The 60,948-nt window shown below is 43.8% G+C and overlaps 4 protein-coding genes across 8 annotated transcripts; all 4 read right to left on the bottom strand.

The window, feature by feature from the left end:
- Positions 1–819: 819 nt before the first annotated feature.
- On the bottom strand, positions 820–20,877 carry fbxo38 (F-box protein 38). Of its 2 annotated transcripts, none has more exons than XM_040010113.1 (22): positions 20,728–20,877; positions 20,068–20,267; positions 18,691–18,824; positions 17,498–17,661; positions 17,118–17,283; positions 16,667–16,942; positions 15,515–15,608; positions 15,124–15,254; positions 14,790–14,960; positions 14,500–14,642; positions 14,027–14,207; positions 11,699–11,751; positions 11,217–11,337; positions 10,951–11,106; positions 10,120–10,755; positions 8,126–8,226; positions 7,856–7,958; positions 6,739–6,905; positions 5,702–5,847; positions 3,035–3,138; positions 1,519–1,632; positions 820–1,442 (listed from the first exon to the last, which is right to left on the bottom strand). In XM_040010113.1, the coding sequence occupies exons 2-22, from the start codon at positions 20,199–20,201 to the stop codon at positions 1,264–1,266; spliced, it is 3,474 nt and encodes a 1,157-aa protein (XP_039866047.1). In that variant the 5' UTR covers positions 20,202–20,267; positions 20,728–20,877; the 3' UTR covers positions 820–1,263. The 2 variants fall into 2 exon arrangements, with proteins under 2 accessions (XP_039866047.1, XP_039866048.1); XM_040010114.1 differs by having other exon boundaries at positions 11,217–11,334.
- Positions 20,878–25,764: 4,887 nt separating this feature from the next.
- On the bottom strand, positions 25,765–31,483 carry igbp1 (immunoglobulin (CD79A) binding protein 1). The gene is made up of 3 exons (XM_040010133.1): positions 30,842–31,483; positions 28,894–29,226; positions 25,765–26,276 (listed from the first exon to the last, which is right to left on the bottom strand). Exons 1-3 carry the CDS (start codon positions 31,310–31,312, stop codon positions 26,004–26,006), a joined length of 1,077 nt encoding a protein of 358 aa, XP_039866067.1. The 5' UTR covers positions 31,313–31,483; the 3' UTR covers positions 25,765–26,003.
- Positions 31,484–32,086: 603 nt separating this feature from the next.
- LOC120720445 (magnesium transporter protein 1-like) lies at positions 32,087–40,825 on the bottom strand. Of its 2 annotated transcripts, none has more exons than XM_040010135.1 (10): positions 40,512–40,825; positions 39,921–40,090; positions 39,722–39,839; positions 39,119–39,259; positions 38,836–38,976; positions 36,258–36,347; positions 35,664–35,727; positions 33,744–33,818; positions 33,327–33,417; positions 32,087–33,223 (listed from the first exon to the last, which is right to left on the bottom strand). In XM_040010135.1, the coding sequence occupies exons 1-10, from the start codon at positions 40,605–40,607 to the stop codon at positions 33,208–33,210; spliced, it is 1,002 nt and encodes a 333-aa protein (XP_039866069.1). In that variant the 5' UTR covers positions 40,608–40,825; the 3' UTR covers positions 32,087–33,207. The 2 variants fall into 2 exon arrangements, with proteins under 2 accessions (XP_039866069.1, XP_039866070.1); XM_040010136.1 differs by having other exon boundaries at positions 40,527–40,815.
- Positions 40,826–44,347: 3,522 nt separating this feature from the next.
- rnf103 (ring finger protein 103) lies at positions 44,348–57,979 on the bottom strand. 3 transcript variants are annotated; one of them, XM_040010126.1, is made up of 8 exons: positions 57,629–57,979; positions 57,338–57,523; positions 53,513–53,661; positions 51,028–51,143; positions 48,954–49,376; positions 48,730–48,862; positions 47,799–47,885; positions 44,348–46,807 (listed from the first exon to the last, which is right to left on the bottom strand). In XM_040010126.1, exons 2-8 carry the CDS (start codon positions 57,468–57,470, stop codon positions 45,836–45,838), a joined length of 2,013 nt encoding a protein of 670 aa, XP_039866060.1. In that variant the 5' UTR covers positions 57,471–57,523; positions 57,629–57,979; the 3' UTR covers positions 44,348–45,835. The 3 variants fall into 3 exon arrangements, with proteins under 3 accessions (XP_039866060.1, XP_039866061.1, XP_039866059.1); XM_040010127.1 differs by having other exon boundaries at positions 57,635–57,979; XM_040010125.1 differs by having other exon boundaries at positions 57,338–57,979.
- Between the last annotated feature and the right edge of the window lie 2,969 nt (positions 57,980–60,948).

The following is a 60,948-nucleotide window of genomic DNA, read 5'->3' as shown; positions in this document are numbered from 1 at the left end:
ATGAACAATGAAACAAACTTGCTGGGTGGTTAAATTAGTAAGTTAGTTCAAAGTTCACACAAAGACGAGCTGAACAGTCTGTAAAGCAGAGGACGAGTGGAAGACGAGTCACTGAAGCACATCAGCACAGGGAGACGTCGGGGAGGGGCTGCATTTCAGACAAACAGCAACAAAGAGACAGCAGAAAGACCACAAACACCAAGGACGTGTGGAGCAGAGTCGGGCTAGGAAAACAGAAGCGGCCCGACCGTACGAGGCCAGACGACCTTAATCCTTTAACAAAGTCCAAGTCCAGACCGCCTCCGTAGGACGGGCCACGTTCAGCATCCACGAAGCCAAAGGATTACAAATGAACGACTGTAGCTGCTGGGCCTGAGAACATCAGCTGTTGTGTAACTCTCAGCTTATATCAGCACAACTTTAGCGTGATGTGCCACAGAAGGATGCCAGGAGACGGGCCCTCTGATTGGTTCTGACAACACAGAGTTAGCTCCGAGTGTGCAATGTGAATACGTCAGGTCAACATTAAGAGCTATACATCTATATTCTCACTCAATCACACGATGCTACTGTAGCTCCAACAGAGGAGCTTCAAAAGGTGCAGAGGTGACTGACGGTCAACCATGAAGTTGTTTTACATATCCTTCAGCAACAAACAGGTCTCTGCTTATTCTGCTTATTCTGCTTTTGATGAAACAAACTCGACAAACAGCGACACGGGAACGCTTCCCAACTGCAGTGCGACAGAAAACTGCAGTCATGCAGACAATGCTGCCAGGAGGACTCGAGCCTTTATTTGGAACAAAATCAACAACGTCACATGTTTGACCCTTTTTTATTTACTCTTGGAATTAATGAGTTACCATACGTTCAGAGTCGTGTATGATAAAAGAGAAAACCAGCACAGATCTCGATCTTATCAAATCCCCCAAATAAAGATTGAAGGCATGTTCTTGTATTTTTTCAAAGAATTGAAAAAGAGTCGGCCTTCGGTGTGAGCCAAATGAAGCATCATCATCACCCTCTCCCCACAGTGTCCACGTTTCACTGTCCAGCTCATTAGCGCCCCCTTGTGAGCAGCCTCAGACTCTGCTGTTCCTCTGTAATGCTACTGAAGAGTCATTAAATATTATGTGCATGTCAGTGCTGACCTGCAGCTTTCAACAGGTAACCAACTTTCTCATTTTTTAATAAAACCAAGTGTTTTCAGTCAGAAGCTCGAGCGTCGAGGCTGACATCCTTCTGGTTCTCGGTCTTTGGTTTCTAGATGTAGTCGTCATCCACGGGTTCGCCTGGAGTATCACAGTGATGAAGGAAGAGGACCACTACTCTCTGAAACACTCCTCTTTTGCTCTGCCGCCGCTCCGAGATCTCTTCCCCAATGGTCTCCATGCAGATGTCAGCTGACAGCTGTCCTTTGCGCCGTGGGGCGTAGATAGTGGCTAACACAGGAGAGAAAACCGTTTGAGTACAGAGAGCAGCCGCATGGAGAAACTGCTGACAGACTGACGCACTCACTGCTTTCATCGTCTTCAAAGTCGTAGCGGGAATAGCCGTTAGGATCCGCTGCTCTCAGGGTCCTGAGCCAAGGGAAGTCTGTTATCATGCTGTAGGGCGCTCCATCCACCAATCCTGAGCAGTGACATCACAAAGAGTTGATGGTGAGAACATGCACTACCAGTCAAACGTCTGAGAACAGCCCAGTTTTTACAGTTATTTATTGCAGTCATCCAAGTCCAGTGAACAGCTTGAAATGGTACAAAGGTGAGTGTTGAACTGCCAGCGGGTTCAAACAAAGGTAAGGTCACCAAACCTGTAAAATAATGTACATTTCACAATTATACACAAAGGCCTTTTTCAGGGACAACATGGTTAATCATTTTAAATCTGTTCTGCAGTGATGGAGGCCGATCAGCCTTGAAGGCTGCTGCTACTAATCCCTACAGGTGGAGTACTCCAGCCCCCTCTGTCTGCATACAGCAGTGTTGGTGCCAGACCCTCGTGAATCAGAGGCTCCCTGAACCAGAACAGCTACCACAGCATTCATGCAGCACCATGCAGGATCCTCTGGTATGCATCTAGTTGGTCAGGGCTTCATCCTACAGCAGGATAAAGACCCCACACAGTCCAAGCTGTGGCAGAACCACCTCAGGAACAAAGAACAAGATGGTGAGCTTGGAAACATGGAGGTCCAGCACAGTCTCCAGACTTAAACCCATCGAGCTGGTTTGAACTGGACAGAAGAGTGAAAGCAAAGCAGCTACAAGGTCCACATTCATGGGAACGTCTGCTCCAGATGTGGGAGAAGATTTGATTTCTGTTGTAGAAAGAAGCCACGGCTGTGTTCAGCTGTTATATCACAGGGGGCGACTTTGATGAGCCAGAATATATTTGGTCTATAAACTGATTTTGATAGTTTTTTCACTCTAACTTCTTATTTGTCCTATGCTTTCATTTCAAAATGCAATGAGACATTAAACTGTATAATTTTCAATAAAAACTGGAAAAACTGGGGTTTTGTAAAACGTTTGAGCGGTAGTGTGTGTTTGATGAGGAGCTTAAGAACTAGCCTGTCAGTAACTCCTTCAGTGCGCTTGCTTTCAGTTCACCAGTGTAGTAAATAAGTCACTGCTATTCAAACAAGGAAGAAAAGTTTCTACATCCAGGCTGGATTTTATCAGTGTGGCTGCAAAGGTAGAGCAAGCAGTCAGCTGACCCAGGAATGATCAGCTGGGTGAGGCAGTGAAAACCATCTGTAGATGGCCAGTAACAATCGATACACTACAGACTCACCATCACTTTTCTCACATTTACATCCACATAGAAACAAGATCAGAGATGATAAAACAGTGACGTTTAGAGCGGTGCACCTTTCCTCCCATCTGAGCCCGGCTCAGTGTGAAACTACACCAAACAGGTCCTTCCTTCCATAACGTCACTGACCAAAAACAAACCTCGACTCCCAGAGGAGGGAGAATATAAGCAAGCACTTATGAAAAAAATTTCAACAAGCGATGTGACGTAAACACGTTACCCTCCAGTGTGTAGATGTCTCGGCCCCAGGGGTATCTGGGAAACTTTTTCACATCCTCTTCTGTCCTGGTGGCTTCTGGGAAGAACTCGTACTTTATTAGCTCTCTGTTAGAGACAAACACACATATATGAAAAACTGAAATATGGCTTTATAAAGAGCAGTGACTCTATAGTCAGTACAACAGTATAACTCCCTTACTAATGACCACTGTTTCATTTTTGTTTCGTTTTGCTCTTTCTTGTTTGAAACTTGCTCATTAACGACTGTGCTGAGAATAACCAGTCACGCTTGTTTTAATCGCGTGAACACAGTATAGGCCACAGCCATCTGTGGTGGGGATATGTTCTGCAGCTCCACTGCAGAGTGGTGGTGGTGCAGTAGGGTTCGGGGGCAGTGCCAGGAGGCTGGCAGCACAGGTGGGAATGATTTGGTGATAATTTCCTGCTATTTCAGGAGCCAGCTGGACCCGGAGGAGCGAGCTGCAGCAGGAACGAGTCCTGCACAGAGCAAACTTGGAAAAAAGCTTAAAATAAAACAGTGCAACAGTATGCATGTGTTGGGCCTTCATCTTACAGTGGTGTCAGGCCTGCAACCAGTACAGCCAGTAGAGGTAGTGGCCACGATGCTGGTGGATCTAACCACCATGCAGACAGTGGTGGCTCCAGGCCGAGTGCAAACCTGACATAGTGGCCGGGTCACCCTTGGAGCAGCCACAGCTGGTCGGGGCTCTATGTCAACCGTGCTGGCTGTGGAGAAGCTGCAACGACTGCCAGCCTCTAACTCGCTCGCCACCATCGCCCCGCGCGTTCCACCAACTAAAGGCGATGTCCTAAATCGCAGGGAGCCTCGCAAATGCTGAAGCAGAAGTGCTGGAGGTGTGGGCGGCCGGGACACCAGCGCCAGGAGTGCCTGCTGATGGAGGTGGGACAGGTGGGACACCAGCCCTCCAACACCTTCCACCGGTCCAGGAGGGACGTACTGGTAAGGTGCCAAGAGGGTATATGGGGATGGAATAGGGCTGCACGCAGACCCTGGTTCAACCAGGGCCATTGGTGGAGGCAGAGCAGGTGGAGGTTAGGTGCGTGCATGGGGACATACACAAATGTCCCATAGTGCCACTACAAATAAATACAAGGGCAAAACGCAGTAAAGGCTGCAGCATCTCTGAACGGCGTCGACGGATTGGAATTGAGAGATGCGCTTTAAAAACCTTTAGTGGAAGCTTGTGGGCGGGGCTTGTAGTGTCTGAGCTGTACTCAGTGGTGACACGAGGTCGTGCGACGCCGGCTTTGGGGAGGAGGAGATGGCAGGGCCTTCTTGTGAGGCCCCGCCACCTCCAGCGATTGGCCACTGTTCTAAAACCTCTGGAGCAGGCAGGGCTCACAGCCAACCTGAAGAAGTGTGCCGTTGGACAGATGGAGGTACAGTATTTGGGGTACCACTCTGAAGATGTCCTCAGGTGGAGAAAACAACAGCCTGTATCCCAAGACCAAAAGAGAGGTGAGGCGGTTCTTGGGGACAGTTATCACTGCAGATTCAATCAATCAATCAATCAATCAATCAATCAATCAATCAATCATGCCAAACTTGTGCATGGAGCAGTGCCAGGTAGCATCTGTGCAGGTAAAGAAGGGGGGACCCCCTGCTTCACACACCTAACGTTTGACTCCCCTTCATTCATGCAGATGGACGCCTCGAACAGAGGGCTGAGGGCCACTTTGTCCCAGCAGGTAAGAGGGCTCGACCGCCCTGTCGTCTGCATCAGACAGCAACTGTCAGAGAAACAGGCCAGATACAGCACGTTATCCGCCCCCGTTATTACCTCCTGGGATGCCCTCGGTTCAGACCATGTCCCACTGCAGCCCCATGAAGGAGTCCAACATCCAGATCACCCGGATCATCGTCCAGCTGCTGGCTGCTAGTACCTGCTTCATCTACATCTGTACAAGAGCCCTTCAGTTTTCTGAAGTTTGGTAAATAAAAGCAGCAACACAACCCTGTTCATGTGACACGTGTGACTATAACAGATCAGTGGCCCTATGAGCAAATTACTGAAGTCCACAGCAGCTGTTATGCTGACAAAACACTACCATCAAAGGCCCCACACCCACGCACAGACGCATCCACCCACGCACAGACGCGCACGCGCCCACCCACAGACACACCCACACCCACGCACAGATGCATCCACGCACAGACGCATCCACCCACGCACAGACGCGCCCACACGCACAGACGCACCCACCCACGCACAGACGCGCCCACACCCACGCACAGACGCGTCCACGCACAGACGCGTCCACGCACAGACGCGTCCACCCACGCACAGACGCGTCCACGCACAGACGCATCCACCCACGCACAGACGCATCCACGCACGCACAGACGCGTCCACGCACAGACGCGTCCACGGCGTACCGACGCGGTTCACGCACCAGACGCATCACGCACAGACGCCATCCCCGCACGCACTGACGCGGTCCACGCACAGTGACGCGTCCCACCACAGACGCCCCACGCACGCACTGACGCGTCCACGCACAGACGCGTCCACGCACGCACTGACGCGTCCACGCACAGACGCGTCCACGCACAGACGCGTCCACCCACGCACACACACAGCAGCCCACTGCTGTCTTGTGTAATGTTGCATGTGACACTACTCACTGGCTGATGTTAGCTATGGTGTCCATCCAACTGCGAATGCGAACTTTGTTGCGTATATTTGGCGGGTTGCTGAATTCGTGCACTATAGCGATGTGGTAAGGATACGGCCCCTGGAACAGCTGGCGCTCCAATGCTACCGAGTCAATCTGACAACATGAGACAGACAGAATTACACTGAGTGTTTCACATAGAAGTGTCTGGAAAATGAGACGAACATTTGTTCATCTTCATCTTGTTTAACGTTATCGTGATTTTAGCAGAGAGAACATGTCTGAGTCTGAGAGCTTCTCTTTTATGTAGCCAGATGTTCCAGCAGTTTTCAGCAAGCACAGTTATATCTGCTGTCAACAGCTTTACAGGCACAACAACCAAAGGTCTGAAGAGCCGGGGTGTCAAACAGAATAAAGTGATCCCCATTTTTATTTTGATCCTTTTCTCATTGTGGAGGACAAAACGTTTCAAACACCTCACCTGTGTTTTCCCTGGTAATAGTAGCAGTAAGTAGATAACACATGTTGCCCACTGTGTACCTTTCTCTTATTTTTGCATACATTTCTCGCTTTCTTGTAGTCTATAAAATAAACTCCATACAGAGTCTGTGAATGGCAGAGATGTGTGCAGCACAGAGCCATGGCTCAGGCTCTGCATGAAGTTATAGTTCTCAACTTGTTTGATCTGCTCATCACAAACAAGCAGAACATTCGACTGCATCTGTATAAGTTTATAGATTTTCCCACAGGTAAAAACCTCCATCATTGCCATTCATACAACACAAAGTAATTAATTAACAAGTTTGTTTTTCACTTTCCACTGTAGCACATTCCTGCTTTTTTACGACTACAGTAAAAACCTTTATTTTTTACAGTTTCTGTCTTTGCTGAAGCTTTTTGTAAGATCGAAGTGGCTGTATGTGGCTCGCCATGTAAAGTGAGTCTGACACCCCGGCCACAGGAAAAGTGCTTTTTGTTGCAGTATTGCAACATTACAACATTTTATACACCAGCAGTTAAGATTTCTAATGACCAAAGGTCACCAACCTGATGCATAGGACGCATGTAGATTATGCGATTCCTCTCAGGGGGCATTCTCAGGATCTGATCCAGGACCTGCTCCATGTCTAGCTTCTTACACTGAGCGTAGTCAAATCTGTTTACTATGGGGGCACTTTCTACTCTCAGGTGCTTTAACACGCGGCATCTGGTAGCTGTAGAGTGTAAACACACAAAGACGCTGATTACTCGAGACCTTCCAACTCAGCATAACCAAAGATGTCGCGGGCACTTTGGAGCGTTTGAAACACGACAATTTGATTTTTAAAAAGTACAAAAGTTAGTAATGACTTCTTGTATTTGCACAATCTGCCAAAAATTAAAAACATTCATCTCAGATTGAAGCTAAAAAACTAGTTAATGTTGACTTGTTGTTCCTAGAGTATTTAAAAGCAGAGCCTTCAGTTTTCAGGCCCCTCTTCTGTGGAACCAGCTTCCAGCTTGGATTCAGGAGACAGACACTATCTCTACTTTTAAGATTCAAACTTTCCTCTTTGCTAAAGCATAGAGTTAGGGCTGGACCAGGTGACCCTGGATCCTCCACAGGAGGTCTGGGCTCCTGGGTGCTTCACAGAGCGCCTGTACACCTCTCTGCATTTAATCATGAGTTATTATTAACCTCTGTCTCTCTTCCACAGCATGTCTTTATCCTGTCTTCCTTCTCTCACCCCAACCAATCGCAGCAGATGGCCCCGCCCCTCCCTGAGCCTGGTTCTGCTGGAGGTTTCTTCCTGTTAAAAGGGAGTTTTTCCTTCCCACTGTTTGGCCTAAACATGATCTCTTAACAAACAAGAATGAAGACTAATTGTTTTGAATATGCAGTGACCAGCAGCTGACAATTTTGTGACTCATTTACTGACAAATTCGTTTCTCAAACGCAGAATATAAGAACCTCGGGAGATGCAAGAACATTTTAAAGCTCATGTGCAGCACGAACACTCAGAAAAGTAGCAGCAGTCACATCTACTGCAGTTCATCTACTGCAGTTCATTTTAAATGTTAAAAAGTAACTAAAGACTAGAGGCACTCTGATAGCACACACCTTATGTTTTTAGTTTTTGGCAGAACAAAACATTAATGCAAGTTAATTATCAAATATGAGTACCGTGAATGAACATCATTTTGGGGCAGTCTTTAAGGACCAGGTCAGTGATTCCACAGTTGGTCAGAGTGATTCCCACCAGGTTCTTGCTCTTCAGAGACAAAATCTATACAAGCAAAACCATCTCAGTACATCTGTGATAAAAACACACTGCAGAACCATTTGACCAAACTTTAACCAGAAAGGAACCAAGGACAAAAACATCTGTGTGCTTTTCTTTGGATCACAGAGTAAAGTGTCAGTCCCTGTGTTTGTGTCTGAGTGCACACGTACCTGCACATGGTCGTCCTCAGTCACAGGGTCCGAAGTGCTGGTTGATTTGTCAGCCATTCGTTTCCTCCTCACTGCCATTCGAGGCCTGGCTCTGGAAAGATCTACACAAAATAACAGAGTCCAAGGTTAAACGCACCTGCCTAGCAAAGAGGCTGAAAAGACACTCTGCTGTGAGATGGTGAATACTTCAGGTTAGTATCAGGTCAGATGGAAAACCCCACAAACGTGGGAGAGTGGACTTGTACAACATGAAAAGGCTGGATGGTCACACACTCCTGCAATAAAGAGGCTGTATCACAAGGAGGCCGATCAGTTCGTTTCCTCTGCACGGAGCGTGTCTGACGGTGCAGCAGCCGTGGAAACAACGTAATCTGCACATTTTCACTTTTTCCTCCAAGTAGATTTCCACTTTTTTCCTCAAAACAGTGTTCAGACTTTTTTCTTGAAATGCTCAATAATATTTTTATTGCTAATGTGGCTGTAACACTGCTTTGTACCTCAGCCGCCAGCAGACAAACCTGTGGCACCAATTTAAAAGAAGAAAACTTCCTCTGACTGTGAGATCAACGTCACTGAGCTCTGAACTTATACAGAACATTTACTACATTTGGTAAATCTGTTTCCCAGCAGAGCTGCTCTGTAACAAAGAGGAAGCCTCGATGTCCCAGCTGTACACAGGAACCTGAACACAGCTTCCATTTGTGCAGCTAAAGCGGCAAAGTAAAACTTGTTTTAAAACCCCACGTGGACACGCGTGATTCGTGGACACGCGTGATTCGTGGACACGCGTGATTCGTGGACACGCGTGATTCGTGGACACGCGTTTAAGGCTTTGCAAGAGAGCAAGAGGGATGTCACATCTGTGCACACTCACACACACATTTATAAAAGAGAAAAGCAGCCGAGTCGTGAAGCTGAACTTAATCAATTGTGTGTAAATAATCACCATTTATTCAGGTTTGAATGTAGAGGTTTGTCAAAAACTGTCTGCTCAAAGTTCGTGTGCGTGCAGATGTAATTCCTTAAAAGCCAAATGACTGTAGAAACTTGTGGATCGTATCGTACGCACTCGTATCACTTTTGAGGCAAATTTCTCAGCTTAGCTTCTGAATGATCTTGTTAATAATTTCACATCCTCGTTAAGTTGGACTGTGGATACTGCAGCTCCTGTGACAATCAGAACAACCCAGGTTTCTCGTCAGCTCTGTAGCCAGGCTGACAGTCAGAGCTCTGTCGAGCCAACCATCCCTTTAACCTTAACTAGTAACGACTTCATGAATAACATTTGAACCATTAGAGAAAAATGACCAGTAATCATCCCACAGATGTAATATTATCTACAGCTACTCTTAGTACCACTGATGTTAAGTTAGACTCTTTTTCTCTAATCGATCTTTCTGAGTTAACTTCAATAATTACTTCCTCCAAACCATCAACGTGTCTTTTAGACCCCATTCCTACCAAACTGCTCAAAGTCCTGCCATTAATTAATGCTTCAGTCTCTAATAATCAGCTTCGTAGCTCAACATTCATCCAAGCACCAGCTAGCACTCACACACAGACTCTGATGGTCGGAGAGAAACTTGGCTCAGTATCTGGCCCAAGGACACAGACTGGGGGAGCCAGGGATCGAACCACCGACCTTCTGACCAGTGGATGACCTGCTCCACCTCCTGACCTGCTCCACCTCCCGACCTACTGCAACCAAAACTAAAAGATTCTCCTTCTGATCTTCATATTCGTTGCACATCTACCTCTCACATGCTGCCTGATGTCTGGATCAGCGTGGCCATGTTAACATGTGTGACAGGTTTTGTTCTGAGTGAACAAAAGTAAATAGCAACCGAATCACGAACAACCTCACAGAGGTTTTAAACACAGCGATGTTCTGAGCCTGATGTATACTAACACATCTGCACGGAGCCATGAATAGAAGAAAGAAAAGCTTTAAGTTTCACTCCTGAGAAGCTGGATTCCTGTTGTTCCAGTCTTACCTGTCTCTGAGACCAACGGCACAGAGGACGTGCGGGTGCACGATCGGGTTAAAGGTCGCCTTGGAACAAAGTTCTCCTGCTGTGATCCTGAGCTCGCAGCAGAGGAAGGCTGCCTCTTCCCCTGAGCAGTCTGAGGTCCTGGTCTCCTGGGATCATTATTTACAGCACCACCTCTGGGCTCCACTCTGTCCACACTGGCAGGACCAGAACTCGGAGGGACAGAGGGTCGCTCTGCGCCCTCTCTGCCACTCGCAGCTCTGTCAGGGGCTGTTCCATGGGTGGCATCCATCACCACGCTCCTACATCCACCCGCATGGCCCGATGTGGCTCCTGCAGGTCCAACTCTGCCCAGTGAGCCGGTCATTGTCCTTACTCCAGTCCTTGATGCTGGAGTATCCTCTGATGTCCCGCTAGCTCCTGGTCTTGCCGCGGCCTCCACAGCCTCAGTAGTAGTTCCTTTACCGCTGCTCCTCCTGCTGCTCTCAGTAGCAGCCTTCATGTCGGCCTTAATCTGTTCACTGGTCACCTGGCAGCTCTTCTCACAGCTGTTCTCTGCAGCGTGAGTCTTTGGCTGATCAGCGACTGCCATGGATATAGCCACATTGTTGCCCCTCCTCAGCGGAGTCTTTCCTTTACCTGGAGACGAAACACACCATTTACAAACCTCGACACCAGCAGCCAGTTTTTAAGCCGTCATAATTACAATCAAATTAAGAATATCGGACTGATACATGAAGAAAGACGCTTGAATCAATGTCTGTCCACCATCTCACGATCCAATCATCAAGCACTTGCTGGTGCCTTCTGGCTGTGAGCCGTATCGTGCATCACCTTTTGTACATGAGGCCGGCTGCTCCAAACATGAAGGTGGCATTAACCTGGAAACAAGGCCTTCCTCTTCCTCGCTGTCCGAGTCCGAGATGACCTGTGAAGGTTTGGGCACGTTGGCACAAGCTGATCTGCACTGCTGGACTAAACCACTGGGACCTGGAATTAAAATCAAATATTAATGTGTAAAGTGTATACAAGACATGTCATTTATACCTTCATTTTTCCAAACACTGATTGCTTTGTTCAGTGAAAGACCAACGTCGGACCTGCTTGTTCCTCATCAGGTGGCTGTGATGCTGGAGCCTGGTGACTGGGCCCCGGAGCCACGTCGCCTTCTTCAGCCTCTGCTTCCTTCAGCTCGATCTGAGGCTCAACGTCCATGTTCTCCTTCCCAGAAAGTTAACATTCATATCAGAACCCAACCCTGACTCTATCAGCCCTACAATCTATCATATTTGACACGTGCGTTTCTGAGACCTCCGTCTCATCAACATGATCAATACTTGTCATAATTTCCAAACTCTTTTTGTCTAAAATGAACATTGTTGTTAACAACAATTCGCCAAAAACACCCAACGATACAAAAATATAACTATATCATAGAACTATATCATAGAACTATATCATACTCAGCATGATGTAGCAAAAACATTCTGTGGGCTTTGTTATCAGGGTTAATAAACATCTGTTATCTCTGGCTATTTGTGATGGGTTGGGTCTTACAGGGTGAAATACAGAACATTTTTACCTCGTCTTCATCCTCTTCATCTTCTTCCTCCATTCCATTTACTTCTGCTGGTGCTGTAAAAACAAGCGCTAGTTCTGTAACTCAACATTACATCCATCATCTTCTACGTCAGCGTACGAAGTAAAATACTTTATATAACTGAAGAAGTGAAGGTTAAAGGTCGCACTATGCCAGAACCACAGGTTTAAAAACATTTCCACGCTGTGTGTGACGCGCTGCGCCCTCTCAACCTACAGCTGCGTTGGAACAAAAAGAGTGAGGGATGAAAACATGCATGACTGCCCCCTCAAGCTCCAACTAAGCGACTGCAGACTGAGACTTTCACCCACAACGGATCAGCGACGGAAACCAGACAGCATCTGTTTAAACAGCCAGACTGGTTCAGCATTTTTTAGGTCATGGTGAGTATTGGTGTGACTTTACTAATCATGTTTACACATGATGCACATGACTCTGTAAACACAGGAAAGGCATGTATGAATAACTCACAGCACTCCCTCACTGAGAATTTCAACCACTTCTCTAGTCTGAGTTAAATTAATGCAACAAAGAATGATTCAGTCCGAGGCACTATCCCAGCACGGTAGGTTTAATCGTTCTCACATTATATCGATAAGTACAAAGCACACAGTCAAACTGTCACAGGATTCATATCAGGGCTTGCATTTGCTGATATGGTTATTGTACTCGGCCCTGGAAATCTTAGAAATATGGTATCTAAGCAGGTTCTTACTCTGGATGGCATTACCTTGGCCTCCAGTAACGCTGTGAGGAACCTTGGAGTCATTTTTGACCAGGACATGTCCTTCAACGCACATATTTTATTCTATTTTTTTAAAAGTATGGTTTCTTGCAGTTGCGCAATGTCTCCAACATCAGAAATATCCTGTCTCAGAGGACACTGAAAAACTAGTTCATGCTTTTATTAGCTGCTCCACAATGCTGCAGCCAGAGTCCTGACAGGGACTAGAAAGAGAGAGCAGATTTCTCCTGTTTTGGCTTCCTGTTAAATCCAGAATTCAAAATCCTGCTCCTCACATACAAGGTCTTAAATAATCAGGCCCCATCTTATCTCAATGACCTTGTAGTACCATATCACCCTATTAGAGCGCTTCGCTCTCGCTCTGCAGGCCTACTTGTTGTTCCTAGAGTATTTAAAAGTAGAATGGGAGGCCGAGCCTTCAGTTTTCAGGCCCCTCTTCTGTGGAACCAGCTTCCAGTTTGGATTCAGGAGACAGACACTATCTCTACTTTTAAGATTAGGCTTCAAACTTTCCTTTTTGCTAAAGCATATAGTTAGGGCTGGACCAGGTGGCTGCCCTTCCCTGATCCCAGTTCTGCTAAAGGTTTCTTCCTGTTAAAAGGGAGTTTCTCCTTCCCGCTGTTGCCAAGTGCTTGCTCACAGGGGGTTGTTCCTCAGTCAGTCCTGGCTGTAGCTCACGAGGTATCGCTACAGCCATGAAACTATTAATTGTAAAGGTCGATCCCCGTTTGCTCCAGTCTGCATGCTAAACATCCTTGAGCAGGATACCAACCCCAAGTTCCTCTGTGATTCATCCATCAACATGTGAACGTGTATAAATGTTAGCTAGAAAGCACTTAAGCACAGAAAACAAAGCTTGTATGAATGTGTGAAAAAGTCATGTTGTGGCGCATTAAGCGCTCAGGCAGAGAAGAAAAGCTGTGTATCAGTACTCCTGTCTTCTCAACACACACACTTTCCTTAATCACCCAAATCTGCTGCGCATCCTTTTCTCCTTTCTTAGTGTCCACCCTCACACACCACGAACTATACACCCTTTTCCTAGTGCTCATGTCTACTTTGGTCTTCTTAACCATCACACTTTTTCTTTGCAAATCTCTTCTTTTAAATACTTTCTTGTACTCTCTCATTCCATCATCCAGCAGCAAGTCTCCTCGTCCTCTTTCCTCTGCTCAGAGGAAACACCAAACACCTCCCTGGCAGTTTCCTTTACCACTTCATGGCCCATGACACCACTGTGTACTCTCCAGTCTCGTTCAGGTTCCTCCATCTGCATAAGATATAATCTACCTATGCGCGTCTAGTCTTATGTTACCCAGTGTTCCTCCTCTTCTGAAGTATGTGTTCATAGCCATCTCCACCCAGCACATGTGTCCTTTAGCACTGCTCCAACCACGACTCCGTCCACTCTGGGAACACTCCACCGCTTCATCCAACTTACTCCAGAACTCCTCCTCATTTTCTAACCGACATCCCACTTGTGGGCCATCAGCATTATTAAAAACATATGACGTTTATTTTAATACAATTGTTGGTATTTAATTATTAAAGCCAGTGAGACTTGCCATCGTGTTGCTGCTGCTGCCGCCGCCGTTGGTTGTTTATGTTGTTGATGGGTGGGGGAGGCATGTTTGGCTCATTGTGGTGATGGTGGTCTTCATTGTCATTGTTTGAGTTCTGGTTGCTGACCAGTGCTGAGGACACACCGATCCCAGTTCCTGCACTCAGACCCACCCTGGCACAGCCCTAACACACAGGTGCGCACACACAAACACACAAACGATTACAAATTGTTGCTGTGAGGTGATAACGACTAAATCACTGTGTGCACAGGACTAACGCGTACAAATGAGTCCAGCTACTCGGGTTCATTAAGAGCACGGCAGTCACACTGATGCACTGCATGAATGCACCACTGCAGGATCCTCTGTAAAGAGCCTGACACACTTGCCATGCAGTTCTTTTGAAATCTGCTCCCTTTGAAGACGACGCATCTCTGGGATGATTCGTTTCGAGAAAGCGACCATAACAAACGTACCTTGGGTGGTTCTCGAAACATTTGGTCCAGACAGATGAACTCCAGACTGGGCAGCAACTCCACAAACTGGGAAAAAGACTCCAGCTTGATGGCGTGACAGCGAACCAGAGTGAGATCAACCAGACGGCTCCATCTGGACTGATCTGCAGACAGAAACGGGGACAGCATGGTCCAAATGCATGACAACACTATACTTTTCCAATGATGTGAGAGGGAAAAACACTGCAGCATAATAAAGGCTGCATTTGTCTCTGCTGCTTTGTTATTATTCACCAAAACCAAAAATGTACCAGTAATCCAGTGGTGAGGGTTGTGGAGGTGAGGACAGTTGTAGATTAGCAGGTATTTAATATTGGTGAACACCTCATTCACCACCTTGATCCCAATATCAGTGATGATTCCTGGGTTCTCGATAACATCCGCCAGCCCATATTTCACCAGCTCCGAATGGCTCATTTTACCTGAGTTTAAATAAAAGCAGGAAAAGCCTCGTTTCCATCATCAGTGTACTGAACATGGGGCTTTATTACAGAGTTACTATTCATTCTCCTCTTGGTTTAAGGCTTCGTCAGCTGCTTATCGCCTTTTCATCAAAGCAAAAGATATTTGAGAGGAAGCACTAACACTGCAGCAGAAACTCATCCACATAACCCAGATGAAGAGTCTCAAACTGGGGAAACTCCAGCTCAGCCATCTTGAGAGCTGAGAAGACTCCATCTTTCGTCAGTGAAGGCTGGATACGCAGCTCGTGAAGCCTGATACAAAACACAGAAGGAAGTGAGAATTTCAGCAACGCCTGCATCTTCACGCAAACATCAAATAATCCAATCGTGTCAAATGTGTCACAAACCTGTTAATTTCACTGCCCTGGTGCAGATATTATTCTGAGTTATTTCTGGCGTCTTACTCTACTGTTTATGTTTTAACCACATCTGAACCCTGAAGCTATGAAATATGCAGCAGAATGTCCTGATTCTGTAATCCCTCTCACACAGCACTGTTCGTAAGCAGGTACCTGCGAGCAGCAGTTATGATGAGGTAGCCCAAGTCCACCTCCAGGGCATTCTTACAGGCTCCAAACGCAATGGTGTGGAGGTTCCGAAATCCTCCTGGATACGCCGTCAACATCAAAACAAACAGCAAAATATTACTACAGTACAGAAGTGAAGTAGTGTTTGAAGTGCTGAAGACAAACGTAGGGACACGTCATGTAAATCCACAACAACAGACTCTTGAACAGCTCTGACATAAACGAGTGAAAACACCTTAAAGACTCTTTGCTATAAAACACAGATGAAAACAAGCTGCGTCAGGGTCGCGGCCACTTTACTGTTCAAGCAGCACGAAAACAAACAAGAAAACAAAGATTTCTGAAAATGTTTTGTTTGTTTTAAATTTCAAATATTGTATAACAAGACATCTTTTTCCTCCCTGTTAACTGGAGCCTTTCATTGAACGACCCAATGAACACACTGGTGCTCTCTGCCTGTGCAGACACGTGGCAGCAGCTCTGTCACTGTGTGGTGTTTAACTAAATAAAACTGCAGACATAAGTGTGCGCACTAGTGTGTCACTGAGCGAACACAACCTCAGCATGTTGGGACTCTCTGCTCGTATTGTCACCATATTCAATCGAACGACAAAAGTCACCTCAGGGTCCAAACTGCGTTACATTCTTCACGCCACAGTAGGGGTGACGTGGGCCGCGAGTTTAACCCTTTAAAGCCGAGCGTATCGTATGTGATCCATGTGTTTTTGAGACTTCTGCATCGTCAGTGTAGCTTTTTTTATTTTACCCTCAAAAAAACATTTTTAATGACGCCACTGCAAAAATATCGCTTATGGAGCAAATGTGATACAAATACTCATATATGCAGATTAAAATTTGACATATTTCTATATATATTTTGTCTAAAGGTTCAACAAACACTCCATCATCAAAAAATAAAGATTTCTGGTAGTAATTTCATGGTTCAGGTTTTAAAGGGTTAACGATTGTTTCCAGGTAATTTGATTCATTTCCATGTGACACTCATGAACATTTAAATTCTAACACGCAGGCATTAAAACAACAACAGCAAAGCCATGCATGAATCAATCCTACTGAACAACAGTGTGATTTAAAGATGCACTGAAAGTGCAGCAGTGTCTACAAACAGCTGCTCACCTGATCTCCAGCTGTCCTCCACCACGTGCTGGATCAGCCCTCCCAAGAAGGGAACTCGTACCAGCTCCAGCTGCTCGAGGTTCCGGGCTGAAGCCAAGCCGGTAATCAGGGGAACGTATTTGAGAGAGTTGGTCGGCCCTGCACAATTGCGCATAACAAAGGTCCTTAGGCTCACACACAGAAAGTCCTTAAACGGCTGTGGTTTGGTAAGGCGGACCCACTTCAGGTAAAGGTGCCGTAGCATGGACACACAGGGGATCTCGGGAACATTCACACCTGGGTTGGTAAATATAAAAGGACACAGATACTTTAGACCTTACGATTATCCTTCTGTTCTTTTTAACAACCACACATCTACACAACAGCAGACACGACGCCGACTTACATCCAGAATTTTGGATAGTAGCTCTGATGTATTTAGACTAAGTCTCTGTCATTATGTTGTACTCACCCACCAGATGGAGGGTCTGGATCTTGGCATTTATGGGGACGGTGAGTTTGTTCTCAGCGGGAATGGGAAACGCTCCGTTACGGTTGCGGAACTTTCCGAGAATGTGAACCTGGGGCATATAGTTCCAAATGGCTTCCACCAGCTCCAGGTGGGAAGTCTCAACGCCCTGAAATGACATCAGTGAAGGTAACTGCAAACGTAACTCAACGATTACACCTTAAGGCTCTTTCAAATGGGACCCGGCGTGCGCTAGCTACAGCAAAGGGCCTTTACACATATCATCAGTCTACCAGGTCAGAGAATGTAGCAACAAATAAAGAACATAAAACACATGTTAATTATTTAATACACAGCAGATCAGTCACATACTGTTTACTGACCAGCAGATTTGGGCAGGCTTGCAGAGCCTCCAGGACTCCTGGAATACTGAACGCCTCAAAACCACGGATTCGTCTCCTTTCCAGGTATCGTGGGTGGAGACCATACAGCTGCTCCAGATCTGGCATCTTCTTCAATAGGAGCAAAAAGCTGCTATCTGTAAAGCCTAAAGATAAAGCACAACAAACATAAATAAATCCCTTTTTTTCAATGTTTCAAAAGCCCGGGGGTTGCAGCATAAGCCGGTTACTATGGACGCAGTTACAAACATATAAACAGAAGGTGAAAAAAACCTAAGCAGTTAAAAGTACAGTGGAACCCTGACTTACAAATGCCCCATTTAATGAAAAATTCAAGTTATGCAGGGACTGAACGCCAATATTTCTGCCCGTGTTACGGGCCCGCGTAACGAAATCCGCCGGCTCTGATTGGCTGAGCCCAGAATGCCCACAATGCCTTCCGAATCATGTGACAGCTCTCTTGGCTTTCGTACTTGCGCTTCGCTGTTCCACTTGAACGACGTATTGTTGTTGCAGTTAGCAAGTAGCCTAAAGCTTATCGTTCACTCCAAAGGAGCGATGGGTGCTTCGACTTACGAAAGACCCTCGGGAACGAATTCATTTCGTAAGTCGGCGTTCCACTGTATTAGAAATATGAGCAAAGATATTTTTGCTCATTTTAGTTTTAAAGTTGAAAGGCTTGAACATGCATCTCTATCCCGTTCTGTGTTTAAGGGTCTCCACATGTTATTACACTGTCAGAGTATGACTTAGACACGTCCAGGACCTCCTGCTAACCAAAGCTCTTTGTGTTTTGGTGTTAAAACTTACTTGGAGGTGAAAAACACACTCTGCATAAATATGACCTGAAACATCACCAGAAGTTACACAGCAAAACAGGAGTGAGTCTAAAAGGAAACATGGGCCGTTTGTAACATTCAGGACCATTATTTTATAGAGTTACTGTTATTAAGTACATTTCTTAAAATTTTAAGATATAAAAATAAAAGATTTTTGCAGGCCAGTAAAAACACCACTAAACTCTCAGCCTGACCTGGAGCTTAGGCTCGATACATTCATTATTAAAACTGACAACATCAGAATTCATATTTGGGAACGGCAATGCCAAAAAAAAAAAGGTACCATAGCACGCTCTTTGTTGTATGTTGGTGAAAGGCAGACTGGTTGTACTGTACCTGAAGGCATATACTCCCACCAGTGACCAGCACACAGGTCCACCACCTTGACCACTCGCAGGTACAGAGTTACTGCTTCTCGAAGCTTTCTAGATAAACATTCCATACACATGATATCCTTCATGGGCAGGTACCTACAAACAAGACACAACGATGTTTAAAATCTCAGAAGCGCTGTTCCTGTGATCACCATTAAAACTTTTACTGGGAAAAGCGAGCGGGAGTCCTTCATCAAAGCTTCCGATCAACAAACTCCGACATGAAGAAAAGAAAAGCGAACTTTGCAGCTGTTCCAGCCACCGCTGTTTGTTTTACACAGCGAGAAATCTGCAGTAAGGCTCCAGAAGTAAGAGCTGTAATAATAGAATAGAATTAGAATAGAATTCAACTTTATTGTCATTGCACATGCACAGGTACAGGGCAACGAAATGCAGTTTGCATCCATCCAGAAGTGCTTTAGTGATATAGATATATTACAATATATATTAGCAATAATATAGATATGTGAGTATATTACAGAAATGGGTCTATTATGGTATGTTATAATGTACACGGTATGAAGTATGTTGTGAATATTCTATAACTATAAGTATGTACAGGCTGTAGTGAGTACAAGCTATGTACAGGATATGAACAGGATATAAATATGAAAAACTATACAGAATATGAAATAAATAACTTTACAGAATCTGAGATATACAGCTATACAGAAATGGGAACTATGCAAGTTGTAAACAGTTGTAGGATTAAAGATTATCGAATGTACAGAATGATTATTTACACAGAGCTATACAGTAGTGCAGTTAAGATAAGTGAGATATAATTCCTACAGAGGCTATATAAAGTGCTAGTGGTTGTGAGTGGTGGTTCAGTCCATGTTATTATTGTGTGTTTGAGGGTACAGTTGTCCATTGTGGGTGTGTGTATGTTCAGTCCATGAGTTTAACGTGGGTCAGATGTCAGGAGGCAGAGTTCAGGAGTCTGACAGCTGTGGGGAAGAAGCTGTTCCGGTACCTGGTGGTCTTAGTCTTAATAACATATGCAGATGAGCTATTGACTTAGTCTCAGACCGTGCTTGAATTATACAGCTTGACTTTGCCTAACGGAAGCCGTAGGTGTACCGTTCTGCCTATTTCCATCTACGCAACATTAACAGGTTACATTCTTCTCTTTCCACCCAGTCTACGTCCATTCTTGTCCACAGTCTTGTCCTCTTTGACATACAGTCACCATCATGGACCAAACGTTATCTTGTTTTCCAGTGGGTGTGTGGCAGTCAAAGGTACCAATACTGACTGGCATAATGGCCCAACACACTGGTCTCTACAACGCATAGTAAATACGACAAATGATAAGTGTAGCCTGAGGGCAGCATACCTGAATATATGACAGAGGACTTCATGGGACAGCTCATTGATGTAGTCTTTGGGCTCACTGAGTCTTTGCACAAGATCTTCCCCACTGCTGCCCACCAAAGCGTGGAATTTATTAGACTTCTTCCTTGGACCCATTACTGCTGTATCATATCCTCCCACGTGAAGTCTGGAGCTTCTATATCCCGAGCAGGGACCTCAGTTCTGGACACATTATGAGGGAAGATGGGTAAACTGGAGTAGGAGACTCATACCACACGACCTACTTTGAGGATATTTTAAGCTAATACCAATTATGTTCAAGACCTGCTGCGTGTTTGAAGTGAGGATGTAAAACCAATAATTACTGTGCACTCAGGGACGCTACGTCATCAACATGCACGAATATTCATGTTTGGTGGTAAACATAAGAAAAACAAATAGACCTTTTAATAAAAATAAAAGAACACATTATTTATTTTCTTCCATTTAAATGTGATGGCTACCACTCGGGTTATTTTACGACTGGCAGGTTCGTTAAATTATACTTTAAAGTTAAAAGAAGCCTTCGTTTAAGCTAGCTTAGTAGATAGCACAGCCGCTGCTAAGACCGTACTCCACACAATGGGTTCGCAGTCACAACCTGGCCCCTTTATCAAGGCCTGACACGGTGGTTCTAACCTACCAGTATGTTTCTACTAAAGTCTCCGTGAAGCTTCTTCTCAGCCATCCTGTCTCCACAGAAAATGTACTAAACACAGCCAGAGATGCGTTAGCACAAGCCAATGTTAGCTTGCTCTTCTTCTTCTTCTGAGTTTCTCGGCAGGCCATACGCATTAAACATGTGTTGCTGCCCCCTTTAGGTCAGTGTTGTGCAGAAACAATAAAGAATTGATGGTTTTCTCCAAAGTTTTCGTTATTATCACTGGTTATTATTGACATTGGCATGAGGTCTGCCTCTATAACACAGCAGTCCATCAAAACATGCTTATCAGTTTGTCTTTAATGTGGTGGAGAAATTTATACAACAGCATGAAAACAAAACACTTCATTACACATAAAACTGTAGTACTGGAAAACTGTGCATAAACTACCAGAAGTAAAAATAAATGTTAAATGAATTAATATTGTAAAAGAAAAAGCCTGAACTGATGCTCTCTGTTGTTTATTTCAGCAGCTTTGCTCATTGCAATGTTCAATAAAAACTATTAGTAACTGAAAAAGTAGCAAGTACTCTACGTTTGATAAACCAGAATGATCAAACACCTTATTTAACACCATGCTGCCTTCATTACACCGTGTTTTTCTTTACTTCTCTTTCAGTAATCTCTCAGCTTCCGTTCCTGCTGGACTTTGTTATGTTTAAGGTTGACCTATTTTGAATACTTTATATTCTCTTCCAGGATCATATTTTATAAATCACATGTTAGTAGTGTGTGTACTGTGAGTTCAGGAACACAGGCCTATATCTTGATTCAAGTATATTCAGATATATTACTAAGAACAAAAAGCAGCAGAATTAAAAGGTGTCAGGAGTGTGTGACAGTGTCAACTGTCAATATAAATTAAGACTTTATTGATCCCACGACGGGGAAATTTTTGCGTTACCTCAGCTCAGGTACAGATATCAGAAGGAAATACAAAAAATACAAATAAAATACAAACAAATAAATATCTATGGGAGGAGTCAAATACTAATGAAAACTGAAGGTGCTGTTGGCACAACAACTGGTTAAATATATCACATCCAGAAATCCTCAGAGATGCAAATCTGAAAATGCTGGCTGAGCCTGCACCTGCTCTGCTTGCTGTTTTATTAGATTGCACAACTGATTATGCTGTGAATGTTTTGATGGCAGCGGTGGCACCGAGGCTTAAAGTGGGATTTGTTAGGTGGAGGAACCTTCTCAAGTGTAGCAATACAACTAACCTGTTTAACCCTGCCTCCTGGCACCATGTGCAAGGGTTTTCTCCAGAGCCAGAAAGGTTATTTCTAAAAACATCAATCAACTGAGTCCAAGCACGGCGAGAAAAATATTTATTTCTTAATAAAATGAATAAAGTTACCATCACCCCAGTACTCATACGCACAGTCACTGTCTTTTGAAACCACTGGAACAGTTTTAACATTTCATTATTACATTTAATCAAACATTGACTGAAATCCTATTGCCATGCATTCTAACACTGATAGAGCTTTATTACCATTATCCACATGTTCATCAAAAACACATTAGATGAATGAATTCACCACACAAAATCAAATTAAGGTGTTTGTATTTCCATTCCATGCCTACACTGTTGCAAGAGGCAATCACAGACAATTGAAACGACAATAAAGACTTTGACCAGCAGGGGGCTTTGTGCGCACATGAAGCTCGAGAAATGAGCCTTTGTTTGAAGCAACTGAATGGAAAGCTTCAAGGCTTTATGAGGCTTCATCTGCTCATCACCAACGATTAGTGATTTTACACATCTGTGCGTCAAGCAAAGGGGGCGTGGTTTACACCCTGGACAGGTCACCAGCCCGACACAGACAACCATTCACATTCACACCTATGGGCAATTTAGATTAACCTAACACCGCTAACTGCATATGGACCTTAAACAGATCTTATTTCATTAAATGCTTTTAAGTCCAAATTGAGAGAGCCAGAGAAAAATGTTTTATAAAATGTAATTGTTATTTATAACATGTATGTAACTTTGTAATTTTAACATGTTGTCGCCTCTTGGCCAGGACTCCCTTGAAAAAGAGGTTTTTAATCTCAATGGGACTTTTCCTGGTAAAATAAAGGTTAAATAAATAAAAAAATAAAAAAAACTGTGAGAGGAAGCGGGAGAACCCACGCAAACACGGGGCGAACATGCAAACCCCCCACAGGCCCGATCAGGTGGTGCAGTTGAACTCAGCACCTGCTGTGAGACAAGAGAGCTAATCACTGCACCGTGCTGCCCGGTCTCACGGATAACTGAACAAAAACACCTACGTTAGATCAGGGGTCAGCAAGCTGCGGCTCCGCGTGGTTTGGGGAAATAAATTAGAAGTATTTAGCTGAAGTGTAATTTATTTATGTTAGTTCTTTTTTAACTTGTAGTTCTAAATTGGAAGATTATTGTGATATTGAAATCTAAAAATAAAATTATATTTTATTATTTTTTCATCGCTCAAAATAAGCGGCACACTCGCGGAAGCCGGTGTACCCGCCGAAACGCTCTGCATTTATCGAGACTTTCAACCCCAGGTAGGCCAATTGTGGACCTTCGGATCCACATTATGTCAGCAGCCAGTAGCGGTTTCTGATAAGGGCGACACGGGCGCTTGCCCGGGGCGGCATCGTGGTGGGGGGCGGCATTACGCCCATTTACTCGCACTCATGCTGCCCCGACGTCATGCCAGCGCATAGCGGGGATGGCATAGGCACCGATCGGTTTTCTATCGCCCATTTGCTGGGAGTAAGGGCGCCCTCCGTTTGCGAGGTGCGCCTGCTGCTTGCGGCTCAGGGAGGAGAGGGCGGGGCGGCGGGGGATTCTCTGACCGGCTGGGGCAGCGTCTAATAACCAACTCGCAAAATAAAAGAAAAATAAATACAAACACGAAAACACCAGACATCATGATACAGACTTATAATTTGCACCGATGTCTTTTTCGAAATTCTATAAGCGAAAAGTGAGCGCGAGAGCCTTCGGTGCGCATGCTCGCTGCTGAAGTCAAAGTAAACTTTATTGTCATCTCCGCTCCATGCAGTCCAGGATATAGAGAGACGAGACGACGAGGCTCCAGTTACAGCAGTGCAAGTAAACCAACAGTATATATAAGAAGAGTAAGAAAATAAATATACACTTTAGGACTCGGGGTAAAGGGATCAATAACAATTTAAAATTTATATTTATTTGATGATTTAAAGTCTCATACACAACCCGTCGAAAGGGGAGGAAGACCTGCTGCTTCCAAGTAGAGCACATTTCATTCATAATGTTGTAAATCCAAGCCCATTATGTATTCATGATTTGAATCCTGGGTTGTGTGAAATCCCAGGAATAAACAAAGTGAATCTGTGAACTAAGGTGTAGGTCTGTTAGATCATGTTGTGGTGATCCTCGATTTGGGGGATGATCGTTCATACTGGAGTGCAAAATTAAAACCAGGATGGACAAGAAAAGTTCAAAGCCATCAGGTGCTCAGTTTAGAAAAAAGAGAAAAGAAGAGGAGGAGAAACGAGCAACAGATGGAGGTAAGCAGATGTGTGATTGGATAATGGCAGGTCATCCTGAAACAATCAGAATCAGAATACTTTATTAATCCCTAAGGAAATAATGTGGGTTACAGTTGCTCCAAGAAGAAATGGTAAAAATAGCAACAGTAACAGACTAAACTCCAAACATTATGTTACAGATTTTGCACATTTAAGAAATGGCACTGATATAGCCCCGCTATGGTTGCAGTGTCGCGCGACACATCTCGTGCACATCTCGGTTTCTGTATCTGCGCACTGCGCCCCGGACACCGCAGCTGTGCCGAGTGTGCAGTCGTGTCTTTACCGCCATGGTGATGATGAGATTCCAGTACAGCCCAGAGACACAGAGGGAGATGCTGGCTTACGTTTGTGGGAGTCTGGGAGACTCACGTGATCTGTGCGTCAGGCGACTCGTGCACAGCCATTTATGTAAGAGAGAAAACGATCCGAACATCCGGTGGACTTCAGATTGTTTGAAAATGCTCGTATAACCCAGAAACGGGCAGCAGCAGCGGTCGCTTCATTAAGACCGCTGCTGTTTTTCTCCTTGCCGCTGTATCAACACCAACCGCAAAAAACGCACATGGAGGATATCAGTGAGTGTCGTCAGCCCCACCTGGCTGCGACCTGTTTTTTACTGACCAACCCAGATGTCGGCCGAAGTCTCGGGGTGGCCGTTTGCTCTGGCTGCCCCGGTCCTCTTGATATCCGCGCATCTGTAGCACCGTTTAAATCACGACTAAAAACCCACTTATCCAATCTTGCCTTTCCCTCTAGTTAACACTTCACTTATGATTTTATATCATGCACTTTTATGCTCATTTAATTCCTTGTTTGTTCTGTATCTGCTGCTTTCCTATGTATCAGTGACAGCTACCTGCTTGCATACCTACTACTTACTTTGGTCCTATTTCTATTATCCTCCTCCTATTCTCTCGGTTACTCATTAAGCACCTTGGCATACCCTTGGTTTTTAAGTGTGCTTTATAAATACAGTCAGTGCGCCCCAGGGCAGCTGTGGCTACAATGTAGCTTACCATCACCAGTGTGTGAATGTGTGAATGTAGTGTGAAGCGCTTTGGGGTCCTTAGGGACTGAGTAAAGTGCTATACAAATGCAGGCCATTTACCATTATTATTATTTTTCATTCCTGTGGGAGCAGTAAGCATGGACATAGCTTTTGTTAAACAGATATGTCGTGATGTTGTAGGACAAGGTTGTTATTGCTGTCTTTATATATAAAATCAAACAGAGACCAGCCATCATCTTCAAATCAGTGTGTGAGCAAAACGCTTCCAGTACGCAGCTGTGGGAACTGAGCAGATGATGCACGGAGACAGATTTCCAGGTCACAGGCAGACCAGAGACAATGAAGTGTCAGAGATCACCAACTCTTTCAGAGCTGTTTGATAGGTCATTCCTAAGCCTCGGGGAAACGAGGAGTCACACTCCCCATGACATAACAACAGGGATAAGCACGATGGTTTCAAGGTTCCAGCCAAATTGTGTATTTTTATTGTAAATGGAAACCACGACGGTACATAGGAGAATGTGATCCAATCAACAGAACGGTTGTAACATGAGTTAATCAGCAGTAGTGTTCATCTCCAGACCAACTAACCTGCAGCCAAAGTAATGAATGTACATATTTATTGATGCGGTGGTGTTTTTCTTCATTTAGTATAGAAATGAAGCGAGAGACAAGCCCGGTTGAACACATGAGCTAGCCCATATTCTGGCGGTTCCCATAACCTCTGCGGTGAGTGTCTTTCCAGTCATCCCAGTTTCTGGCCTTTAGCAGAGATTCGTCGTCATCGTTTTCAACCTTCTTCTCTTTTTCTTCTTCGTCCGTCTCGCTCGGATCCCCGTGATCCTCCGCAGTGGGCTTCCTGGGTACACCCTGGTCAGGCAGGACGCCGCGTTTCTTGTGCTGCTCATACCAGTCATCAACTGTCATGGTAGGAAGACTGGGATAACCGGCCCCGAACACCTTAGCCTGTGTGCAAAGTGAACACGTGGATTTAAAGACATCGATCCACGTTCAAGCAAATCGGAACAAAGTGACTCAGATTTTTTTAAACAATGACCGATCTGATATGAGCTTGTTAAATGAAGACATTCAAAAATGTACCTTCAGTTTTATGTTTTTGAGTGGCGTGATGTTCAAGTACAAAGAGCAGACTGACATTTGTTACGTTTTTGATCCCTCGTCAGATTTCAAGTACAGCACTTGCTGAAAACTTCAGCTAATCAGCGGTTCAAGCTATTCAGTTGAGCTCTGTTAAAAATTGTAACCCAACCAATGTTTCATCCGCTTCCAGTGTAAATGTCAGTGTTCAGAGGCACTGAGCTCTGGGACTAGCAGCTACATTTATGACAGTAATTCTTATTTTTAAGCAGACTGAAATTAAATTTCCAGTATTTGGTTGAATGTTTTTGGTTCAGTCTGCTGACACAGTGATGAGTCAGTGGATCCACATATCACAGCCGACTTCAGATATTAACACTTTTATGCTTTTCATGGTCAATTTCAGATTTCAGGTTTTTTTAACTGTAGCTGTAAAAAAACATAACTTTCTATAGAAAACCACCCAGACTTTTATGTCATTTAATCGTCTAATGCGTCATGACTTTGTGTAGTGTGAGTGGCCATAAAGGAGGGTTTTTATCAGTAGGAAACACTGAAACGTTCTGCTTGTTTGTGGTGATCAGCACCACAGGAATGATAAAGCACACTCAGACCTGTGAGACTCATTGCGACACTGAGTCTGTGTAGTACATGCACACATTTCTGTTTGATGTAATGTTCAACACTGAACTGTAACAAGTTTGTATTCAGTGTTTCCATAAAAGCCTCATCTTTATAGATTGACTTCCACTGGGGAGAACAGGTGAGGTTTAAGGCCTGGACAAGTTTGAAACCTTTTTGTCCTCCGCAGTGAAAAAATGGCTCAAAAATAAAAACGGGATCCTTTCAGCTCCTAATTTTACACATTCTGCACTCAGCTTTGCAGCGTCACTGAAATGCAGCCAGGTGCTGCTCATTTTGCATTTTCACTTGATCCCGTCACCGTTTAAATCCATCTCCCGTCTCTCTGTCCACCTGACCTGCACCACTACACCTGCTGTCTTCACAATGCCCCCCTTCCTTCTTTCACTAATGGTATGATCCCAGTCTCTGCGTGTAATTGGCTGCATGGTGTGTCCATCAAAATAAAGAGCATCCATGCCTGCATGGATCCTCAGCAGGGCTGAAGATTCAGTCCCACATACTGACAGGCCTGTGACATAACTGCGCCGTGAGTTTGACACGCCTGATCCAAACAGAAGGCATAATTCAAACTTTCACAGTAAAGCTTCAGATGCTACATAAAACAGACAGATGAACTGTTATCGTAGTTTGATACCATGTTTAAATTAGGTAGCTTGCTGAATGCTGGTGGCAGCCGTCCCACCTTGTTGCTGTGATTCCTCCACAGAGCAGGCTGAGGTCTACCAGCCTGTCTCCAAGGATTTGTAACATTAGTGAAATGAAACACAGCGGCCTCGCGTATCGCGGGAATAACCTGCGATAAGTGAAATCTGCAAAGTAGCCAACTTTATTTTTTACAATTACTATAGATGCTTTAAGGCTGTAAAGCCCTCACTACACACTTTATACTCTTTTCTCAGACAGGCAGGAACATTTTCACACTTTTCTCTCGTTTAAACTCTGAAAGTTCAAAATAAGTCCAGCATTACAGAATGAAACCAAAGGAACCTGCAGGTGACGACGTGTCATCGACACTGTTGTTTGTTGGGGAGAAAACGTACAAACATACAGTCCAGCACTTCAGAGTCACGCTGCTAGAGATCGAAGATTTATGTAAATGTGACAAGCTGAACGTAGCCAATCAGGACGCAGGACACAATACGCCGTTTCAAAAAGAAAAAGAAATTTCACACACAAAAAAAAAAAAAAAAATCAGTGAAACAGTGAGACCGCCACAGGTGAAGCGCGTTATAGCGAGGGAGCACTGCATCATATTAATAAAACTGCATTAACATAACGTTCCACAGGCCAATGAAAAATGACCATTCTGAACTCTTTTGATTATTTCTTATTGCTCATCAATAATGTTGTCAGTGCAGCAATGAAACATGAACAGGGGGCAGATGAACTGAGACGTGTCACAGTGGATTACAGTCACATGGAGTCGGGATGGGAACTGATAAGAATTCAGTGATTCAGATTCCATTATCAATATTACTTATTGATTCTCACGGCGTTCTCACGAACACCAAGCAGCATATCAAAGACATTTGTGCCAATTCATTACATGTTGTGAGGTCAAATGTTTGTGCATGTTGGAGCTTTGCTTTGATCCGTGTGGGTCATTACTGGGAAAAAGAACCGTATCACGCTGACACTGTTACAACAGTATGAGACATGGACTGGCCTCCCCAGACCCTGAACATCACTGAAGCTGTGTGACGCATCATCCTCACAGATGACTAACGAGCAGACCACTTTAGGAAATTACAATAAAGGCTGATTATGAGAGTCCAGGCTGCACGTGCAACCTTGTGACTGCATGCACCTTAATCAGTCCTACAACAACAAACCAGCTCACCTGCACAGCATCCTTGGTGAGGATGAAGGGTTTCATGGGGGGCCTGGGTGGGTGAGTGGGTTGCTTGGGAGCATTCTCCTTAAACATATCCATCTTTTTGAGTATCTCCACCTCTTGGTCAATGCTCTCTGTGTCCTCCAAACACACAGCGACCCATCTTCGGACATTCAGGAGGTAAAAATCTCTGGTGACTTCATCATCAGCTTGTCCGCTCTCCACAGCTCTCCGAACATCAGACAGTTTGGCCTCAAGCTCCTTCTTCTGACGGTACCGCTCAATTTTAGCTTGTCTCTGTGCTGCCATAGCAACCAGGTTGGTCGGGCCGGGGAAAGACTGAAACAAAAAGCACACGTCACCGATTCATTATTGACACATCCTCCAAATCACACACAGGTGAACTCTGTTATTTAGAAGCTTTCATGTAAACACACTAAAGAAAGCATCACTTTCTGGTTGTGTGACTTAAATCTGTGGAGCTTGGTGACATGTTCCCATCGGACACTTTTCTGTGACTGACTTATGTGACATAAATAAACCCAGACTTACAGCCTTCATTAGCAGTGCAGTTAACAGAAAGAACCTGTTGTTATATGAACACTGCAGCTTGTTCAAAGTACATGTGTTCAATGTGCTGTGTTAGTTCATTCAGAAACAAAGGCACAGGTGATTAGGGATGTACCAGTGATTTAGATCAAAGACCAACAACACAGTTTATGGCTGATCCAATCAGTTCAATTGTTGTTTACCTCAACTCATTGGTCGCTAACATGAAGTGAACAGCAGCTCGAGGATTTCACTCCAACAGCTTTTCTTTAATGTCAATTTTGTAGACAAACTAAAAACAAAGAAACATTTCTCCTCTCTCACCATAGTGTTCAGTGTGGCTTGAAATGCAAATAGAACTTGTAAACGTCAAAAATGTGTGAAAATATAAATATATTTACAGAACAATCTGGTCCGTCTGGTTTCCACCTGGAGACAGTCTTTACACTTTGAAATACACTACAGGTCAAAAGTTTGAAAACACCACAATTTTGCAGTTTTCTATTGAGAATGATGCAGTTTGATGTCTCATTGCACTCTGAAATTAAACCATGGTACAAATAAGCACCTGGAGTTAAAAAAGCAATCATGGAATCAGTTTATAGACCAAAATATATCCTAAACCTCTGACTCTTCAAAGTAGCCACCTGACCCAGTGTTCAGCTGGAGTACCCGGGGAGAACCCACACAAACCAGGGGAGAACATGCAAACTCCACACAGTGAGGAGAGAACTCCTCAGAAGAAAACTGGCTTTGGTTGGCACAATCATAGAATGAAGCACACTTTGTCCTGTGGAGATCAGGCACGGGACTGGGAGTCCTCTGAAAGCTACCAATGAAGGATGTTCCTGGATTCACACAAAGTAACGACGCATAAAAATCACTGAAACTTAATCACTGATATACAATCAGCTGCAGTGGTGCTTAAATTAAACGAGGCTGTACTTATTTGATTAAAAATGCTTTTGCATTTCGAAATTAGGATGATGTGATCTAACTGATACACTGAGCGCGACTTTTTTCTAAGCCCACTCCGGTGGGCTGGATTCAGTAATTATGCAAATGTAAGGTTGGAGACCTGCAGTCAGCTGAGACTGAAGACGTCACCTGGATGATGACGAAACGTTTCTCCCACTGAAAACGTCCAGATGAACAGAATCCCAGCACAAAAATAATAAACGCTTAATAATCAATTACTTATCCCAGAGTGTACTTTCAATTCTACACGAAAACCCACTGAGGATACAGGAAACGCTCATGACAAGAACGGATGTTAGTGAGAAACAAGCCCACCCATCTGCTGCTGACCAGTTCTGACCACGACCAAGCTGAGTGGGTAGTGTTTATGAACACAGCCGGAGGGTTAGCTCATTTGCTATTTATTTGCTCTTAGTTAGGTACTTACATTAGCTTTAGCGTTTCCATCTTCTGACCCAGGCCGTGCTTTTTCACCCGTGGAGTCTGGCAGTTTAAACTGTGACACCTTATACTCTTCACATCTCCTTAAAAAATCCATAAAGTAAGCGCGGGCCGTCTGGACTATTTCCAACCGTTTGTCCCGGGTGGTCTGCTTCATGGTCAGAGCTCCTAACAAAGCGGGCAGCAGCAGGTACTTCAGGTCTGCCGTGGCGATCTCCTCGAGCTCTTCGTTGCGACTAAACAAGTCGAGCTGAGCGACCATCCGGGAGGCTTCCTCTAACATTTGAACCCCGCGCTTAACTTTCACCTGAATACTGTTTGAGCCAAGAGGCTCGTTTGTGCTGTCGACCTCCTCGAATATTTTCCAACCACGATCTAACAACTCTGATAATTTAAGAGGTTCTGCGTCCACATTTAATGGCTGTCTAACACTGTTGCTGTTCTCCGATTCCGCCATCTTGCAATATTTTCCGGGTTCCTTCTTCTTCTTCTGTTTTTGAGGCTTAGTGTAGTTGAGTATTACCGCCTCCTGCAGGCAAACGTTAAAATAACACGTAAGACTTAGATACACGAAATAAAAATATACTACAGTCTCTCTATTAACTGCTCATAATCTGACCCGAAGGGTGGAAAAAAAGCTATTATAAAATAATATAATAGCATAATATTAATTAATTATTAATGTTTTTTGTATTTTGTCTGTCCTGTTCAGCACTGTAGCAATTACTGTGTAAAGGCCAAGAAACAGATTTATTTCCCCAACTGGACCTTTTGTTATACTTTGTCCACTTAACTGTCATAGCTGATTAGATTTTTATTAAGACTTTTTATTATTTATTTTAACTAAAAATTACAGAACTGGAAATGGTAAATAATAAATGTTGAATGTTACTGAGCAGCATACAGTACTAATAATGTATGATATGTTTAGAGGGAGCAGCCAACCGAGATAGTGTTCATAAGGTTTCTCTGTGTAGGCGCCTTATTGATATGACTATGAAAATATTAAAGTGTCACACTGACATCTGTTTTCTGAAGCGATATGTGGAATTATACAGTAAAAATACCAGAAATCATGTGTTACGTTTGACTGCAGCAGAAATGTGCCTCTTAATCCATATCTGAGAAACTAAACCAGTAACACTTTCAGACTGACTCAGGTAGTTTCAGTAAAGTCTGATGACCCCCCCCCACACACACACACACAAAGTGTCTATGACACACACTGATCCTCAGTTACGACACTTTAATATCAGCAACAGTCAGCTCTGATCAAATATTCCCTCTTTGTTGAACTTGATAACACACATTTAAAACACAACACACAAAATGCAACCTTCTCCCAGTCCTCATGTACACACACATGAAGACACATGAGTCCCATCATGCTCTGCAGATAAGGCCCATTTGGAAAGAAGTATGAACAGTTAGCTTGACAACAAAGTACAAACATATTTTCATCAATCTGACATTTTCCATTTAAAAACAAAAGGGCCGTGATCACAATAATAAGACACCAATGATTACTGATTATGGGATTTTACTGAGCCATGTAATGAAAGTAACTTTTGTTTCTACAGATCATATTTTACATGTGAGGGCCGTGATGCCGACAACAGGTTTAGTTTGTTAACCCCAAACACAGGAAGCGTTTCTGTTCCAGAAACAGAGCTAACTTTAACAGTTACTCCGGCAAATAAATCAAATATCACATTTAAATTTAAATGTGGGTTTAAAATCAAAACTATGCTCTCTGTTGACTGTTTGCCTAACTGCAACACAAGTGTACAAACTCAGTAAAAACCAAGCAGAGTATTACTAAAGGAGGGAAGCATTTGTACATAAAAAAGAAACGTTAAGTGCACCAACAGATCCATATATGTCTCAACTGATGTTTTAACAAAACCTTTTTAGTACAAATAGCACACAGAGTACTGCTGCTGGATCCTAAGAGTCACAGCAACAACAGACTGTAATGTCTGCTGAGGTCTCAGCAACAAGAACTAAACAGTCCTGACTCATGTCTGCACTTTAAGACAAAAACACAGTCTGCAGGTTAGAAATGAATCACAAATCAAACAATTTGGCCCAAGTTCAGACCAAGAAGACACCTTTTGGTACACGACTGTTCATGTTGCACAGCAGCGATCAGAGCTCTGTTGTTGTAAAGGAACCACTTGTGATATTGTAAAAGGCACCGTATGTATATGATGTACTGACTTTATTAAACAGATCAGAGGACAAATCATGGCTTGGCAGACAGTTTTTCATCAAAGATGCTGTGGACAGCACCCTGCAGCACGTCTGTCCTCTGACTTATACTTGCTCTGACTCTGGAGGAGCTGATCAGCACTAACTCATCAGGAAGCTGCAACAGAGACGAGACAACTTTCAGTCCATACGACACAAAGCACCATCTGAGCCGGTCGCAGTCGATTAAACAGGAGAATCCAACATTAACATGTTCACACCTGTATGGATATCCATGGTACTTGGCTCTGAAGATCGACAGCAACCAACTGAAGAACAGCATAACTAGACCGATACCTGCAACACACATAACTGACACGCAGGGTTCTGCGATTATACCTCCTTATGCATGATGCAGACAAGTAAACAAACTCAGGGACGATGATTTACTGACTGGTTTAGAGAAGGTTAGGTTAGACAAAGTTATTATCTGGAAACTGTGGAGTGTTTGTGTTTTCTATATTCGTACACAGATGCTCTGAGGTCAGAAGAACTTGGATCATACACAGGAATGCACGTACAACTGAGATGTTCTTGTTGCTCTCTGTTGGAAAATGATCTTAGACAACCCGAAGACACAATCTGTGTGTGTGTGTGTGTGTGTGTGTGTGTGTGTGTGTGTGTGTGTGTACACGTACTCTTTCTCTTTCCAATATCCATGTCTGAAGTAGCAGCTTCACACAGTAGAACTATTCCCATGGTAACAGCCGCATCTGACAGCTGGGTCAAGGGTTGAACGAGTTCATAGCATCCATCTACTCACAGCTAAGCTTTTACTTTATTACCACCATTCACCCCAGAAATAAACACAGACAAGGCTACGAGAACCAAGACTGCCAGGAAACTGAGCAGGTACAAAGGCCTGAGCCACTGGGACAGGGCCCAGCTGTTCTCTGTGTACCCCTCCAGGGGAAAAATGTAATCAATTTAAAAAATATACTCAGATATGAATCAACACTAACATTTAATGGAATCATTGTGCTGCATTTTGGCTTCCTGCAGCTGACACAGCACTGCTGCACACAGAGCTCATCCCTGAAAAAGCTTCTGCACACAGTGGCCCAAAATGACCAAGTGAAGAAAGTCTGCTGGAAATTCTTGCAAATTTATGCAAAATTAAAAACCCAAAACGATCACATGTACAAAAATATTTATTTGCCATGAAAGTCAAAGTTAAGCAGCGTGTCCTGTTTCTGCTGCTTTACTATGTGACTGAGGCCCAGCTGTGGTAAAGGCACACACTCTGACATGCACCAAGTCCAAGCAGTGGTCTGTAGACAGTAGTGAGGCTTAGCTCTGGGTGAGTGTACAGAAACATTTCTACAGCACTGAAGGTCTTAATGAGCGACGTTGTCTCCATCATCAGTAAATGGAAGAACCTGGAACCACAAGGACTCTTCCTACAGCTGGCTGCCCGGCCAAGCTGACTGATCGGGACAGAAGGGTCTTAGTAGCGACACCCCTGGGTGAAAGGCACAGGACAACCTGTCAGGAGTTGGACCAAAGCCACCAGAAGGACACTCAGACCGGGAACATAGTTCTCTGATTAAACAGAGCCTGAAGTCCTGGCCTGAATCCCAAAGGTCATGTCTGGAGGAAAACGGGCACCGCCTGGACGGTGCCATCCCTACAATGGAGCCTGGTGGTGGCAGCATCACCGTGTGGGGATAAACTTTGGCAACAGAAACTGGGAGACAGTCAGGGTCGAGGAAAGATGTACGTACAGACACGATGATGATAGCCAACTCCAGAGCGCTCTGGACCTCCGACTGGGGGTAGGCTGAGCTTCCAATAGGACAAGGAGTGGGTTCAGGACCACTCTGTAAAATACTCTCGAGCAGCAGAGCAGGAGCCCAGATCTGAACGTGGCTGAATCCCTCCGGACAGATTTGAAAATGGCTGTAAACCAACACTTTTAATAAAATCGAATGGTGCTTGAGAGGTTTTGGAAAGAAGAATGCTGTGTGTAAACTTTTGAGGCAAAAAGTGTCTGTATTGGATTTTGGAATAACACAGGTGGTGTTTACAGTTTGATGTGCTAATTCAGAATAATGTCGCACATCAAACTGAGAAACATGAAAAAGCTACAAAGGTGCTTTGTGTCACAGCTACACTGTGGGCCGTGAAGTTATTTCAACAGTGGAGACAGGTGTGCTGATCACAGCCTGTGATTCTGTCAAACATGCATAAGTTAGACAACTAAGAGACATGGCTGAAATCCCCTGTGTCCCACCAGAGGGAGGCCCCGGGGCAGACCCAGGACATGCCCAAGATCTGGCCTGGGAACACCTCAGCGTGTCCCTGGAGAAGCTGCAGGAGGTGGCTGTGAGAGGGAGGTCTTGGACTCACAGCTTAGGCTGCCGCCTGCGTGACCCGGCCCCGCACAAGTGGCAGAAAACAGAATTTTTAAAAAATGGCCCAATATGTTAAAAAGGAGATCGTGTGTTTGGTGCAGAGGGAAGCCGTTGTTATCCATGGAAGGTTGTTGAGCTGACAGAGTGTGTGTGTTTAGTGGACACGGCCACACAAGTGTTCATCTGCAGAAAGCTGAAGGATACTGAAGAGGAGGACGATGTGCGTCTCTGCCACGAACTGTGCCTGACTGCTGCCGTGGATGTAACTCTGAAAACACACAGTCACATCTCTCACTTTTCAAATCAATGTATTTCCTTAGACTGGTCAAAAGATTACATGCAGTAAATGTGGCCATGAGTGTCATGGTGACCAGCGCGCACCTTTAATAACCCATCACTGCGTGCTCTCTAACAAATATGAATTTATTTGGGATTTTCTCCACACAGGCTCACAACTTTTAATCTTTTAAGACGGATTCGTTTCTCGTTAGTGATCATTATTCACTACAACTTTATACTTCCTTTATTTCTACTGACTAGTCTATATGTGTGAGGCCATGTGTGGAATAAAGAAAATCCAAAATAAATTCAGCGCGAGTCATTAAAGACGTGTGTCGTCCAATCATTCAGCACGGTAACCTGCATGACATTCATGGTCATGATGATGTCATCTCCTGACCGCTTCAGTCAGCTTACAGCGACACACGTCAGTTAAGTGCGTTGTTAAATAGTTGTAGTAACTCTGTTGGAGCCAACATGTTATATTAGTGACATGAGTGAAGTGTATGTGTGTCTTACAACTTGTCCTGTGCTGGGGTTTTTGTGAGCATAAGGTGGTCCTCTGATGTGGTTCCACATCTGGCCTGAGGTCATGACCAGGACAAAGCACTGAAACACAAATAAGATGCGTAAAACACAAAGACGTCGGAGCTGTTGGGTGTTTTACGTGAACAAAAACATCTCATTTGACTGTAAGAGGTTCACTTGTTCACACATTTTATCACAAAAAAAACAAAAAGGAAACATCTCTCCGGTTGTTTCCACCGTCTCCAGATTATTCCAGGCAAGTGTTTCCAAAATCTATGGAGAAAGAGTTTGTTTTATGATCATTATATATCAAACGTACAGAACTAAACTGACAGTTGGTCCTTCCCAGCTCATCCGAGGTACTGCAGTTACACTGAATCACATGCATGTATAGTACTGTGCAAAAGTCTTGCCTCTTTGAGCGATCTCTTTGTGCGATCTCTTTGTGCGATCTCTTTGTGCGATCTCTTTGTGCGATCTCTTTGAGCGATCTCTTTGTGCGATCTCTTTGAGCGATCTCTTTGTGCGATCTCTTTGTGCGATCTCTTTGTGCGATCTCTTTGTGCGATCTCTTTGAGCGATCTCTTTGAGCGATCTCTTTGAGCGATCTCTTTGAGCGATCTCTTTGAGCGATCTCTTTGTGCGATCTCTTTGAGCGATCTCTTTGAGCGATCTCTTTGTGCGATCTCTTTGTGCGATCTCTTTGTGCGATCTCTTTGAGCGATCTCTTTGTGCGATCTCTTTGTGCGATCTCTTTGAGGGATCTCTTTGAGTGATCTCTTTGAGCGATCTCTTTGTGCGATCTCTTTGTGCGATCTCTTTGAGGGATCTCTTTGAGGGATCTCTTTGAGTGATCTTCAGGACACATCAAGCCCTTCTTTGCACGTTAGCTGCATTTTGTTCAGTTCTCTGTCATGAAAATCATCTGTCACAATTTTAATGATACCCAGTGCCTGGAAATTATTTTGCCCTTTTTATTGAAAAACTGGAGACTGTGTTTGCTTAATGTCAGACTTTTTACTCACATGCTGCTCCTAAATACGTTTGTATTACAGGTCTGTGTTTAGTCACACGTGTCAGTGAAGCACACTGTGTTAAACAACTGTTTGAATTACTCGAATGGTTGAAGCTCCGTCTCTTTCTTTAACATTTCTAGGCTCTTTAGATTGTTGTGACTTGCATGTTTGTATTTCTTGTTGGACCTGAAACACTACATGTATAAACCTGCACCGTGGAGGCCTGGAGGGTCGAGTTTGTGCTGTCGCTGGCTGCAACAGTGAGTTTTATGTTAAAACTCACGGTCCATGTTCACACTGCAGAGGCACACAATCAGCTGTCAGAGCAGAACACGACATGCAACCAACACTACTGAATGCAATCACAGTCTCTCTTTTCCCACCTAAAACTAAGCAGTTCACAGTTACAGGCACCACATGCACATCCCTCCACAAACAGGTTTCTTATTGAAACACAGTCATGTCCTCCCCACATCAACCTTTTTACCCTGCACACGTGCTGATTGGATTCCTGTTCGTGCGTCACTAAGAAACACGTTTGTGACTTGATTGGCATGTAGAGCGTGTTATGTTGTGAAATGTCTGCATGTGATTGGGAAGAGAACGATGATTTTATTGGATAAAATAGTGCTGATCGCTCCGCTCGGGGCGCCCGGACAGACAAGGAAAAATCTGTTTCTGACTCCGGCTTCTTGTTGCAGTGTCACCCAACTCAAACAGGCTCTCCTTCACACCAAAAGGAAGCGGTGTCATGTGATTGTGGTGGGGCAAAATTCCTCCACCCACTGTAAAATACAATGACAGCTTGGCCACTGTATTTAACACGTCACCTTCCACAAACCGGTGCCTGCTCCTATGTCATTGTAATGAATGTATACTTTTACAATATTATTTTGTTCTACGAAATTAGAAAAAGATGCTGACATATCCAAGTGTTTGGCTAATAGCTCTTTGGGAGTCATCTTTTGGGGGAAATGTATTATTGCAACAGGCTGGTAGCAGCAAAGTGCCGGGATTATTGGATCATTCGTCTGTGTAGACACAACAAAGGTTAATCTTTTGAGCTAGATGCCTTTTTTTTATACATAAGCCAGTGTTAAGTCCTCTGAAAACGGTCAGGTACAAGTACTGAACCAAAAACGATTGAAAAAGCAGCCAGTGTCTAAAGAAACCCTGAAACAAAAGACAGCTCGGCGAACTGAAAGTCTGGCTTTATGGAAGCAAAACAAAGTCAAGACTTCTGCACACTAATGTAGAATACAGTTCTTACAGTAACTGTGGAGGAAAGCGCCCACAGGAGAACTACACCTGCTACAGCAGATCTACTTTGTTTCTGTCTCGTTTGTGGTGTGACTTGTATTGAGCCACAGGTAATGTGCACACCCATGTGTACCGTCACATTTCACAACACTATAAGGCTATCTGACGTGCGTTTGGACATGGTGTGGAGATGGACGACAGAAGATTTTGATCTTTTTTTTCTGAACTTGGATCACCAGAGAAAAAGCAAATAAGCATTTCAGCATGTGTGTGTATATGATGGTAGTTTTTACCAGTGCGGAGAAGGCCCAGACATTTGTGTTGAAGAGAAACTCTAAATTGTGTCTTCGTAGATATGCAAGTCCACCAATCACAGCCAGAAGGAATCCCAGCAGGAGAGGCCCTGCATAGTTGGGAGGACGAATGACACGGATCTGAAACACACAAACATGAGAGTAGACTCCAGAGGCTCTCACCATGCCCGTGTTTGAATATGTTTGTTTGCTTTAACTAGAAGTCTGAATTCATTTTATTGCAAACATCTTCACTGATCTCATTGAAACGTTTGACACTTACTTGTACATCAGTTCTGTCTGCCACCCATCTAGCCAGCTGCTCAGCCGCGAAGCCTCGGACCTGGAGCTCATACGTATCAGACCTTCGAGGTTTTCCTTTGGATGGGAAATGGAGGAATGTTGGGGCAGAATTCATATTCAGCTGAAAATACAGAGAGAATCAGAAGATTAGATACGTGTAGTGATGGGATTTAACAAGTTAGACTCCTCTTGGATGTCTGATTAAATGTAATCAAATATGTTCTAATATTTATCATCTTTTACTAGAGACAAAGGTACAGGGCGAACATGCAAACACAACAGGGAAACAGCCCAGGGGTTGAACACTGCACACATTTTTAAGTCAACTAAATTTGTTTAGACAAATGTATTGTACAAAACGAAAGTGTGATAATATTAAAATAACTGAAGCAGTCTGCGATCTAACCACTCATTTTATTCATGATTTTATGAAGAAAAAACATGTTTTCATTAAACCAAATGAGTGCCAGCATTAAATTATTATAAAATTACAAAGTTTCTCTGAGATTGCTTCATTATATATACACAAGTTGGCCTGACTGAGATGTTTTTAAATGCATGAAAACAGAATAAAATGTCTCACCATCTGAAATACATCTGATCCTTCATCAAAGTCGACTGACGCAAAAAAGACTTTATTGGTAAAGGCAGAAGAAAAACGCCAGGAGTTAGCCAGCACCTGGAACTCCTCATCAGCTTGCCTGAAAAGGAAACATGTTTTAAAGTCGCAAATGCAAGCTGGAATAAAAGCAGTGCATGTTCTTCCTGTTGCTACTTGTTACCTGCACACTCCACATTGTCTCTGTGGCTGCAGTGCTGTAAACATGATGACCACTGAGTAGTTTCTAGGGGGAGCCTTGACAAAACGACGAAACTTATCTCCATTCATTTTGATGACTGATCGTTTGGAGGCCCACTCCATCATCTGCGTCACCTTCTCTGACAGCAGAGTCTACACACACACAAAGACACCAACACAACTGCTAAAGCTCCAGTAGCAAAAACAAACGTCTTTCTATTGTCTATGCATTTTATTTTCGTTCAGTTAAACGCGCCCTTTAGGCGTTAGAATAAAGGTAATTAATGTTTAATTCATTTCCGGTTTAATAACGCCCAGTCAAGTTTACAACCAGTAGTTGGGTTAGTCGGCGCTAACAACTGTGATCAAACTAATGCTGTCTGATGAAATTAGCATGTTATTTAAGCTACTGCTGTAACTGCTAAAACTACTTTAGATAATGAGTAACTGAGCTCTTTCTAGCAGCTGTTAGCTTAAGCTAGCTACCAAGAATGATGCGGAAACAGACGACGTGCAACTTTGACGAAGTTGGAAAAACTCCCTCCAAAGTTTAACAACTTCCTTGGCTACACACCACTGAAGACATCACCTCTTTCTTCTTCTGCGCCTCCGCGGGTTCATAGAAGAAGACAGCGAGAAGAAGCAGCGAAGTCAAAACTTTTCCTAACATTCTGCTGCACTATCCACACTACTACCAAACACACGCGCGCGCGCTCGCGAACACGCGATAATATCCTGTCAGCTTTCCATTGGTCACATCTCAGCCAATCACACAGAGAGCAGTCCTTCCTTCTGGTTTCTCTCTTCTTCGTTTCAAAAACCGATTTGAAACAAGCTGCTCATTGCCGCCACCTACAGCTGTGCTGCAGAGCCAGGTACCTGGAGTAAGGATACCTCAAAACAGCATTCCTACGTACGAATTTCTCCGTACTTCTGATGTAATCCACTGACGAGTTTAGTGTGCTGTGACCTAATCAATAATAGTGAATAGGAAATATTCTGCAAACGTTCGCTAGCTAGCCGACTTTGTAGACGTGACGCAATGCGTGTACAAAAGTTAGGATACGGTTGCCTTTGGTAAAGACTGCAGTTCGTGGGACAATCCACAACCTTCCCCACAACTTCAGTTTCACCGCTCGGCTTAACTCTATCACCGGTGCGGATACTCACGACACCGCGTCCCGTTTTCCTGTCACCGCCACAGTTTTCGGCAGCGGTACCAACTGTCGCAGCTCCCGGAAAGTTAAGCCTAACAACATGATTATTAGAGGTTCATGCGTCATAAACTATAGTGTCACACAACTCTGAGTATTATGCAAACAATTTTCAGCATTTAACCAATTATTTTCTCGTCTTATTTTTGTGTTTTATTGCGGCAGCAGTAAAGATGTCTGTTACCTACACTCTGACCAACAATTAGTTGACATTAAACTGCCGTAATCAATCGTTTTTACTCAAGGTGAAACTACATGTTTAATTTCTATTAACATAGAATCTTAAATTATGCATTAAATAAATCAAGTTTACAATAGTACGCTTTACTCAAAATCATTAGTAAAATAATTCTATAAAACTTAAACATAATTTTTATCAGTACTTAAAATAATAAACTGTCTTTTCTTGTACTTTAATTGTACTGTTTTTATTTGTTACTATTGTATTAAAATACTCTTAAACCAACCATTCAAAACTAAAAGAAAATACAGTGACAGTATATCCAGAGAGGATCCACCGTGGCACGCAAACAAACCCCACAAAGCGAGGCTTCGTTAAACATTTAAAACATTTGTGCCACAATATCGAAACAACATCTCCACAGTGACACCTGCTCGCCAATTTGGCTATTGCCACGTGTCGATAATGCTATTCTGCGAAAAAGTGTGGCAGACAACAAAGCTACTTATAATACCAGACTGTCAGTAATGGTGATCTGCACATCTGTTGGCTAAATCCTTGTACAAACAATGCAAGAAAAAGATTGAGACTGTTAAAGACAGCAGGCTTTGATTGTCATAAACTGTGCTTCAACAAACTGATCCCTCTGTCTACATCCGTGCTGCTGAGCAACCACTGAACCACGAAGAAGCTCCTTTATCCTCCTGTGGATGTTTTATCGTGTAACACCGGCAGGATGTTAGAGTGAGGATGTGATGCAGCAAATAACATTTTTTGTTGAAAGTAGACAACATTTTTTACGAATGTGTGTATAAGAAATAGAAGAGGTGGTATCAAAAATATAATTCAGTAATTACAAATGATTCTGCTTCATAAAAAATGGAATCCTGGCACCTCGCAATGTCTCAAAGCAGCAGGTATGTCCCAGCTGGGGTGAAGCACACCAAAACCTTGTTCAGTCGTAGCCATGTGATCTGGATGTTTTAAACCACGCTTCTGACCAGTGTTTCGAAGCAACCAAGCTTCAGAAGCAGTGTCGAAACGTCTGTTCCCATCCCTAACATTATCCACAAACGTTAGAAACATGGAACAGTGGTGAACCTTCACAGGAGTGGCTGGCAGACCAAAATTACCCAAGAGAAGACTAATCCAAGAGGTCACCCCAGAACAACATGTAAAGAACTGCAGGCCTCAGTTAAGGTCAAAGTTAAGGTCAGAGTTCATGGGTGGAAATGGCCCGCATAAAGGTTTTCTCGGTTTTGCCAGAACACATCTTGATGATCCCCAAGAATGAGAAATGCACAACGTTTGTCCAGAAGTATAATCAGATATGGGGCAAGCACAGAAGCAGCCAGGATCAGGTCAGCTGACAATCTGCTTAGATTCTTTATGTTCTCTATGTCTTTTTATTCAGATGTGGAAACAAGTGTTACGAATGCTTTGAGGGAAATCATGTATATTTAAGCTTTCTGAAGGTTAAAAACTGCCCTGTGTGTGCTTTTTTATGTGAGTTCTTCAATCCTTTAATCTCTGCAGTGGAGGTTCGGGTTATATTGATAACAACATCAGCACAACTACCAGTCACAGTAACTACTTTTATCAGATATACAGCAGGTTCAAAAGTACCAGAGACCATTAACATTATTTCCTGCATGATGTAAAATAACAAGCATCTGTTCTAATGTCATTGGTGTAAAAGAGGAATGTGGGAGCTGCAGGCTAGTTTATCAAATCTGCAAAGTTTTGGGGGTCAAACAAGAAACAATATCAATATGGTGACTACAAAGGCACGAGGTTGTGAACAAGTAAAAATGCAAGTCTCGTTAAGTCTTTTAGGGCTTGTCGCTACCAGCTTGGAAAGTGTAGACACTGTAATTTTTGTAAAAATAGCTCTTTCTGTGTTTGGGTGATGGCTTGAACAGGGCTCTGTGAGATGTTTTCATAACCTGACCCTGCTTTAAACTTCTCCACATTTTCATCCCCGACATCTCAGATGGGTTCCTTGGTCTTCAAAGTTCTGTTTGACAGTCTCGGGTGCTTGGTATTGAGTATTACTTCTCCTGTCTCATCAGACTTGTTCCCTTCTGTTTTCCTTGGTGTCCTATAGTGGTTAGGGCAATCGTGGCAATCGTGGCTCAAGAGTTGGCAGTTCGTCTCTGTCAGTCTGCCCCGGGGCAGCTGTGGCTACACCTGTAGCTGCCTCCACCAGTGTGTGAATGTGAGAGTGAATGAATAGTGGAATTGTAAAGTGCTTTGAGGGTTTTGAAAAGCGCTGTATAAATGCCATTATTATTATTATTGTCAGTATTTATCCCTGTGTTCTCCATTCAGTTGTCTTCCTCTTTTATTGTGTCCATTGCTTCCTGTCACTCGTGTCGTTTACTTTCTTTGCCTCGACACGTCCATCGTTTCCAGCCGTGTGTCCCACCTCATGTCTCTCCTCCTGTTTCCAGTCTGTATTTATTGTCACGTGTTAAGTGAAAAGTAACATTAGTGAACTTAGGAACGACTGGAACGAGCAAAATAAATGGATCTTCAATAGGAGAAAGGAATGTTAGAATAAGGAATATTTTTGATCAGAATGGTAGAATTTAATTTCATTGCAGCTTTTCTACATTTGTGTTTATTACATTAACCTTGTTGAATTTGCACAGAACTGTTCACTAATTTCTAAAGTGATTTTTAAATCATTTTTGAATGTGATGCATTCACTGTACTCGTCATACATATTATATTCAATTAACCAGGATGAATTAGAGCATAACTGTACTTTAACATCAAAGGAATATTGCAGTGGCTTGAGATGAAACCTGACACACTTAGAGCAGGTGAGCCAGAGCAGGGGTATGTACGTGACCATTGACCATCAGTTAGTTTCACCTGTGTTTTTGTTACCAGCTGCAAAAAGTTTAGCTGGTTTTAACCACACACACACACACACACACACACACGCTTCTGCAACCACATGCAAGTTTGGTATTGATTAACTACATCAAATAACCACTGAGAGATGAATAACGTTAATCTTTTAATTACAATACAATATTTGCCAGGGAAACCCTGCATCCATCCATGTGGATGGACGTACCATCCACCCACAGACTGTTGCAGACCTATAGCGCCCACCGTGGTGCAGCAGCTAAAACTAGCAGGACAATAATGTTGTTTGATGGGAAAAACTGCTCAGGTCAAAGCACTGAGCATGTTAGGAAAAAAATATTAGGCAGATAGTTTGGGTTCAGTTGATCAGGGCATACCTGTGATAACATATTTAGATCATACAAAACAGAATTCTTTAAGACGGATAGTCTAAAAACTCCCAGACAATGTAGCTGTTGTGGTCCCATAACAGGGGGTCTCGTCTTGCTCTTAGTTGGTAAAAGCTGAAACTATCTGTCCTGGGTGGGACTGTGCACAGCTGGTACTGCTTACTCTGATCATAGGCGCAGCCATCAGGTTAGTGGTGTTGCTTGAGTGTTCTTAGAGTGGATGTAAGATGGTGTGATCACCCACACAGTTTACTCCAAACATGACTCGTCTCTGAAGCATGCAACGAACCTTATTTTAGCTCTCGCACATATGAACCCCAATTTTGTGACATTTGCTTTGGTTTAGTCTTCAGAGACCACAAAGAAAATCAAGGTAAACAATAGTGACGAAGTCTAGAACTGGTCACACTTTACTGCTACTCTGAATCAGCTTACAAACACCAAAGCCTCATTTTCAGGTGACCAGTTCAAAGGGCTCCAGTCAGAGTCAGTCCTGTCGCCCTGCATGCACATCAACAGCTGTTCACTGTGTGAGACCTCTGACCATAATCTGTGTTGGTGAAATATTGCAACAGACAGGAGACAAAGTTTAATCTGAATAATTCCAGATGTTTCTTGGGGAAAACGGTCAGAGTTACAGGAAAGTGCTTCTCAGCAATTATATCCAATTAATTTATTTGAATTCTACTCCTCTCCTATGGTGACCAGTGTGCAGGAGACAAAGCCATTTCATTTCATACAGTTCAGGACAAAATGCAAACACAAAGCAAAGGCCTTCTTTGCTGCAGGTGCAGATGACACAGGACGAAGCACAGAGTCTACATAGATTTCTGTACAAATGTCTTCTGATGCATTCAGCTTATCGTCCTGACAGAAATCCAGCTGGTAGCGTTATTGGGGCGATTACATTTTCTCTCAGACTGACAACATCCAAACTTTAAGAATGACAAAGCAAAATTAAAAATGTTTTCACTGCACTACATTGTTTATTGTGGCTACACACATGGTTACTGTGAGAGTCAACGTCCCGTCTAGATAAGAAGCATTGTAGCTGGGCTTTGACAGCCCAGCTCATCAACAGGAATGGAAGCAAAGATTACTAATGGCTCATAATAACGCCGCCCTAATCACGCTTACCGACCACGTTTCCTTCTTAATTGTTCTTGATGGTTAGAGAGTCTGAAGAGACACGAAGAGGAGAAACTGTCACCATCGATAGCTGAAGGCCATCTCATCAGTCCTGCACTGTGTTGTCAGTAGAACTACTCTGAGCAGCCCTCTGCTGTTTCTTTTTGTAGCTGGGCCAGCGACATACTGGACAGCAGTGTCTGCCTGCTGCCAACCATACCACAATGCACTGCTGGTGGAAGGCGTGGCCACAGGGGAGCCCCATCAGTACCTCCTCGCTCACAAAGGTCTCCAGACAAACCACACATTCTGAACACTGAAGCATGTCACAGGGCCACATTGACCAATCACAGTGTTGATGGTTAGAAACACAGTCAGACACGACGCAGTTATCCTTCACCGCCCTGTCAGCTGACAGCGAGCTTCCATTCCCGGATGATTCAGCAGCACACGCACACGGACGGCCGCCGCTGGCGTCCACGTCGTCGCACGCAGGAAGCTGTGAGTTGAAGTTCACACTACATAGTGATCTCTTGTGGCTGCTGCTACCATGTGGAGGTTCCTTCCTCTCTTTGTCTGAATGTTGACTACGTGTTTCTTCATCCGCCTTTTCACAAGAGGCCTCCGACCCGGACTGACCAGCTGCTCTGAGCCTCCAGGTCGGCAGCGTTTTGATGTAATCCATGTTTACTAATGGACGAAGCCACAGATCAGGAAAAGCCAAATGCTCAAATAAGAAGTTAGGATCATCTTCCCACTCTGAGTGGTCAGACGGAAACTGCTGTAGTGATGCAATTGGATGGAGCAGGTAGGAAGTGTACCAGTCCCACAGACTGGCCAGCCACTCCAGGTTTGTACGGCTGTCTTCTTGGCTCCTGGTACCACAGCGCCGTTTCTTCTCAAAGTAGTCGACGAGCAGGCCGTGGGCTAGGTAGGTAGACAGGAAGAGAGCTGGGTGGGATGAGTAGAAGGTCCAGTCAGCTCTCACTAGGCTGGCTAGTGTAGTGGTGTCAGCATAACGCAGCAGCTTCAGACTGTAGCCGTGCAGAAGGTCCAGATAGGGCAGCTGAAGGAGAGCCTGGAGAGCGTGAGCAGGCAGGGATTAGTGACAATTATTAACAGTTTTACTCAGTAAAACAGAACATGCAGTCTGTTGTTACATACTGTCAGAACAGTTTGGATTCTCTCTGATACGAATGCAGTAAAGTGCGACACACAGCCCTGGTTACTGTGGAGTAACTGCACTGTACTTGATTCACTGCCATGAAGGCTAACCAGGGCAAATGTTCCGTGATGTCCTGGTGGATGTAAAACTGGGCACCGTGCAGGCCTGCAGGCCACATCCAGGCCTTTGGTTGGAACGACAGGTAAAGGTCCGGTTCATCCACCAACATTCTCCAGGAAACGCCCACAGTGGACGGCTGTTTATTGTGATTTTGTGGAAAATCGTAATTTTGTCGCTTTTAATTTGAAAGTCCCTCCTATTTTTTAAATTTATGTAAGTAATATGTGTGCAAATCAATGCAGCTTAACTGCAAATGCACTGGAACAGATGTTTTAGAGATTTAAGTTGGCTAACCATTAAAAGTGAAAACTCACTCACTTTAAGTCGCCCTGAACAGCACATTACATTGTAGTACAATAATCCAAGCATTTATAAATCTATTTATAAGAAGAAAATCAGAAAAGTTTCTAAACATTTTAGTGTTTCCACTAAAATGGAAACACTAAAATGTTTAGAAACTGTTAGCATAAAGTACGAGAGGCCTCCTCCTGCGGACACGAAGCACGCTCCCTGTGCCCGTCCAAATATTCATTTCAATCAGTATTAAAATGGATTTTCAGTATTTTTGTATTAATGACTTTTAATAAATGTTTAATAAATCACAGAAGATTTGCCTTAAATCTAGATGACTGCTAAAAACCACTTTTTTAAAATTATGTAAATAAATTGTTATTGTTTAGCTCTCGTTCAGTCTTTTTTTCTTTACTGCAGCAAATGAAAGTAAAATGCTTAAGACAAGAAAAACGTCAGGCGTGAGGACTGAGTGGTGCCGATGATTCCCTACCAGAACTGGCAGCCAGGAAACCAGCAGTATGGAGTTGTAGGTCCCAAGTGTTCGGATCAGAACTACAAATCGTTTCACAGTTGCTCCCTGAAAGCATGTTAATGATTCACATCAGAATTTCAGAACAGCACTACATGACCTGGAAGCTAGAAGACCAAAGACAATGCAACAAAACCCAAACACAGAAGGAAAGAAAGTAACATCAGGTTTGGAGATGTTGCAGTAAGACCTGAAGAGAGCTGTTCAGTCAGGATATCTTACAGTGACGTACAGGTCTGTAACAGGACTGAAGATGCACCAGACAAGTGGCCAGGGATCGGCCAATCAGCATCACGTATAACCGAGCTGGTCCTTTGCATGCACGTACATGGACAACATGCATGCTTACTAACAGCTAAAATACTCCAGGTAAAGACAGGCGCATGGCAGTTTTTCAGTTAATTCCCTGTGCATCTCTGTAGTACTAGAAAACTTTTTTATTTGTTTCAATGACAGAAGAACTGTAACTTAATGCAATGTGGGGAAACCTGTAAAGCTGAATAATTTCTTTTATTATGAAAATAAAATTGTGGATTGAAGAAAAGTTGATTGTGTATGCTGTCTGAAATCATTTGTAGGAAGAAAATCAGACTTGACAGTAATAACAATAATATTGGCAGGAAGAAGAAAGAAAAGGACAACTGATGCATTTCTGGGAGAAACTTCCTGTTCCTGCGCAGGTCTATGAAGCAGCACAGACAGCATGTGTAGTTAGGCTGTGCTAATGTAACTGTAGCTAGAAGCATCAAAGCTGTCAGATGAATGTAGCGCACGAACAAGTAAACTTCGAGTCGAGTAGAACATAGTAAATGTAAAGTAAAAACACAAAGTAGAGAGTAGATGCTTTTTGTCCCCTTTCACCTCTACGACTAAGGAAGACTGAAACAGTGACCTGTGTAATGAAGAGGTCCATCCAGGCCAGCAAGTTGATGAGGACCAAACTGAAGACAAACAGATCGTTGACCTCTGGTTGGACCGAACGCAGGAAAGTATCCATGGCAGCGAGGGACAGGAACTCCCCGGTGCTTTGGGGACGAAACACAGACTGCAGTTTAATTTCTTTACATAAAAAACGTGTTTTTAAAAAAATCAGACATCTTCATTAACAGTCATCACCTGTTGCCATAGTGATATATGCCCTCAGGCATCTTAAGGATGTAGGCGGGGCTGTGTGTCACACCAATCTCTGATAGGCTGCTATAGTTACCCCAACGACGCACATCCACAAAGATGAACTCGATCCTGCCGGTGAACTTAACAGACAGCGAGGAGAAAAAGGCCGGCGGCTGGGCCAGGCGGGCAAACAGAAACATTTTCAGTGGATGAGCTGGGTCAGAACGCCACTCCTCCACCAGCTGCTCAGAATGATGCAGGGTTTTGATTCGATGAGCCACATGTGAGGTCATCCAGCGGAAGATCTGCTCAGTTTCAACCCGACTCCCTTTGTACTCTTTAAGCATGACTTTGCCCTTTGATGCTGAAGTCTGGGGAACCGACATGATCAGGGTGGAGCGCTGCCAGCCACGCTTGATGCACGACCTAGCACACAGAAGACATAACCAACAGTGATCCACAGCATGTAAAGAGCATGACAGCAGGTCAAATCTACATGCAGTTTCATCTGTCCCACTGGAACCGCTCAGCTTTATGGCCCCATATAAAGCCACTGCTGCTCCACGACATACCAGCGCTGTTATACAGTACGTCGTAGTTGTGCTGCTGTGTGGCAGAGGGTGTGTGTCTGAACATGTAGTGGACTGCATCCAGTCCCTGTAGTCAGAGTGGGTTTGCCAACAGCACATGTCACACATCACAAAGACCGTGACAGCAACATTTCATCTCTGAGTGGTTCTTCTGACAGCAAAGAACTTCAGCTTGTTTTAGTTTAGCTGTCCAATCAGACCCTGTCCTTCAAACTAGGAAACATTGATCATGTCCTGGTTTGTGCAAAAAAAGGATGAAGTGGCTTTGAGAGGTCAATGAAACTAAAACAGCTTTTCATGTCAGGTGGTTCCACATCAAAATAAATGCTCCTCGTGACCAAGCTGGTGGCACAGTGAATCTTTGCTGTTGGAGAACATCTCCAACTGAAGGTGAGCAAACACTGCTGATTTCACGCTGTCTGCTGGGAGTTTCCCAGCATACAATCAGTCCGAATCCATCTGTGCCACCGAGCACAACTCTGCGACATGTCCTCCTGCAGTACAGGACTCACGTCAGCCGGTTGTCAACCTGTGAACATCTGATTGTGCTCCACAGCTGCTGAGCACCTGCTGCAGTCAAACCGCCGTCCTGTGGAGGAATTCCTGTTTCAGATGTGTCAGGTTCTGCCTGGACTCTGTTAGTAGTTTATATGAATAATTATATAAATTTGTATTTGTTTAATGTGAATTTTTGTAAACCTGCATCAACAGAGTAACAGTATTTATTTATTTTAGGCAATCATCGTATTATCTCAAACAGATCTCAGCCTCCTGGTAGATACACCTGAGGCATCCATTGTTGCCTCGTTCACAACACTTTCAGAAAACCTGACCCAAGTGCTCTGAGGCAACTGTTGTTGTGACGTGGTGAATGGTAAATGGACCGATTCTTATATCGAGCTTTTCTGCTCTCCTGGAGGACTCAAAGCGCTCTATACAACACGCCACATTCACCCATTCACACAAGCACTGTCTTCTAAGTTTCTTAGTGCTTCCTAACTACCTTTCACACACACTGACACTCCGATGGATGCATCCGAGAGCAACTTGGGGTTAGTTAGTTAGCCCAAGGATACTTGACATGCAGACTGGAGCCAGTAGATGACCTGCTCTACCTCCTGAGCTACAGCCGCCCCACCACGTGGCACTATATGAATAAAAATGAATGAAACTCAACTGACCTCTGACCTTGAGGTTGAGGTCACTGAAATTCAAACTCATCTATGATTTTCAACACCGTGTGTTATCGCCATATTGTCACTATTGTGGCATGGTAGTTGCTTTGAAGATGGTCACTGGCTGGAAGTCACAGACCTGGTCCTAGACCTGGTCCCAGTCTTCAAAGCAACCACTTCAAAGACTGCAGGATCACTGCACAGGGTCGCGGTGCAGCCTTCCACCATGTTCTTTCCTAGTGTGACTGTCAGATTGTGTAACTGTTGTTCAACTTCCGTAGTGTCTCTTTCTGTGGAGTAACAGCATATCACCTGTAGTCATTGGAGCAGTTGAAGGTTCCAGTTCTGATACCAAACTGGGACACCTTCTGTACCATCTTCCCCCAGTTGGACTGGCTGAGCAGAGCTTCCCGGTCCTGAGCAATGACCTGCCGTCACACACAGGGACATGATACGGTCACATTGGTAGTGCTGGACAATCAGCTTTTAATATGATTTGCAGATTAAACCCACTTTATTACAAAAGGCTTCCATGTTCCAGTGAGACTGTCACTGTGGGCGAACCGACGTCGCTTCTTTTGTCTCTTTGCACCAGCTTTGTTGTGACAGTGCAGCCATTTCCCATGCATTTACTTTGATTTATGCCACAGCTGCCCTAAACTCCCAGTATGGGTAATTACTAAAATAGTTTACACCAGCAAGCACAAGTTCAGTTCTAGAATTACAATATTTTTAATGCTAAAATATTATTATTGTTATTGCTAAAATTTCAAACTTCCTGTTTTACAAAAAAAGCAGCAGAAAAATAGTAAAGCACATTAGTTTTGATTAGCATGCCAAATAATACTTGTTTACTTGAATTTCCTAAAGAACTTAATTTCAGTGCAGGGATGTGAACGTTTACATCCACCAGCAGTGGAGCTCCGTCAGTGGAGCTGCAGCAGTGGAGCTCCGCCAGTGGAGCGTGCATGCAGCTTTGGATGTACAAACTTTTATTCAGTTTGTTAGCTGACTAACATACACACACTTAGACTGACTGCAAATATATATTTTTGCTTTGAAACAAGTTTTTGCCAGATTTTGAAAACATTTCGTGGCGAGGGCGTGGCAGGGGCGTGGTCTCTGGCTCCGCTGCAGTGGAGGGGTGGTGCAGCGGGCTCGAGGGGCAGCTGCTGCTACTCTGTAATCATATTTTGTATCACCTAATATTTTTGATTCATTTCATTTTTCATTCTGATAGACCTACTGAGTAAATATTAAATACATTTGATTATTTTCAAATACATTTCCTATTTTGAGACAACTGGACAACAGGTGAAGAACTGGAGGACTGCCCACAGAGGCGGAGATCAGAGTTATTGAAATATTTGTTGAGTAATCGAATAATGAAAGAAAATTAGCAGATTAGTCAACTACCAAAACAATCTCCAGCTGCTGCTTGTTTGTGGATCTCTCCTTTCAATCTTGTCTTCAGTAACTCAACATTATTCTTCATTAGGGTGACCGACTTGTCCACTGAAGAACATTTCTTTGCCTGCAGAAAGTCTTGGGTTGCTTTTGCAGTACACTTTGAGTTATGAAGCTCTGAACGGACACAGTGACTTTTAGCTGTCAAACAGATGTGCTCATATTAGACTAAAGAATAATTATGCTATGCTATGTGGAAGTCATGGTCACCTCAGTAACTGCGAGGCTTCCAGGTCCTGTGGCAGCAAAAGAAGATTTCTCTGATGTCACTTGTGAGTAATTATAACTACACCCAACTACACCCTGAGTCTTTCCATAGCTGGATCGATGTTAGAACAGGTCACCCAGATCAGACTACTTGGTGTCACCATAAATCACCACCTCTCATGGTCTCAGCATAAAGACTGTTGTTAAGAACATGGGGCAGGGCGTCGCTGATCTTTCTACATCACTTCTTCTGTCATGAAGGATGTTATTAACGCACTAGTATTATTGTTCAATCATCTGGTCAGCAGCGTGTGAGACAGACCTCAACAGACTTCGGTTAGTCCAGAATAAGGCGACCACATTAGTGTTAAGATGTTCATACTATACCAGCATCGATCAAATGCAGAATAAACCTTCCAGTACAAGCTAAATTACACCATGGCTTACTTGGACTTCCAGATAAGATACACAATTATGCTACACGACTGCAGTGCAGTAACTCCTCGAGCCAAAGGTCAGTTTTGAAAAACTCTGTTATATTCGGAGCATCTTTAAAGTGGAATAAACAGCCTTACACAATGAGAGAACTAGCTGCTACTGCTAATTTAAAAACATAAAAGCCTATTCACAGTTTTTAATTATTGTAAACATTGTAAGAGGCCAATGTTGTGCCTCAGTGTTATTGATGTTTACATGCTTACATCCTCACTGTGGATGTAAGAGCTAAATGATGAGGATATTTTTGCATCTACTTTATTGTGTAATGTTTTATTAGCTTATACTTGATGGCTCGGGCCCCTGGAAGACTAGCAACCACTACCGTGGAAGCTAATGGGGTTCCTTATATATAAATATATAAATAAGCCCTTTCTCATAGGCAGCAGCAGTTAATTCTTTACTAATGCATTTCCTCCTTTGCTTTACATTAATACCCCCGAAAGCTCCAGACCGACAAACTACCCGTATGTTTGCTTTAATGGAGGTGGTCACACTTTCTAAAGATTAATTCATCAAACGCATTTGAGCAGCAACACCCGGCTGCTGCTGCTTGTAAGTTTCTTTTTTTTTTTTTGGACACTTAATCATTCACCACTGACAGGTTTAACAGAGAATGTGCTTTTACCTGAACTAACCAGATCCCATCTTTAGTGTCCTCTACTAATTCATAGAAGTGCACCTCTCCACTGAAGTGTGTGGTGCTGGAGCCGTCGGCCTCTGTCTGCTCCTTCTGCTTCTTTATGGCCGAGTACAGCTCCCCCTGTGTCAGCTCTCCTGTGACAGAGCAAAGTGCAGCAGCTTTTAAAGAGCACTGATACTTGACATCCATGCAGCAGTGGTCTACGTACAGGCAAAGACTACATACACACACACACACTGCGCAAAGTTCTTGAACCACCTCATGTTTGTTTTTGTTTCACATCCAAGGCCAGGACAGTTAAAGTGGTCTTGAGTACAAACATTTTTCACTCTTCAGTCCAGTTTTTGTACGCAACCACTTTCAAAGGAAGTTGTTTTTTTCCTCCTTCTTTGATAAGCCACATAACGCTGACCTACGAATCAAACAGAAATAAGGGACCTAAATCAAAGGATGAACCGGTGTTGTGCCAGTCATATAACGAAATGAACAGTATCTATAAATTTCTCCCTCTCATACTATTTAAAAAAATAAAAAAACAAACCCTAATTCTTCATCCTGCGTCTTTATTCTTCGAGCGTGTCCTGTGCAGTATCTTTGCTGTTCCTAGGACTGTGCTCTTGATCTCTCATGTCATTCCTGGGATCTGCTGGAGCCACCTGCCCAGGTATGGAGAACTCCGCCCGAGTGCTCCGATGACCACGGAGGTCACTGTCGCCTTCAGCTTCCACGTCTTTCTTGTATTGATGCCAGAGGCTTCAAACAGTTATATTGTTCCAGCAGGGCATCTTGAGGTGCCTTTTGTTGTGATTTGGCGCTATACAAATAAAACTGAAATTGCATCTGACAGCCGGCAGGTGTTGATTGGTTGGATCTTGTCTTCCCGTTCAGCCGACTCCTCAGGACTCGTCTCTGCAGGTGTTTGGTGGTTGCAGCTTTCCTAACAGCCTCTTCATGGTTCCCATCTGACTGTGGGACTCCAAGTATTACAGCTACATTCTCTGCCTGCAATGTGCAATCCCCTCAGTTCTGATCACCTTCCCCCTGTATGTTACATCCTCCTACACGTCTCCAGTCCGAATGACAGGCCAATGTTATTGCTGTTATTGATCTTAGTGGATCAGTGAGCTGATCTCTCATTCACTCCTAGCATGCAGCTCGATGTCATCCATGTACAGGAGGTGGCAACGTGTGCCGTTCACTTGAGGCTGGTCTATAGTGCTGTTTGCCACATCCCACTGATGTCCTGATGATGCCACTTCATCAGCCATTGCTATTAAGTGCAGGATTTACAAAGGAGATGACCCCCACTGCTGTTCTGCATTACTGGCTACAGAACAGAGCAACTGTTATCCACCTCCTGTACATGGATGACATCGAGCTGCATGCTAGGTGTGAATGAGAGATCAGCTCACTGATCCACTAAGATCAATAACAGCAATAACACTGGCCTGTCATTCGGACTCCTATTGATCGTGTACATTTTTAAGCATTCCACTGCTGCGGTCTAAGCATTGTTATGTGTTGCATCCTTGTCCCATGTGCCCTTCCAGTCTCAGTGGAGCTGTCCTCATATTGTTCCCCTAACACTGAGCAGAAAAGCTGGTTTATTCTCCTGGACTCTATATCTCTGGTATACTGGACTCTTCAGGAGGTTAGCAGTTTCCAAAGCCTCAGACATGGGCACACTTTTCTTCATCACACTTTTCTCCAGTTCCGATAGTTGGCTACCTGACATCCTAGCTTCCCTTTGTCATAGACAAGGTACAACACAAACGCTATCTCCAGCTGCAATACAAGTGACTCCTTCCAGATGTTGGAACGCTGAGCTACTGTTGTGAAGAGTGCAGTCCAAGGAACAGCAAAGACACACACACTGGAGGCCACCAACGCAGTGTAAGTGGCTGACAAAAAAATCCTACCGATGACTGATTGAATTTTATAAAGCTGGAAAATCAAAATCTACCCAAGGGACTGTATCAGCAGTGTTCAAACTAAGACCTGAAAAATTAAGGATTCAGTTGAAACCAGGTAGCAAAACAAAAATTACAGCCACAACTTCCAGAAAAAGTGTTTAGGATGCAAAGAAAACTCCACAAATAACTTCAGCTGGCAAACAGGCAGGACTCGAAGAAAAAACGTCATTTGGGTCGTTTCTGTTATTATGATTTTAAACGAGCAAACACATCAAATTGTTAATGTCAGGAACCACCGATCCAGTCCACACCGGCAAAGAAATTCAACTACAGCTACAGACATGGAGTCATCACACCAACTGAGATCAATCAATTAGAAGACAATCCTGCCCCTTAGTGCAAACTCATATTAGCTGCTTCAGTCCCCAGTGATGGCCTATCAGAACCTGTTCCAATACCAAGATGTCCAAGAAACATCTACAACAGGTCAGATCAATGCGCTCTCGCAGGACACTCACAACCTTATTGGTGGAAAACATAAGAACAGATTTGGTTACAGAAACATTTCAAAACGAATTAATTTCTCATTATTACACATAATTCATGATCATCTACAGTTTGATTCTTCGCACGTGTGGATGAGTTACGACGGACAATAGCACCTTTACAAATATATTTACTTAGAAAACAGGTGACATGTTCGATACTTGTTCTCACACACACACACACACACACACACACACACACACACACACACACACACACACACACAGTGGCATCACTGGCATTCATCTCCTCCTGCGGGCAGCTTGTTATCCCAGCAGGGTATCTGATGGCTGATAGGGAACATGTACTGATGAGCTGAATCTTATGCCTTTCAGCACCTGTCCCATCTACTTGACGTATTTGACTATGGTTGACCTTTGTGTATCTTCTTCATGGTTCTCATTGGCCCATGGGATACTCAGGCCCTGGTAGCGGTCCTCTATGCTATTCTGCCTTGGTGCAACTCCATCTCTTTAGTCTGGATGACTTTCCCTCTCTTTGCAAACATTTGGCCACACTTATCCAGTTTGAATGGCATCCTGGTATCCTGGCTGTAGATCCTGGTGAGGCTGACCGGTGAGTCGATATCTCGCTCCTGGCATACACATTGATGCCATCCATGTAGTGGAGGTGGCTGATGGTCACTCAGCAGCTGAATCTGTGTCCACCCTGAGCTGACTGAATGGTTGAGGCTTATGCAGAACAGGAGTGGGGACAATGCATCACACTGGTATATTTCACAGCTGATGGTAATGTGTGGGGTTGTCTTGGAGTTGGCCTTCAGTGTTGTCTTCCACAGTCCCCCTGACTTCCTCATCAATGTTTTTAGCACATTATCACCCTTGTTTAATGCCAGGCTCTGGAGTATCCATGTGTGGGGCATTAGATTCGTGTAGTCATCCAGACAGTGCTCAGGCTGGTTGACCCTGTCTTAAGAGCCCCTGTTTATCAACCCTGAGCTGATGCTTTGGCCTGTGGTGCCATTTACGTCTTTCAGAGCCGTTTTAATGTATTGACTCGTCTGCCTACCCAGCTTGGTTATTACAATGCCTGAGAAAAGCTTCCATGTTGTGGAGAAGCAATCGTTTGATGGTGCCGTACCCTTGTGAGGACCCTTCATGGCGAGCCCTGCCCTCTCTATCAGAACCGTTCGCTTCTTTGCAGTTTCAAAGTCCTGAACTTGAGAAACACACACACACGCACACACATAGAAAATAACAACAAAGCAGACATTTTTGGAGATTCAACTGAGAAACGTTTATGCTTTCAGACTTTAGTGGTGCTCAGATAAATAAGACAGCAGCTCATGAACCCACTAATGATGAAGGCTGTGTGATGCCTCTGGCTTTACCTGATTTCTCTACCAGCTCGCTCACATCCTTCTTCTCGACCAGCCCGGAGTATCCCAGCCCTCGACACTCCAGGATGGTCTTTAACTTCTTGTAACTGAGAGTAACCGGATCCACGAGCTGCGTAGCGAACATACCAGTCTCATACCAAACTACTGCCTCAAAAATCCTCGCCAACGTAAACAACACTATGAAATATAAGAGCAAGAAGAACAGTTTCAACCACATCTTACGGCTGAGCGAAAGCGCCAAGAGAAGGTCTGCGAGAGGCTGCGATCAGCAGACAGGCTTACACACACATCTGCAGCAGACACGGGCACACAAACGTCTCTAATTACAGCTGGGAAGACCCCCTCACTTGTTCCTCCAACTGTTTACCGTGCTAACGGTGACAGCTCAGCACTTAGCTTAGCATCGCAGGTAGGCCTCTGCTGTAACAAAACTAAGCGTCTTTAGCTCTTCGTCGCCACTGCAGCAGCTTCCGCTGACAGTCAGCCCCGTATGAGCCTGGATGCTAACACCGTGCTTCACATTCTCTGGGTTACAAATCGCCAGTAATGACGAGTGTGATCGTTATTGTTTCTGTCTCCGATCAGCTGTGTGCACGGAGAAGATGGCGTCATATCCTGTTCCACTTGACGCTTGTAATACCCCCCTTCTCCACACACACACACACACACACACACAGAGTAATGAAACTGTCAAAGTGTAAATAGACAAAAGTTCAATCAAATATCTTAACTAGAGAAATGTGCATTTCCTGCGAAAATGCTGCGTGAATGCTGTAAGGCTGCAGCTGTCTGCTGAAAATAGCTGAAGAAGCTGAAGTCAGCATTTGAAAAGCAGCTAAACTTGTAATCGTTTCGCTCAAGCACAACAACTTAGCACAAATGTAACAACTTGGCAGAAATGGTTCAACACAGCAGAAGTATTGTAATTCAGCAGAAATGTTAATAATTAGCACAAACATAGCAACTTGGAAGACGTGGTGTAACAGTGTAACTTAATGTACAGTAGTATAATAGTATAACTTAGTAGAAATGTAACACAGTAGCAGAAATAGTATAATTTAGAGAAGTAATAACTGAAGCAGAAAGGTTGGAAAAGCAAAAAGTTTCCTCCAAACTATTTGTTGTTCAGCTGTGAAGAACTGGCAGAAACATTAGAAAAGCAAGGAACAGCCAGCAGGTACACAAGGCCAAAATGACATGCCTAACAATGTTTACAAATATGGACACACACACACACACACGCACACACACACACACGTACACACACACACACACACGCACACGTACACACACACACACACACGCACACACGTACACACACACACACACACACACAAACACACACAGGACAGCCCATGCTCTGTGTGTGTGTCTGTGTGTGTCTGTGTGTGTGTGTGTGCGTGTGTGCGCGTCTGTGTGTGCGCGTCTGTGTGTGTGTGTGTGTGTGTATGCCAGTCAGCCAGTCTGAATCTGCTCAATTTTAATCCACCAATGAAATGCTGCCCTCAAAGAATAAAAATTGGGTCTCACGCAAACACACACGTACACACGTACACACACACACACACACGCACACGTACACACACACACACACGCACACACGTACACACGTACACACACACACACACGCACACAAAACTGAAAATATTCAGTTTTTTTCATTTGAGATTCTTGAGTTTCGACATTTAAAACACATGATTCCACCTTCCTGTGATTTAAAGAATTTGAGCTGTTACAGTTTTTTCTGGTGGCTTGAGCACATTTTTTGTAACTATTGGCTATTTTTGCAAAACTACACACAAATAAGAAAACTCTTCACCCAATCAGCAAAACATTGTAGTTTTCTTGTAAAAGCGAACAACCCTTAACTTAACTGCTTAACTCTCCACACCTTTGTAAAAATGGTATTTTTGTGTCCAACAGTTAACACAAGCCATCACATTAATAAGCACACAATGCACCAACTGCACACTGATGGTATGAATGAAAAACACATCTGGCTTTTGCTTTCTCTGTGCACAATAGGCCATGTCAGTTTGAGCTCATACTTCTGTCATAGATCCGTAAGCATAGAGGGATCCAAACTTCAAGTACTGCTGTTTATTCACACACATCAAAACAAACACAAGTGTTTATTTCCAAGTATAGGATTATTTGTAATCTCTATATTGACTCTATGGGTTTCTTGGTCTGCAGTGAACATGCTTCCTCTGCCCCAGCATCTGCTCGTCCAGCAATTCTGTAAAGTTACAATTTCAGTATTTTTACATCTATGGTATTGTTGTGTTTCTCATTGGCATACGGCAGTGCTACAGATCTTAGTGCAAAGTGACTGTGCTCACCGACTCTCATTTCAAAATGTCCTTATGATGCTTGCTACAGTGTAGCGGCTCGAGTTAGGCTGGACCCGTTGGCCAGCTTCCCTCAGGGTCACTCCACGGTTGATTACATGGTCCACTATTGTAGCTCTGATGTCATCAGCAATTCTATTTCTTACTCTTCTTACCCTTCCTCTCCCCCCTCCTCGTCCTCCTCTCCCCCCTCCTCGTCCTCTCCCCCCTCCTCGTCCTCCTCTCCCCCCTCCTCGTCCTCCTCTTGCTCCTCCTCGTCCTTGTCGTCCTCTTCATCCTACTACTTCACCTCCACGTCCTCTTCCTCGGCCTCCTCTACTTCTCACTCTTCCTGCTCCCTCCATTGTACTCCACACACAGAGCTTACCTGTATTATAGTGCTTAGGCTGATTGCAAAGTGAACTAATTATCTAAAAAGGTTTTCACATGAGGCAGTGTGCCAGACAGTTGGCAAAATAGTGTAAATAATGGCCGTAAATGTGTATAGTTTTGCTAGGAGTGCGTTGATCATTTGGAAATTGAGTGTAAAGCAGTGAGTTGTGTTTACAGTTCTGCAAAGAGAGTGCTGTGCAGTGGATTGTAGCTACAGGTTTGCAAAGTGTGTGTTACAAAATGGCAAACTGAGTGCAAAGCAGTGTTTGTGCTTTTAGTTTTGCAAACTCAGTGAGTGGTTTTGCTATAAATAATAATAGTTTTAGGAATTGTGCTGTAAGAATCACAGTTAGGGTTTAAGCATTCAGAAAAAACTGTAATAAACGCACACGCATGCGTCTTCAGCATTACTGGGTTTCTGCAGCTCCTGGTTTCCTGTTTAATACATTCACACAAGCAATCAAACGCTATGAATCGTTCCACAATGTTTGCAGTCACTTTGTAAAAGTTGTAAAAAGGCAGTCACAGATCAGCACTATAACATTTTGACAATAAATTGTATTTGAATAAAACTGTTGCCTGTAGCCTAAATATGTCTCTGTACCTGAATAGAACTAAAGATTTTTCTCGTGGGGTTAATGACACGTCTACCAACTATTTCATGTCCACATTACTGCTGAGAGTTACTCCAAAAACTTCCTTTAGTGGCTCTTCATCAGAATATTTACTTAGTTGTTGACATGAAAATCAGTCATTGTGTATTTTGAACACCTAAACTTCAGTGCGATGCCATTATCCTGCCAAACAACATCAAAGTCTCTAAAAAGGTAAGTATGGAGCAGCATCCTTTTTATGGAAGAGGAAGGAAAAGTCATGTTT

The sequence above is a fragment of the Simochromis diagramma genome, unplaced genomic scaffold (genome assembly GCF_900408965.1).
Source record: "Simochromis diagramma unplaced genomic scaffold, fSimDia1.1 OVJJ01000585.1, whole genome shotgun sequence".
Taxonomy (NCBI): Eukaryota; Metazoa; Chordata; class Actinopteri; order Cichliformes; family Cichlidae; genus Simochromis; species Simochromis diagramma.
Note: the sequence above shows the minus strand (reverse complement) of the source record. Positions and strands in the feature narration are given on the sequence as shown.

Bases quoted from the DNA above. Each gene is read 5' to 3' on its own strand.
- LOC120720445 (XM_040010135.1), bottom strand. From the start codon at position 40,607: ATGTTAGGAAAAGTTTTGACTTCGCTGCTTCTTCTCGCTGTCTTCTTC. The intron at 39,260-39,721 runs GTGAGACATTTT...CTGTATTTTCAG, and splicing joins GATCAGATGTATTTCAGATG to CTGAATATGAATTCTGCCCC. The intron at 33,418-33,743 runs GTACGTGTACAC...CCTGCGTGTCAG, and splicing joins GGATATTGGAAAGAGAAAGA to TTATGTGTGTTGCAGGTATC.
- rnf103 (XM_040010125.1), bottom strand. From the start codon at position 57,563: ATGTGGTTGAAACTGTTCTTCTTGCTCTTATATTTCATAGTGTTGTTT. The intron at 49,377-51,027 runs GTGATATGCTGT...TCTGTGTGCTAG, and splicing joins AACTGCTCCAATGACTACAG to GTCGTGCATCAAGCGTGGCT. The intron at 48,863-48,953 runs GTGATGACTGTT...TCGTCCCCAAAG, and splicing joins ATATATCACTATGGCAACAG to CACCGGGGAGTTCCTGTCCC.
- fbxo38 (XM_040010113.1), bottom strand. From the start codon at position 20,201: ATGGGTCCAAGGAAGAAGTCTAATAAATTCCACGCTTTGGTGGGCAGC. The intron at 15,609-16,666 runs GTGAGCAGCTGT...CGGCGTATCCAG, and splicing joins GGAGGACAGCTGGAGATCAG to GAGGATTTCGGAACCTCCAC. The intron at 14,961-15,123 runs GTTAGTGCTTCC...ATTTAAACTCAG, and splicing joins GGATGAGTTTCTGCTGCAGT to GTAAAATGAGCCATTCGGAG.
- igbp1 (XM_040010133.1), bottom strand. From the start codon at position 31,312: ATGGCGGAATCGGAGAACAGCAACAGTGTTAGACAGCCATTAAATGTG. The intron at 29,227-30,841 runs GTAAGTACCTAA...TTTTTGTTTCAG, and splicing joins ATGGAAACGCTAAAGCTAAT to TCTTTCCCCGGCCCGACCAA. The intron at 26,277-28,893 runs GTGAGCTGGTTT...CTTTGCACACAG, and splicing joins TCACCAAGGATGCTGTGCAG to GCTAAGGTGTTCGGGGCCGG.